The 72089-nt window shown below is 48.0% G+C and overlaps 1 long non-coding RNA gene across 2 annotated transcripts; it reads right to left on the minus strand.

Moving 5' to 3' along the window:
• Positions 1-6906: 6906 nt before the first annotated feature.
• Positions 6907-43394, minus strand: LOC125117365 (uncharacterized). 2 transcript variants are annotated; one of them, XR_007132598.1, is made up of 3 exons: positions 41887-43394; positions 40315-40497; positions 6907-7252 (listed from the first exon to the last, which is right to left on the minus strand). It is a non-coding gene; the product is annotated as an uncharacterized LOC125117365 (long non-coding RNA). The 2 variants fall into 2 exon arrangements; XR_007132599.1 differs by lacking the exon at positions 41887-43394 and having other exon boundaries at positions 40315-41238.
• Between the last annotated feature and the right edge of the window lie 28695 nt (positions 43395-72089).

The raw sequence follows: 72089 nt of genomic DNA on the forward strand, positions 1-72089 counted from the left end.
CCATTCGCTCCACCATCAATTAATCAAGAGTCTCATTCTTCTCCCTGAGACTCTTATTTGAGCTGCAGCTCGAATCCATTGTCCTTCTTTTCACTCCTGCCTCCTTCAGGGACCAGCAGACTGTGGAAGAGACGTCTTCTCGGTATTACGGGTTCACGTCAGTATCGCTCGCGTGTAGTCACGCCTCTCCTTTAGTTAAGAGGCTCTGCCTGCCACTGTGCTTGTGTTTTATGTCGGTTTTTTAATCACCTTTCTCAGGTATTTCATTGGAAATGAATGCGTTTCCAGCATATGCCGCACGTGGGTGTGTACACATGCCGTACATTTCCATGCGGTCATTCCCAGGCTCTCCAGCCCACTCCCGCAGGGTCGGGAAATATGTCGGAGCCTCAACATATCATGTCTGCCCTGTTCCTCCATCTACCAGGAAGATGAACCTATGGACAAAAGCAGAAAGGGAATTCAGAGAGTGGAGTCTTTTTCTTAGGGTCCTGGGTTGCTGTGCACCTCTCCTAGTCTCTCCTCCCCTTGTTTAAAAACCATCTCCTGAGTTAGCAGTTCAGTCGGATTCCCAGGATTAATGTCAAGCATGGTAGCTTTCCCCTTCAGTGACTGGCAGCTCCTGCCTGGCCGTCACATCCTAAGCCCTCTCCGTAGCCTGGAAGAAACTGGAGCCCACCCAGCGAGTCTGAGATTCTTTCACAGTTTTCAGGCCCTTTTGTCAAGGCTTATGATCTTCCGGGAAGAGCACCGTAGGAATTGACTGAAAAGTAAGATGCCCCTCCTCCCTCCTTAAATTCGGCTGGATACTGAGGGGCCTGTGGCGAATGAATGAATAAAAATATCTGCAGTTCATGTACCTTTTTTTTTAAGTAGTTAATGTATGTAATGATCAAACTTTTATTAAAGTTCCAGCAGAATAATTGCCATTCCAAATCAATTCACTCACCATAGCCTCCACCCCAATCCCAACACACCACACACACACACACACACACACACACACACACGGACTCATTATAGCCACTTACAGTTTTTTCCAAATAGATTCACATGCAGTTGCAAAATTTCACAGAGCAATCCCATGCACCCTTCCTCCAGTTTGCCCCAATGTTTTCATTTTATGTAACCATTGTTCAGTATTAAAATTAGGAAATTGGCATTGGTACAAGGTTGTTACACACACTTAAAAATATGTATTGTTTTCTGCTTCTCCAGGCAAAGCCATCTTCTCCGAAGACAAGACGCACTCACTGACTTTCACCAAATCAGCATCAAGTCACAGCTGCCTTGCCAGGTTGGTAGTTCCAGTCAAATATTTTGGTTTGTCTTTGAACTGGATTATGGTTCCCCAAATTTAAAAAAAAAATCCACAAAGGAAAAAAAAATCATCAAGCTAATTTCACATCATGTGCTATTCCGGTTGTCTGTTGCTGTGTAAGAAACTACCCCAAATAGAGTAACTTCATCATGTTTATTTTCCTCATAAATCTGCCATTTGGACGGGGTTTGGTGGGGACAGCTTATCTCTGCCCATCTGGATGGTGCCGTCCCAGCGGGCATGGCCGGGATGCTGACCGCCCTTGGCCTGGGGGGGGCAGTGTGAGGGTGGGGCGTGGGGTCCCCGGAAAGTGCCCGCTGCCCGCGCATGCCCAGCTCCTTGGGAGAGAAGCATCAGGAGCTGGGGCTGCACCCCCGGACTTCTCAGGCAAGGCTTGCTCTGCCACATGGTCTCAGGTGGCCTCTAGCATGGCAGGTGCTTCTTACATATCAGCTCAGAGTTCCCACGATATGGGGGGGGGGGAGGTAGGAGAGAGAGAGAAGCTGAGACCTCATTATGGCCCAGCCTCGGAAGTCACCTCTTAGCCCCACATCCGCAACATTCAATTCATTGGGATAGTTACAAAAAGACACAGTTTCAAAGACAGGGAATTTAGACCTCACCTTTTTTTTTTTTTGTCTTTTTGTCTTTTTGCTATTTCTTGGGCTGCTCCTGCGGCATATGGAGGTTCCCAGGCCAGGGGTTGAATCGGAGCTGTAGCCACCGGCCTACGCCAGAGCCACAGCAACGCGGGATCCGAGCCGCGTCTGCAACCCACACCACAGCTCACGGCAACGCCAGATCGTTAACCCACTGAGCAAGGGCAGGGACCGAACCCACAACCTCATGGTTCCTAGTCGGATTCGTTAACCACTGCGCCACGACGGGAACTCCTAGACCTCACCTTTTGATGGGAAAGGAGCAAAATTCTGGAAGAACGTCTAGGGCCAGAAATATTCTTGTGAGAGATTAGGAAGATAAACAAACCAGTGCGAGGTAGGGGAGATCTAAAATAGTATTTCTTTTTTTCCAAAGCAAGTAAAATATGTCAAGATCAAAATTTTATTAAGTGGCCACTGGAAATTCTGTCAGAGTATTTGGCGTCTTACAGTAACTCGACACCATGGCCACACAAACATCCATATCCATATGCGTGCAGACACACGTGCACACACACATCCATGCATGCAGACACACCTGCACACACACATCCATACATAGACACACGTGCACACACATCCACGCATGCAGACACACGTGCACACACATCCACGATGCAGACACACATGCACACACATCCACGCATGCAGACACACGTGCACACACATCCACGCATGCAGACACACGTGCACACACATCCACGCATGCACACACGTGCGCACACACATCCACGCATGCAGACACACGTGCACACACGCATCCACTCATGCAGACACACGTATACACATGCAGACACACATGCACACACACATCCACGCATACAGACACGTGCACACATATCCATGCATGCAGACACACGTATACACACACATCCATACACAGACATACGTGCACGCATATCCACGCATGCAGACACATGCGTGCACACACACACATCCACGCATGCAGACACACGTGCACACACGCATCCATGCATGCAGACACACGTGCACACACACATCCATGCATATGTATACCTACGCACAGGCAAATACCACTTTTCTTTTATTACTATGTTTTTATCTCTGTCTGCAGCCAAAACTTCCTTCTCAGAAGTCAGAACTGACTCACTGGCCATCCATAAATCCAATATCAAGAAACAACTGTCTCCTGATGTGGACCCAAGCTGGGTTCAGCCAAGTTGTTTTCAGTTTGTCTATGAACTGGGTTGTGGATCCCAAGAGAAGGAACTGAAATCATCAAACTAATTTCACATGATGTACTAAGAAGAACACAGTACCACACGAAGGAGCTGAGTGATTAGTTTACCAAGCCGCCCAGCCCTGTGTCAATGACCTGCGATAAATGACTGGTCAGCCAAAGGAGCAGAATTGTGGATTATTTCTGCAGTTTGAAGTGAAATGCCATTTGCATTTCTCATTGTTCTGAAACAGCACAGTAGATCCTGTGGGACAGAACTCTCTGCAATCACAAAAGTGACTTTTTAGTTTCAAAAAAACTCACAATGTAAGATTTCATCAGAGGTTCTCTCTTTGGATTAGCAGTGGTGGTTTGCAGATGGCCTTATTGTTCTGGCAGCCACGTACTTCACCTACACAGATATTTACAGGAGTTCTGAATGTGGAAATACTTAAACAGCCTCAGGCTCTTTTGCCTTTTATTTAGAATTTTCATCATAGCTCCTGAGAGTCTAAAAGTACACCCGTTGCTTTATCACAATACGTCTCTTGAGTTTGCACTCTTCTGCTTTGTTTAACTTTTGGTGTTTCTGGATGTAAGATTAGTATAATTGAATGGACAGTCTTTGCCCCTGAAACCTATGTGGGTCTTAAGGTAGCCTTCTCTAGGAAGAAATGAAATAATCACAGTATAAATGAGGCATTTGGATTTACTAATGCTTCTTGTAAGTCAAGATTATCTAGCGAATTGACCACCAAAGGCCCCAGGTGGGTGTCATTTATCATTTTTGGAGCCCTGGCTATGTGCAGGTACCAGCTGCCTCTTCGATAATGACACATTTCTACACCTCGGGTGTTATTATTCTCATTTTACAGGTAACGCATCCACAGCTCCCAAAGACTGGCTTGACTAGGGGCACAGAGTAGTGGAGCTGGGCTGAACCAAGATCTGTCAGACGTGCACCGCTGCCCGTAGCTGATGCTGGTGTTTCTGCCCTTTACAGATACTAAGAAGCTGCCCAGGAAAGCCGTGAGGAGATTTCCAGGTGACGGGAAGAAGCAGGCGGAGCGTGAGCTCATCAGCTCATCCCGTCTGGAACCTCACGAGGCGTGTGAGTAAATACGAGTGCGGGGAAGTTCATGGATTAATGGGGGAGGGGGAGGGGGTCCCTAGGCTCTGGAAAGAGGCTGGTTCCGGGAAATTTCCACACTTGCGAAGCTGGGGAATCATTATTTTTCCAGCTGAATGGCAAATAACCGCAGCTCTGTCTTGATATTGGCTCCACTGGTTATTGGTTGACCTGGGGCTGCACTCGAGAAAGACGTAAGGCTGGAATATGGAGCAAAACAGGGCAAGAACATAAAACACAACTGATGAAAGGGACTGGGTGTAATTCAGGGAAAAGACAGTAGCTCCAAAGTCACACTGCGAAGCACAAAACAAGCCGATCTGCGGTCAGAACGGAAACTCTCCCAGCGACGTGTGTGTGTACACAAATGTACATCTGTGAGCCTGCATCTCCACGGCGGATGTATGTAGGTGGGTCTGGAGCAATTCTTGGAACCTGTCCAAGTTCAGTGGGCAGGGGGCGGGCCTACCCACCCTGCATCCCTGTCCCCTGGGATTACAATTTCTCTCCCTTTTCGCACCTCTAATTTTATCTTATCTAGTTTGCTCCAGATCCGCTCACACAGCACCTCTCAAGCTTTATGAGTCATTTGGGAAATACTGTGAAAGTGCAGATTCTTCTTTAGCATGTCTGGGGTGAGGCCTAAGTCTCCGTGGTTCCCACAAGCTCCCGGGGCTGATGGGCGCCCCAGCTGGGGAGTCACGGGTCCTAAATGATGACGTCATCGTAGCACAGGAGGCTGATGGTGACTGGGTCGTAGGACAACAGCAATCCCCTCGGTCTTGCCACTCTTGTCTGCTCACCACACGCGGCTCTGGGTAGGACCAATTCGTGGCTCAGGCCGAGGAAAGGCTGCGCAGTTGATGCCAGGGTCCTGGGCCATCAGGCTCCCTCTCAGTCCAGGGCCTGCACTCTCTCCCATTCTCCTCTCTTTGCCTGATCCCATCTGGCCGGCTGGACTGGACTTCCTTCCTCTCCAGAGGGAATTCCACTCAAACAGCTGCTTCCTCCTCCTGTGTCTCCACCAGGGTTCTTTACAGAATCTAGAGCTTGGAATCGAGCATGAGAAATCAGCTGGCCTAGCCTTCTTCTGCCCCCAGTCGGGGGGTGTCTCAAGCATCCAAAGGGAGAGAGATGCCTCTTTTCCTCACCCAAACCACCATCATTTTTTTTTTCCCTTAACCGTTCATATTTTCAAACATCATCGTGGGCCTGGTTCAGTTCAAGACTCAGTCATCAAGACCACATTTGGATTAATTTGGTTCCAGGTCAAACCTGCCAATTTCGCACATTTATCCCATGATTTCCTAATGCTATTGAATGACACATCGTTTTATTTTTCCCTTTGTTTTTCTCTTTCAACTAATTTATTTAATGGGCCCAAAATGGGTGATTAGAACATAAAAACATGTGGTATCCTAATTGGATTTTGAAAATGTGTAAACATGGCCCTCCAGTGGCTTCCTGTTACCATCTGGACCGAACAGAACCTTCTGACCACTGAGTCCAACTTGCTTCTACCTGCCCTGCCCTGGTGCCCCTTTCACGTGTCACTTCTCCCCAGGGTCTCTCTGCTCCAGCACAGCTGGGCTTCTTGTTTTTCAGAACCCGTTTCTCAACATCTGCCTCAAGGCCTCTGCCTGAACTAGTCCCCAGAGGCCAGGATCCAGTTCCTACCTTCGATTCTCTATGCCTTTCAGAAGCTTCTCAGATTTCAGCTCACGGTGCTACCTTGAGGGCTGTTTCTGAAATTAACCCCATCCATTCTCCAGTCCACTGTGATTCCCTAATCCATGTCCATGCCTCCTGATGCTGTTGGCACAATTTGTGTTCTACTCACATACTATTTATATGGCTCATTGAAGTCATTAACAGGGGCTAACTGCCTGCTTTTTACAAGCCGGCTACCAATCCAGGAGCTGGGACCGCAGTGAACAGGCAGGCAAGGTTCTTCATATCAAAGATTTTACATTTAGGTCTGCGAAGGTGGATAATGAGCCCCCAACAAATAAATAAGCAGTAATTTCAGGTGGTGAGGGAATCCTAGCTACCGGGCAGTATGAGGCACTTGTCAGGAAGTCAGCTTACTTTGGATTTGAACTCTCGAATGCACATAAAAAAGCTGAGTGAACACTTGTAGACTCACTTTATTCATTCATTCCTTCATTCATTCATTCATTTTTTAGGGCCACACTTGGGGCATATGGATGTTTCCAGGCGAGGGGTTGAATTGGAGCTACAGCTGCCGGCCTCCACCACAGCCACAGCAAAGCAGGGTCCAAGCCATGTCTTCAACCTCCGCCACAGCTCACGGCAATGCTGGATCCATGACCCACACTGATCGAGGCCAGGGGGTCAAACCCGCATCCTCACAGATCCTAGTCGGGTTAGTTCCCCTGAGCCAGGATGGGAACTCTGGCTTACTTTATTTAGATGTGCATGTTCAAGTTTGCAAGTGGATAAAAGATGTCAGGCCCATCTCAAGAGAAGGTTCTTTGTGAGGCCAGTCATGCCTGGGAAGGTGTCACTGAGGAGCTGACTGCTGATTTCATCGGCGAGAAGGCGGCCCACTGCAGTTTGCAGTGTAGCCCCGAGGTTCACCAACTTTAACTTCTCATTAGGTTCTCAAATTTTAATCCGATTGACCTGGGGTACCTGACACCCCAGATGTTTCTGGTGCGATCGACCTTTGGATGGTCTAATTAAAACCCTGCGTTAGAGCCATGTCGGTACTAACACCCCGGCTGGATGGTGAAGGGCAGAAGAAAGGGGGGATGCGCGGATGACCCAGGACCCTAGATGGAATGACCCAAAGATACTTTGGCTCTAAGTTCGTAGCTGAATTCAGAACAAGCAGGCATGGGATACAACATTTTCTCCATGATTCTAACTTTATCTGTCCTGTGGCTCTGTGCCCATGACTTCGGAAGGAAGCTCACTTCTGTTTCTGCCCTCTAATTTTCCTGGGGGGAAAAAAAAAAAAAAAAACACTTACTCTTTGTTTCCTACAAATAACCGATCATTTCAAGACCGGCTATAGTAGGTGGTGAAATCTAATCATTCACCCAGTTGCCCATCACTTACCATAAACGTACATTTTTTGGAACCACATTTTTCTCCCAAACAAGTCACTTTCAGTCACGTCCAATCGTGGTAGTGTAACACCATCTTTAATACCGGAAACTGAGATGCCTTTATGTTCTAACCAGACCAGTAAGGAAGCCGTTGTGCATTAGGACCAGACACTATCCTTTAGGGTGACCGAGAGGCGGCAGGATGGTCCCCCACCACCAAGTAGCATGCTCCCAGGCCCTCTGCAGTCTAGAGAAGGCGGGAGTGGTGCCAAGCAAGGGCCGCGTGGGAATTACCATGCACTGTACCAGCCTGGTCTCACCCCTCGCCAAGGGGCAGGGGAGGGTATGTTTCCGGCTCTGCAAGGAGTCATCTGTGATGCCCGGGCTACTTGCAGTCAAGGGAAATCAGCATCTCATTCTTTAATCGGAGGCCTTTCTGAACTTCCAAAGCTGTCAGACCTTCCCTCAGGATGTCTCCGTAGAAGAATGGGTGCCAGAGTTCTAGGGGGGTCTCAACGGGTAGCCCTGAGCTGGACAAAGCACAGAGGAATATGCAGTCTGCGACCTTCAGCCTACAAACATCTGAGGTGTGAGTGTGAGAACTGAGAAACACCTGGGAATGGCAGGAGGACCCACAGCCCATCTGGTTTTCTTCCTGCTGGGTGGTGGGGAAGGGGACCTCAGCCTTTCACCAGCGCCACCTGAAGGAGCTCAGATCTTAGTGGAGGTGCTGGAGCCATGGGGTTATTTCTTCAGTAGTCCCCACGTCAAGACCTCGGACGTCCACAAAGGGCTCATGGCACACAAGGCTGAATTGGGGAGGGTGGGGAAAGTTAAAAAGCCCACACACACAACTGGTATGTACATGCACCCCGGGGGGTTCTGAACAAGCCCTCGCGAGAGCAAGTGGACATTTAAGGAAGGATTCTCCTGGGTCCCTAGCCCTCCTCCAGGCTGCTGCCTGGCCAGGTCCAGAGGAGGAAGGGGACAGGGTTGATCCAGAGCCAGATCTTGCCCCCCCATCCTCTTTCTAAACAGTCAGAGTCACAGCTCTAGCTGTAAATTGGATATGCAATTAAGGGTTTAAATTAAGCCACACTAAGTTTTAATTACCAAATGTGACCAGGAAGTTATGGAACACACCCAAGATTTTCTTAAGGGAGGAGAAAATAGTGGATTCTACACAGCACAACTGAACAGAGAGATCTCACAAAGTACATGCGGCTCTTTCATTCTCCTTGGGCTCCAGTGCAATGCCTTCAAGATCCCATTGTCACAGAAGCAATTTTTGTGCTCTCCTGGTCAAATAATCCGAGAATGTTAATTTCCCTTTTCTTCCCCGTACTTTTTGCCTACTTCTGGGATTGCATAGTGGAGTTTCACTCATGGGCCACCCCACAGTCAACCTCTCACTAAAAGTTCAAAGTCAAGTATGTGGCCATGTGCAAGAGAATCTGTCTGGCGTGGAAGGCTAGGTCTCCAGAGTGAGGGATTAGCGGACATGCCAAAGCCTGCATCCGCTTCCTGGGCGACCTCTTGAGGCGCGCACACAGCAGGAGCCGAGCTCTCCGGCTGGACTCCCGAGAGGAGCGAGCTCGCGAGTCCCATTCTGAGCACAGGCTGCAGTTGACCTTTGTTTGCAGTTAGTCGCTCTTGTGGGTTCTAGCTTATTCTAGATTAAGGGGACCTTGACTTGATGTCAGATGCTTTTAGAAACACCTTTTCAGTCTCCATTGATGAAACCGGATGGGGCGGCCGGAGGCGCAGGGTGACGGCAAGTTGGGTGGGACTACTCCAGACAGGAGATCCGCCCTTTATTTTTATGTGAAGAGTTTTGTGCCCAAATCTCCCCCCTTATTGTTACCAGGGTTAAAACAAAAAACAAACATTTGAAAATGAAATAGTATTTGTGTTCCTGCTTTCTAATTTTAAAAATAAATTATGAGGAGTTCCCGTCCTGGCACAGTGGTCAACGATTCCAACTGGGAACCGTGAGGTTGCAGGTTCGATCCCTGGCCTTGCTCAGTGGGTTAAGGATCCGGCGTTGATTGAGCTGTGGTGTAGGTTGCAGACATGGCTCGGATCCCGCGTTGCTGTGGTGTAGGCTGGCGGCTACAGCTCTGATTCGACCCCTAGCCTGGGAACCTCCATATGCCGTGGGAGCGGCTCAAGAAAAGGCAAAAAGACAAAAAAATAAATAAACAAAAATAAAAATAAATTATGACTCTCTAAGCCTGATATTTTTCCAGATGAATAAAGTAATATTTTTCCCCAGGAGCTTCCCTGAGGCTCCTCTTCGTCCACTGTATGCCAGCTGACCGAAAAACTAATAAAGATGTATGTCCTGGTGGGTCCTTCACGTCAGTGGATAATTATGTAACTTTAAGAAGTCATGCCACAATCTTAAAATAGTCATTCTTCAATCAGCCAAGATATTCAGTCAATAAATGTCATTCCATGTGACCGTGACGACGACTGCCAAGTTGTGCGATCTTAAAATGTAGGGAAGAAAAGAACAAGAAGGGTGAATATCCAGGATAGGACCAGACCCGGGGGAGGGGCGGATTTTCGGGTAAACCGGCCAGACTCCACCTAAGTCCATTCTTTATCGTTGTCTCAAGCCTGGAATCAATGACCAGCATCCCCTTGAGAGTCTGAAACCTGAAACAAGCATTTTTCTTTAAGCACCTTTGCAAAAGCGCTTAATTTTCCACGAGAACTCACTGTCTTGACCTGGCTCCTGGAATTCAAGAAAAGGGTGGAAAGTCGAGTCCAATAAGTGAATAACTTTCAGGAACTTCAAACTTCATTATTTCTGATGGCAACCCAACGCGTTTTCCATTGTAAAAAAAAAAGAGAGAGAGAGAGAGAAGTATCTTGCGCTCAAGTAGCTCTTTCCAAGAGGGGGATGAGAGCACAGCCCTCTTCCGCCGCGAGAGGCTCACATTCTATATCTGGTTGGCTCAGAGCGTCTTTGTTTCGAGTCCAGCCCCTGGTTGAGGGTCAGCTAACGAAGGACAGAACGAGGTTCAAATTCTTTAATTAGTTCTGTCAGTGATTCTCTGTGGTTGGCAATAAAAGAAGTACTTTCTGGGAGATCAGGTTCTCACACTGGAACATTGGATAAAGCACTTGAAAGGCCAAGATCATTTTCAGCCCATTGTTCTAGCCTGTTTCTTTTTTTGCTAAAGCGCTTCGGAGCCAAAATTTTTTATGTCATCCCCTCAGTCGGGGCCCACGGGCACCAATGAGAATGTGGCTTTTTCAGGTATTCATGCGCGGAGACCCACCGTCTGAGCCGGGCTTGGGGAGGCAGGGCACTCCCCGAGCCAACTGGGAGAAGAAGCAATTTTAGTTTGGAAATGTTGGGAATGAGCGCTGCACTCTGGGATTCATGTTTCCTGCAATGTCAGAGGTCAAGTCCAAAGTGAGAATGCTTCCGGAAGGATGCGGGCAGCTTTCGGAGGATGCTGAAACTTGCTTAGAAATCAACAGGGCGAGGGGAGAACAAGCCCAAACAAAAAACAAATGGGGGGGAAAAAAAACCCAAACTTTCAAACAAGCGTCTTTGGAATGATCATGCTCTTTCATTCCAGCGAGTCCTAATCTCTCAACTCCATGGAGGTCTGTCTACAACTGACCACATACCTTGATGCAAAGGCAACAAATAACCTTAAAACTATGTAACTTCATTGATCTGACCATGTCCCGAGACAGAAATTCTTCAGAGAGCGCAGGATAAAAACAGGATTCCAGTTTTATCTCAAAAATGGGACATTGCAAATTCGGGCAAAACCCACAAAGAAGAAGTGACCATGTCTTTCCGGCTCTTGGAGCAGCTGGAGCATGTCTGGAAGGAACCACACCCGCTGCCTCCTCACTGAGTCATCCCCCCGCCCCCATCCCGGAGCGCCGGCCTCACTTCCTGACCAGGAGAAGGTTTCCTAGGAGGGATCTCTTCTCTGTCCCCTGCCTGGGGCCACGGGCAGGGAGAAGGTGTCCAATCTTAGGGTGATAGCTAATTTCATAAGTGTTTCTCTCAGGCAGTCTGACTTTTCTCCAAAGACCTAGAGCAAACCCAGGTCACACATTCATTGGAGGGGGAAACATTTACTGTTTAAAGGTTACCTTCTTGCCACTGTGATACTCGGGAGTATCACTTCTCTGGTTTAAGCACCAGGTGACTCTTAAAACTGTCTTGGGACAACATCTTGTTCGCCACAGGAGAAATTCAAACATCAAGACAGAAAACAGGAGTTGGGGGTGCAGTGGAAATTAATCTGACTAGTAACCATGAGGTCCTGCGTTCGATCCCTGTCCTTGCTCAGTGGGTTAAGGAGCCCACGTTGCTGTGGCTGTGGTGCAGGCCGACAGCTGTAGCTCCGATTAGACCCCTAGCCTGGGAACCTCCATATACCTCAAGTGTGGCCCTAAAAAGCAAAAAAAAAAAAAGAAAAAAGAAAACAAAAGCAGAGAGAGAACAGAGGGAGTAGACACGGGTTTACCACGTGTGGAGCAAAGACTCATCACTCTGCTTCCCTATGGACATGCGTGTCACTCTCTGCTTCCCTACTGGACATGCATGTCACATGTGTTTTCTGTGGCCGTCAGGACCATGCCCGCTGCCGTCATCCACCTCAGGGCATCGCTGAGGTCCAGTCCCGGCCTGCCTAGCTCAAGGGTGTTCTTGCCGGGGGAACAGGTCAGGCTCTTGTTTTATTCAGAAGAAATGTGAGGCAGAAGTGATTTCTTTTCACAAGGGCATCGCGCTGCACACCTAGCTTGCATGCCTAGCTCGACGGCATGGCGAGTTTGTGAGGTGTTATCTGGGCAAGTGTGGCCAGGGGACAGGGAAGACAGACTTGCAGCTCACTCAGTGACGTGCCCTCCTCTTCCATACCCTGCCCTCTGGGCATCTGGTTATATGCGTTCTCCACCCAGTGATATCTGGGACTTTGCCCACGATGTCCCCCTTTGCTGGTGTCTGCACATCCGCCGGCGTCTTGCCTGGGAGGATGATCTCCCTGTGCCCCAGTTCCGCAGCAGGGCTTTGAAGTTTTCGTGCTGGGTCTTTCAAATGATTTCTTCTGCCCACCCTGCTCCGGACTACTTGAAAAATAGCAAATAACAACAGCGAGCCTGTCTTAAATTTGCCAAAAGAAATTGCCTGGGACTTTTCAGAAGCCGCATTCAATTTATGAATAAATGAAATGGATCTTCTCGACCAGCCATGACAATAAGCGCTGGCCTACATATTCAGGGCCTGAAAGGAGTGGAGGCAGTGGGCCTAATGAGAAGCAGTCAGCGAATCTAATGAGAATCAGACAGAAGGCCTAATGAGACATTTAACATGCTCTGCCTCTCCCTCCTCTTTTGTTCCGTTTTCATGGGAATCTGTGTTTGGGGAGCTCAGTTGCACTGGCTACAAGCAGATACATATGGCCCTAGTAGGGTGATCCAGGAGACAAGAGAAGGCATGGCGATGACCAGGGAGGCGGGAGGGCGGACTTGCAAAATGTACCCAAAGACCGCGATAATGTGGCGAGGTGGGGACTTAGTTGTATCCACGCCTTTTCCAGAATACCGCAGACTCAGGAACTATTGGTGAAGGCACGGTAAACAGGCAGAGACTGCAGTCTCATGACGTCACTGCTGAGAGCGCAAATAGCGATGAGAAGAGCGAGCCGCGCTCCTTCTGCGGCGGACGGTGGCCGATCGGAGGGAAGGGGCAGGAATGCAGGTGCTGCAGGAAGGGGGATGCCTGGAAGAGCCTCCTGCTGAGGCAGCGGTCCCTGGCCCACGAGGCGTTTGCATCTGGGGACCTCGGGTGGACAGACGCTCTCCAAAGATGGGTGGGCGGGGCCGAAGGCGGGGGCGGAGCCAGACCTGACCCGCGGCAGCTCTGCCTCTCAGGTGCCTGTGCTGGCAGCACGCAGAGGAAATAGCTACGGGTCCTTGCCACTGTCTGAAATTTCGTCTGAGCCATGAATTTCGCAGTTTGGGAGTAGAATTTGGTTCTAAGAAAGTAGGCAGGATTTCTGTCCAATTACCTAGCACGCAAGCCCGAGAAATGTGCCTGAGCCCTTATTTATTGCCTGCCTTTCCAGTAACAGCCTCTGTGGACACACGTGCTCTTTTATTTGCGTGCCCAACTGTGTGATCGAAAGGCATCTCTGCTCTTCTCTCATAAATGGCTATCCATTTATTTATGACAACTCTTCTTTTGGTTGTCAGAGCCTAGCTTTTGCTGGCTCACCTATGTCCTGAGTTAAAACCGGCTTGTTCTTTGGTGGCGCCACCTAGTGGCTTACGATGGCAACACAGTCTCAGCAACCAAATGACTAAGGATGTAGAGGCCAAACTGTTGCCTAGGTCGGTGAGGGGCAGAGCGGGGACACACAACATGTCTAAGTTCCAGGTGCTAGGCTCAGAATTCACATATTTCATCTTTTTAAAACTTTACAGAAATTCTGTGGAGTAGATACTATCAGTCTCTAAATGATGCTATTCATATTAGCTAAAACCCATTGAATGTTTCCTACAGGCAGAGGAAGGACTGTGCTAAATGCTTTATACACCGTTACTCTGTTTTTCCTAATAATAATTTATGAGGAGCGAATTACATGGTCTTTTGAGTCTAACTACTGGGGTCTGTAATGGGCTTCACACCTTACTCGCTGGGTGACCTTGAACAAATTACTCAACCTCTCTGTGCCTATGGTAATAGCAATGTGGAGGTAGGACACACATTATAAAGGGCGTACTTGTAAAGTGTATTAAAGAGTGTCTGCCACACAGCAAGCATTTACTATGTTCCAGCCAGTACTGTTATCAACAATAGCAGCCACAGCAGCTGACTCAGTACAACTAAAAACTGCTGGACAGACACCCGACTGTGCTGACTGGTCGCGTATATTTCATGTCCATAGAGCTCTGATGGGCTCTCAGTAGTGTCGGGGCTCCCTGCAGGTATTTCCTGTGTATGTTCACCTTTAGATTCCCCCAAACAACCATTTCCCACTTTTCTCTCTTCATATGACTTACATGGCAACCACTCTGACCCACAGCAGATGAAATTACCTCCTTATTGAGAAATCAGTTAGCTAGGAGCTTTTTCATCTCTCCCCAGCCGGGTAGGCTGATCTCCCTGTTCTCGGCCCTCTGTCTCTGGATGAGGGATGAAGTTCCAGTGACACACCTGGACCTCCTGCCCTCTTGTCTTTTCAAAGACTTGGCTTCTGTCTTTGCGAAATCATCAAAATTTCCCTTTCTCCTGGATCCCTTCCATCTGCATACAAATATGCAACCTGAAAATATTCCTGCCTTGAGGCGACCCGCCCCCCCCCCCCCCGGAACGCCCCATTCTCTGCTCCTCATTGTTCTAGGTAGAGTGAAGGGAAAATTCTCATTCCAAGAAGACCGCTGTGGCCACCACAGCCTTCAGTCTCCTTGTTAAGGTCACCCGTGACCTCCATGCCACCAAATCCACCCATCTCTCTCCTCGCTTTTTACTTCTCAGCGGGATTTAATGCATCTTCTCTAAGTTGCTGGCACACCTTGCTGGCTCTTCTGCTTTCATTCCCCCCTCACCTGCCTCCTCCGTGTGAGCTGTAAATGTGGATGCGCTCACCTGGCGCTCCATCCTAGCCCCCTCCCCTCTCCAGCTGTATCTTTAACTTAGGAAATGCATCCAGACCCTTCACCTTAAGTACTGGCTACAGAAACGTTGAAAATAGATCTCCTGAGTCTGGCCTTTCCTCAAAACTCCAGATTCAGTTACCTACTCCTGACTTGTCTCCACATGGATACATACTGGGACGCCAGGCAGCCACAACAATAATTTTGATGCCATTCTCAACCATGGTTCCATGGTCCTTGTCCAGTTTTATAGATTTTTTTTTCTTTCGGTTGGTATTTGTTTGTTTTGTCAGTAAGTAGAATGACTATCGACGAGTTTGTCCTATCAAAAGCTCGCCTCCTTTCCTTTCTCAGCCCTAAAAACATGCTCTGCCTCTGCAGATATCTGTGGATATTTCCCACTAGAAACGCCACCATCATTTCGCATCTGGCCCCCGAAATATGTCTCCTAACTTGTCCTGATTTCATCCCGCACATCTGCAGTGCACTCACCACGCAACAGCTACAGGCCTGATCTGAAAAGATAAATCAGATCACTCTCCCCTGTTCTCTCCTTTAAATCCATCCGAAAGCTTCCTTTCACATCGTAACCTCGCCTAAATTTCTCACCAGGGCCCACAGAATGCAATATAGCATCTCTAAGAAACATGACATGACACTTTTCCTTTACCTGAGAGTTCTCCAGTAACTTTTCCACAAATTCCTCCTCTTAGCCTAAGTTAGCCAGTCTAACTCAGTTGCGTGTAGTCAAAAACGGTAGTTACATAGCCCAGGACTAGAATTATATTTAATGTCAGGACCTTAAGGGAAAACATTAGGAACGTGGATAAGTTATGGACATAGCCACCAGCCTGCACACTCCTTCCATCAGAGACCAATTGGATGTGTGTGTGTGTGTGTGTGTGAGTGTGAGAAGTATAATGAGAAATACATATGCACACGAACATAGTGATACTTAATAAGAACTTGTTGAGTTGCCTTGAATTTGACTTCGAGTTTCTCTATGAAATCTGCCTTCTCCTCAATCTCAAAAACAAAAACACTCCTGGAGTTCCCGTTGTGGCACACTGGAAACGAATCCAACTGGTATGCCTGAGGATGAGGGTTCCATCCCTGGCCTCGCTCAGTGAGTCTGGGATCTGGCATTTCCCTGAGCTGTGGTGGAGGTCATAGATGTGGTTCTGATTCCACTCTGCTACGGCTGTGGTGTAGGCCAGCGGCTCCAACTCAGATTGGACCCCTGGCCTGGGAACTTCCCTGGAAAGCAACCAACACCACCAGCAACACTCCCATCTTGCCCTGGAGAGGAACAGAACTGGCAAAATAAAGGCCTTGACTGTGAGACTAGTGGAAAGGCCAACTTAGCCATGAGGCGCAGAGGCTCATGACACTTTTAGGGGCCCAGAAAGAGGTTTTACACTTTTTTTAATATCAGAAGAAAAAAAGTATATAATATTGAATATATAATACTGAGTACAACTTGTATTATATTCATGGTTATACAAAGGCAGTCATAAAACGTAATTTTTAATGTCTTTTAATGGAGGAAGGGGTTGCTGAAAGCAAAAATGCTGAAAAGGTCCCCAAGAAAGTCACACTGTGGATCTATTCCTGGAAGCCTTGCTCTCCACAGAAAAGATTGGGGAAGAAGGTTTCAAGATTTCTGGTCCCACTGGAATTTTACCAATTAGGGAAAAGGCCAAACGAGACCCAAATGGCAAGGCATAGGGAAGAAAAAGAGCAACTTTCCATGACATTCACTTTGTTTTTGTTTAACAGACACTTATCTAAAGCTCACTGGATGAAAGGCACTGTTGTAACTGCTATGCGGTTGCTAAATCATGTATCTCCCGTCTCTTAGGTGAATCTAAGTGGGTATCAGACACCTCTGCTTCACCTCTGCTAGCCCCCTTCCTTCTTAAGGTAGATGTCCTTCAAGGACCAAAAGGAATGTAAGCACACAACTTCTGAGCTTGTAACTCCAGTGCTGCCAGCATAAAATGGCTGAAAAACAAAACCAAAAAAATTTTAAAGCTGAAGTTACAGTGCCAAGAGCTGACATACCCTTAACCGCCTCCATGATGTTGGTCTCGCTTCAGGAAGAAACAGAGAAGGAAAGGGAGGGAGGGAGGGAGTAAAGAGAGAGAGAGAGAGGAAGAAAGAAAGAAGAGAGAGAGAAAGGGAGAGCAGGAGGGAGAGAGGGAGGGAGGGAAGAAAGAGCTGGAAGCAAGGAGGGTGTCTCTTAAGCAGCCCCTCGCCCTGGAAGATGTCTCCAGTCCGGGCGAATGAAGGCCGGTCCCTGGCCTTTCCCCACGGGTGAGATAACGTGAAAGGCGTGTCCCTCGGGCAGGTCGCAGCCCAGCAACGCCTGGCCTCCCACACTCGGTGCCGGTATCTGTATTGGGCACATGTGTACGTGTGCCAGAGTCCATCCGCGCTTAAATCAACTGGTATGAGAACATAAATGCAATCCCTTCGTGGTGTTTTCTCGTCAGTGAATTCCTCTCGTGGTGAAATTTCAAGCTGAAGCCTCATTTACAGCTGTGCTCAAAAGAGGGCACCTGAGCTTTTGTGACGTCCACTGCCATTAGCGGCACGGTGGACCGCACTTGCTCTGGCTGGAGAATCTGATGGGAAGGCGCTCTTTGTAGACCACGCCATCTCGATTGTGGATGCTCTGAAAACCAGGGCGCTTTCTAGAAGATCCCAGTACTCAGGCTCTACTCAGACCGATTCAATCAGAATCTTTGGGATTTAACTGGGCAGCAGTTTTTCTAAAAGCTCCTTAGGCTATGCCGATATGCAGCCAGAGTTCAAAAGGAAACCCGCTATGATTGCATATTCCATCTGAGCACTAGAGCTCCTAACACCTCCAAATTAGAGTCCAGTGCCCTGTGTCTCCCGGGCACGCTACAGTTGTGACCGTTCTGCGCCACCCTTCATCCCTCTGCCCTGGTTCTGGGATGACTTTCTAATTTAAAGTGATCAGTCACTCAACTCACCAGTCCTAGTTTCAGAGTCATTCAGGAATAAAGTCCCAGTGGGAAAAGTTCCTTAGAACTGCAGAGGGGCCACTGAGAGCCTGGAGCTGGATCCAGGACCTCTGAGAGGTCCCCTAAGAGTCCAAGTCAAAGGGGGTGCTCACCAGGACCCCAGGGCCAGCGTCACAGCAAGGACAGCCTGCACCACTGCCAGGGCGGGAAGTGACGGAAGTCAGAGGATCTAGGCCTGGAGGACCCGTCTGGGGGGAAAACCAAAGTAACTATTTCTGTTCAACAAAGAGTTCTTGAGAATCTCTCCCGTTCCCGATTCAGGCCAAGCATGGTAGGTACAACCTACGCTCTAGGATCTGAGCGTTTAAGGGGATATTATCAGGTAATTTCAAAATTACCTGGAAACGAGCAGAGTGAGAAAGGATATTTGGGGAGTTCCCGTCGTGGCTCAGTGGTTAACGTACCCAACTAGTATCCATGAGGGCACAGGTGCGATTCCTGGCCTGGCTCAGTGGGTTAAGGATCTGGCACTGCCGTGAGCTGTGGTGTAGGTCGCAGACATGGCTCTCAGATCCTGCGTTGCTGTGGCTGTCGCTGTGGCTGGCAGCTGCAGCTCTGATTTGACCCCTAGCCTGGAAACTTCCATATGCTGCAGGTGTGGCCCTAAAACGCAAAAAGAAAAACAAAAAAACGGAACTTGTCCCAAGGTGATGCATTTGAGTAGACTTCTAGAACATACAACCTCGCGCCGTTCTTGAGAAGCGAGTGTTAGTGAAGCGAGTTAGGAATGCCCAGGAGGTGGACAAAGGGAGGCAAAGGCAGATCGCAGTCAGCAGGGGTGTGTGCGGAGGGCAGTGTCAGGTAGACCACAGCCTGTCTGGTGTGACCACAGGTTAGAGGGTCTGGCAAGAAGGAACAAGGCCAGGTCCATGTGGTGGATCCTCGGCGCAGTGAGGAGAATGGAGTGGCTGTCCGAGGGTGAGCAGAAGACCACGGCCACGGCCCAGGGCAGAGATGGCAGCACCAGTGCCCTCGCAGGGAGCAGTGAAGGCTGGTGCGAATGAGCAGGAAGTCAGGTCAGCAGGACTCCAGGACTGATTGGATCCCGAGAGAGTGAGAGAGAGTCAATTCTAAACAAGAAAAGTCACATGCTTGGGAAGTGCTGCCCTCGGGGCACAGATCTTGAACCGGGTGGAGACAGGCAGCCTAAGATAAAGGCTAGGGACCACACGAGGGTTGGGGCGCCAGCTTTTAGTGGGGTGCCCGCTGTGTGGTTCAGGGACGGTGCAGCCCGGAGTTGTTCAGCTGGATGGCACGTCCGCAGAAGGTGAGGTGGAAAGGTCCTGTCTGTCGCCCTCACTTGGACTCTGTGCTTTGCTCATCACAGTGACAGTTGGGAGTAGTATGTTCCCAGCTCAATTGTTTTTTTTTGCAAATCCCCAGTCATCTGATGATTGATTACAGGTGGCTGTAAACTAAGACATGAAGTAGAATGGCTTGGCCTCCCCTTGCCCTTTTTCTCAGCAAACCAGGGGCCTGGAAATCTTGAGGTTGCCTCGGGAAACGTGACACACTCTAAATGAGGAGCTGAAGGAAGGTGGAACATTTAAATTAACCTCCAGTGGAAACCCCAACCCACTTGTTATGGTCATTCTTGGCACAAAGGGCCTCCCGTATTGGCAAAAGTCCAGAAACACAAAAATGGCAAAGTTGTAGGACAGAGAGCTGGCATGGACCAGCGGTGATTTCCCCATCCCTCTGACTCCCCTGCCTCGGAATTCTGTCTAGACTTGGCTTCAAGGCACATTCCTCCAGCCTTCGGTAGGCAGAGGTGTCCGGCTCTCACAACATGCACATGATTTAAAAAGAACTAGGAACAGGCTCTCAACAAACCACTGCTTTCTGAAGGTCAAATCTCACGGCTCCAACTGTGACCGGGAAACACAAACATATTCCAGATCACACCGCCTGCAGGTGCAGATTGGAGCACTGCGGATTTCATGTGCAGACGGGCGCGGTCCTTTCTTCGAGCCTCCAGATGCACGGGGAATGTTTTATGTACAGGAAGACAGAGGCTACACAGGGACAGCTGGGCTTCAGAGGAAAAAATTATGGACATGTAGTTAACTCTACCACAAATCCCCACATTCAAGCCACCAACATAGGGAGGAGAAAGGAAGCATCCAGGGGGTTTCACCACGCATGCATTCCAGAAATGCTGAGTGCTTACTGTATGTCAGACATTTTCCAAAGATATTTTCCAGCCCGTGACAAAACTGCTCACACTAGAGAAATTTGTTTCTTGCCACTTAGAAATCACTACGCAACTCAGGGAGCTAGAAAATCACATGATGTCTGCCTCTGATTTATGATGTCACCAGGAAAGTGATTTGATGACTTTCTTTTTATCTAACTGACCTAGTCACTTTTCATAAATGCCCTGGATAGAAAAATGCCCTGACAAGGGAATTTCGCAAAGGAAGCACCTGCCTGAAGGAGGCTGGGACATGTTTAACTTGAAGTGCAGGTGTTGGTCCCTCCTGTGCCCGATGCATAATTGCCAGGAGGCTGTTGCCATGGAGAGTCGTGGGTCTTCAAATTCTGAAGTGGAAGTGCAGACAGTTCTGAGTGATGATTGCAGTGATGATGATGCCGGTAGGATAGGCGAAGCGAACTACCGAAGGAGGTAAGAAGAATGAGAAAAACGCACAAGAATAATCTAGAATGCTAAGTGTTGAAGGACAGAGATACCAGAGGATGATTCGTTGAGAGAGATGTTTACGGGGCACCGGTTATTCTCAGGCCCTGTGAGGTGGTGGAGACGGAGTCGTGAAGAAAGAAGTCAGACTCGCGTGGAACTTCCATTACAGCGATGCGAGAGAGCACACGAAACAAAACGGAGAATGCCAGCGCCGATGTGTGTACACATCCGGGCGTGGGGGCTAATTTGCTTGGCGGGTGTCGGGGAAGGATAATCGATAATGTTTAGACTCCAGTGGCCGAGGGGAAAGTCATGCTGCGGGCACACAAAGCCGATTCTTTGACTTTCTCACCACTTCTTCTCTAGCCCCGGGCCCGCCGCTTTCAGCCTCCTCAGTCTGACTCCCTAGCAGAATCGTGCTGTTGACGAGTAAGCGGACATCTGATTGTGGGGCCAGCGGGACTAAGACACAGGAGGAGTTTGTGACGCCGGCCCACTCCCGTGCCCTCCTCTGGCCCGGTCCCAGGGTGCCCACTCTGGGCGCTCCGTGGTTTCTGAGCTACTCCTGTTTCTTCCAAAAACATCGAGAAACCTACCCAGAGTTTGTGCGCCAGTCTCTTCAAAAGAAGAGCAAGGGGTTTGTTAATTCAGGTCAAAGATCTGGAAGAGAATGATGGTCGGAAGCTGGCAGCCTTCCAGAGTGGGTGTGACTCTTTGGGCGAGCAGGGCCGTGAATACTGTCTTTGTTCTTTTCCCTTCTTACACTGGACTTGGGGGATATTTTCATTTTCCTATCAATGATAAGGAGGAAACTGGACTCCATTCTCTTACTCGAACGTGGCTTGCTGAAGCGGTCGGTCGGTCTCGTAACCTTTAAGCTAACTGCACTTTGCACACCTCCAGGAAGCCATCTAACCTGCCCCTGGAGTCTTGCTTTGGCAAGACCCAATCTTGGGGGCTGTGAAAGAGTGACAGAGGATGACATATAGTAGATTTCCTTTTTTTTTTTTTTTTAACTTTTTACGGCCATACCTGGAGCATATGGAAGTTTCTGGGCCAGGGATTGAATCTAAACCACAGCTTTGACATACACTGCAGTGGCAGCAATGCCAGATGCTTTAACCTACTGCGCTGGGCCAGGGATCCCACCCGTACCTCTGCAGCGACCCAAGCCGATGCAGTTAGATTCTCAACCCACAGCACCACAGCGGGAGCTCCCCGTGGTAGATTTCCTGAGCAGCTTGCGTACCTTTCTCTCTCCTCTGCCCCTTCCTCGGGTACTCAGGTCCCACTAATACAGTTTCGGCGTCTAGGACGTGAATTTGTAGTCAGGCCTTTGGGTAGCTAGGCCACCTTCAAACTCCTGTCTCTGTGAGCCTTTGTAATTGTAGGCTGTTGTATTTGTTTTTCAAAGTTCTCTCCAATATTTTCTCACCGGTTCTTCACAGTCAGGTTCTTAGAAGGCTTGTGCTATTTGATAATCTCTGTTTTACAGGTGAAAACTCTGGTCCAGGGAGGCTGGGTAGCTAGTCCAAGGGCACGAGCAGGTCGTTCCAAAGCTTCGAGTGACATCTCTTTCTTCTGACTCTGAATTGTTGCTCTTCAGTTACATCTCAAGTGCACACAACCCTGGGACTGGAGTCAGGCCACAGGTGAAATTCGCACCAATGGGAAACAGGTCTTCTCCCCAGGGAGTGAGTTGTTCTCCTGGGACCCTCGAAGGAAGCTGCAGAGGAAGCTGTTTCCTGAACAGTGAGATGTGACCGCCCAACAGGGGTGGGCACTGGTGACACCGGAGCCTTCGGTTCTCCTCCCGTCCCTCAAAGCCCTTGACCCAGGCCTTGGCCATGGTCCCACCAGTGGCGTCTGACTCAGGAGCTCCACTCCACGGTGCAGGGGTTTGCAGTGAAGCTTCACAGGACCAGCAGGGGTGAGGGGGCATGGCCTTCACCTGCCATAATTAAGCTTTGTCCTCTGTGTCATGAGCAAATGCAGCCCACAGAATCCTGAGTGTGCACGGGATTGCCATGTAGTGTGTGGTAGGAGGGCCTCTGGGGAGTGAAAATAAGGTGATGAGGTCCAACTTCATTTGTGACCTAGAACCTCGTTACCCAAATGGTCCACAGCCCAGCAGATCAGCATCACCTGCGGGGGGTCCAGAAGCACAGAAACCCGGGCCTCATCGGAGACTTCGGGGATCAGAGTCTGCATTTTAACAGGATGCCCGAAGCCTAACTCCTAGGCCTGTCCCTGGCTCCCTCCCTCTCTCTCCCGACTCCTCCGTATCTGCCTCTGTCACAAGGAGGGGCCTCCCATACACCATCCCTGTGGAGTCTAGAACAGTGTCTTGCTCCTGCCATTTCTGGATGAGTTTTTTTAATACGATTTTTTGAGTATGGGAAAGAACACCGGATAAAACGATTGTGTGAGTGAAAATAATGCAAAGTGTAAGTGCTACCATTTACAGATAAGGAGAGACTTCTTGGAGGAGGTGACGTTTTTCATTTCTTTTGGCCAGGGGGACCGTGACTTAGCAGAGATGAAGGTGAAAGGCAACCGAGTTGGGGAGGGTTGCATAAGGGTCTGAGTAAATCATTGCTCAATGTGGAAGTGAAGTGACGGTGCTGATAGATTTCCTGTGACCATAGGACAGATGAGCAAGAACGTTCAATTCTCGGCATTTCTGTTTTCCATCCCAGGGATTGTTCCTTGGGCCATTATCGCTGCAGTGGATGAAGGTACTTGCTTAAAATAGGCTACTGATGTTTTCCTTAGAATTACAGCACACGTCAGAGGAGACTAATGACCCAACGCTGCACTGTTTTCTTTTCATTTCAGCTGGCCTCAAACAAATAAACCCGATAAATATTATCAGAGTCACATATGCTCATTAAGGGCTATAGTCAGTGGCTGTGTTTGTTTTACTGTGTAATAGATGATGAAACCATGGTGATGAGCAGAGTAGGCTGGAATGGTTTTCATATTTTCCCATCTTAACACTGGAGACTGGCTCCTTGTTTTTCCCTGGCTTGTGTTAGACACAGAACAGCTTCACTAAAACACTTCTTCATCTTGACCTGCCTTCAAGCCGTCCTCACTCACATCTTCTGATCTAGCTCAGGGATACATGATAAATGTTTGAAAGTGGCCCTTAAATATAGCATTGAATGGGAAACAAGTACTTACAGGGTGTGGACACTCATGTGAAAGCTTCCATTTGAGAGCAAGTATCCTCCGTAATTGAGGGTTTGGGTCTTAATTGTTTTATGGGTTAGAGGACAGAACGGGAGTCATGCTGTATAAAATTTATGTTATAAAAAGTCAAGACATACTACGCTGGCCAAATGTTTTTTTTAGGATTTCAGGCCTGTAAAAGGAAATAAATTCCATGATTATTTCCTAATGAAAATACAATACACTTTCCTAGCAGGTCCTGACGGCGTTCGTATTTTTAAAGAGACCATGAAAAACAATGTCTCTTCTCATTCCATAAATTCTTACCAAAATGGTAAAATTGTACATGGAATTAGGCTGTTGTACGGTTTTCTAGCTCCTTCTTGCTCTAATGCATTCTTCTGTCGACAGAGTGGTCTTTCTAAAAAATACCATCTGATCATGCCTCTCCTCCAGGTGAAAACTTGGAGGGGCTCCGTATTAACATAATCCAAGCCCTTTGCAGGGTACAGGTGACGCTTCCTGCCATGGCCTCTCTTCGCTCCTCTCCCTCCCGTGTTACTCGCCCCTAAGTAACTCACTATCATCCTCAACAACCTCCAAATAACTTCCCACTTGATGTTCTGGTAAAAACTGTTTTCATTATGGCTCCACTCAGATACAACTTCTGTGATAAAGGAGTCTTAGAGATAAACTTGTCAATGCCCTTTATTATTCGGATGTGGCCATAACAGCTTAGAAACAATCCTATTGAGATAAAGGGTTGCGGGGGGGGGGGGGGGGGGGGGGGGGGGGGATGATTCCTAGCGGTGGACCTGTGCAGGGAGTGGCTAGCCACCGGTTCTGTGGTCCGGTAAGCCTGGCTTCATCACTTACCACCTGTCTGGCCATAGGCAAGTTCCTGAACCTCTTCGAGGCTCAGTTTCTTCAACTGTAAAAAGCACCCCTGCCAGCTACTCGAGAAGGTTGCAGTAAGGGCTAGATCTACCTACAGAGCATCAAGCTCAGCGCCTGAAAAAGCGGGGCTCCTCAGTAACGGATGGCTGTCGTTATCACAGTGGAAATAGGGGCATGTGGCTCATATTTGGGATGGACTTCTGTCCTAAGCCTCCACAGCATCCAAATCTTAATATTTGGGAGGAAGCCTGGGGGAGAGGAGGAAGGCTTGCCTTCCACCCTGGAAGCTCTAAGGGAGGGTCCAGTCAGCAGGAGCCGGGACACGGTGGAGACCAGCCAATCAGAACTTCTGCCTGGGGCCCTGCATCTGGAAGTGACCAGCTGCAAGAGCAGTGCCCAGGCTCCTGGCCTGACTGCGTCCTGCAGGAGGGCCAGCTGCCCGGCCCCTCCATATGCTCTGAGCCTGGCGTTTCTCTGACCTCCTCCAGCGAAGTCCTCTTGTATTTAGGTTGAATCAACTTGACTTCTACTTCTGACCAGTGAGACTTCATGGTCGATATAATTCTGGGTAGAGGCAGACAATTTTTTTCCCAGCTCTTCACCATCCACTGTTCAGGCACTTTGTACTTCATCATCTCCCAGATTACAACCATGGCTTAACTTCCTTTGTTCATGGACGAAGAGGAGTCTCCAAAAATGAGGACGTGCCGGCGATCTGAGAGGTTAACTCTAATTCACACGGGTGAGCAGTTAAATACACGAACCTAGGCTGAGAGTTGAAGGGTCTGATCTGAATGGCAGTGGGGAGAAGCCCAGACAACCCGGGCTCACTAAGTGGGACCTGGTTACAAGAGAAACTGTCATCTAGGGCAGGCATCACCCTGCACTAAGTAACCAGTGATTTTCCAATGTTTTTAGTTGGAGAGAAGTATAGGACAGATGTGTTGGCTCTAGAAGCAATAAAAGCAGCTCCTTAAATCACCAAGAAGCAGTGGGGTGGGGGGAGGTAACACAGTACAGGATAAATCAGGAGGAGTGGGCAGGGCTGTCTGTTACGGTCAAGGGTAGCAGGGGGTGATGTGGTCGGCGGCAGTAAACAGCCTGGGGGTGAGGAAACCTCGGACCACAAGCATCAACCAGAGCAGAAAGCTTCCCTGAACCCCACCCTGAAGGGGAAAGACACACAACTGGCGGAAGAGGGATAAGATGCTAACAGAAACCCAAACGGGGCAGTAACATTAACGCACATACAAATACATGTAATAAAAACAAAGGGAGGGAAACAGCGACTCAGCGTCCTATGCTGAGCCCCTGATGGCAGTGACATCTAGTGTACATCAGAATTATCTGAGGCTTTAGTGAAAAATGCAGATCCCTGGGCCTCTTGCCCAATAGGGGCTGCGGTAGTGCTCTTTGTGTGGAGCCTGGGACGTGTAATTTTTTTTTTGTCTTTTGTCTTTTTAGGGCCACACCTGTGACATATGGAGGTTTCCAGGCTAGGGGTCCAATTGGAGCTGCGGCTGCCTGCCTCCACCACAGCCACAGCAACACCAGATCGGAACCGCAGCTAATGGCAACACCGGATCCTTAACCCACTGAGTGAGGCCAGGGATCGAACCCACAACCTCATGGCTCCTAGTCGGATTCATTAATCACTGTGCCACGACGGGAACTCCTGGGATGCGTATTTTTAATGGGTTCAAAGTACTTTAAATGCAGGTCACATTACTCGCTACATGGCAGAAGAGAGCAGTGAGGTTTTTAGCTTTAATAAATCCAATGCCAGGTCAATGTACTTATTAATATTTTCCCAGGAGAACATGCTTGAGGTTAAAATACCTAACCTTGCTGCACTAGAAATGTCAGAGGTGACTTGAACTTATTTATGCAAATTCAAGCTTAAGGTGGACTTGCTATTGGTAATGCATCAACCCAGTGATACTACGAATGGCCACCAGTACTGAGAGTCACTGTGGGCCGCACACAGCTACGCGCCCACACTTGCGTTCAAAAGTTTGCTCTTCAGGAGTTCCCGTTGCGGCTCGGTGGGTTACGAACCTGACTAGTATCCATGAGGATGTGGGTTCAATCCCTCCCCTCAGTAGGTTAAGGATCCAGTGTTGCCATAAGCTGTGGTGTAGGCTGCAGATGCTGCGGCTTGGATCTGTCATGGCTGTGGCTGTGGTGTAGGCCAGCAGCTGCAGCTCCAATTCAACCCCTGGCCCAGGAACTTCCATACGCCACAGGGGAGGACCTAAAAAGAAAAAAAGAAAAAAATGTGCTCTTCCAAGTGACTTTGTGAAGTTCGTTTTATTAGTCTTCCCATTTTATGGATGAAGAGAGTGAGAAACACAGAGGAAGCGACCGGCAGACGTCCCATATGGTGACAGTGAATCTTGTGTCCCCTTGACTGGCCCCAAGGCCCTCAGACATTTGTCAGACACATTCTGGTGGGGTCTGTGAGGGTCTCTGGGGATGAGATGAACCTCTGAGTCAACGCACTGAGTGAAGCAGAGGGCCTGCCCCAGGGTGAGGGAACCCTGTCCTATCTACTGCCCTGTCCCCTGGCCGGCTGAGCGGGGACAGTGGCTTCGTCTGGCCTTGGCCTGGAACTCAACCCACTGGCTTTGCTGGTTCTCAGGCCTTCGGACTCAGTCTGGACCTTCCACCCTCAGCCCTCCTTACCTGGGACTGCAAATTGCTATCTGTGTTGGACCTCAGGGCCTCTCCAAGGAGACTGAACTCGAAGCCTCTGGCCAAGGCAAGAATTACCAGACCCGTGTCATCACCCCACCTTCCCCCAGCTGGAGCAACCTGGCCTCCTCCTTCCTGCCCCTGCTAGGAAAGGGACGTGGTCCACCCCTCACCCCACCTTACATGCCCCCAACCATCCAATGAGTGTATCGTACGACCCCACTTTCCCTAACCAATCAGCAGGTCAGCAGGTGTATCGCAGGACCTCCCCTCTCCCTGGGAAACAAAAATAGACATGACCATGTGCCCGCTGTCAGCTCTCGCTGACTGTCAGGAAGTCTTCCCGCTGTGCCTGCAGCATCTCTTATCTCAGTAACTCTACTTTCTCCCCACCTCCCCATGCTTATAAATTCTTCTTTCTTTTCACCCTAGTAGGAGTCCAGAAATTCTTCTTCCGACCTGTGGGCACAGACCTCGACAGCCTGCAGATCTGGGGACTCCCTGCCTTCTAGAACTGTGAGTAAACAAGTTTCTATTGTTTAAGCCACCCAGCCTCTGGTGTTTTGTTTTGGCAGCCTGAGCAGACTAAGATAGATTTTGCTGCTGAGAAGAGGGGTGTTGCTGAAGCAAATGTCCAACTTGTAGAAGAGGCTTTGGAATGGGGTAAAAGGAAGAGGCTTGAAGAGTTTTGAGGTACACGCTAGAACACTGCTAGACTTAGGGGCATCAGGGGGGTTATGGGGAGGTCTCACATAGCCGTGAGGAACACGTTAGTAAAAACTGGAGGAAAGGTGATCCTTGTTAGAAGGAGGCAAAGAACTTGATGGAAGTGTGTTCACGTTTTGTAGAAGGTAGAACTTGCAAGCAATGAAATTGCATATTTAGATGTTCCCATCGTGGCTCAGCAGAAATGAGTCTGACTGGCACCCATGAGGATGCAGGTTTGATCCCTGGCCTTGTTCAGTGAGTTAAGGATCTGGCATTGCTGTGAGCTGTGGTGTAGGTCACAGACGTGGCTCGGATACTGTGTTGCTGTGGCTATGGTGTAGGCTGGCAGTTACAGCTCTGATTCAACCACTAGCCTGGAAACCCCCATATGTCATGAGTGTGGCCTTAAAAAGAAGACCAAAAAAAGAAAACTGGATATTTAGCTGAGGAGATTTCTGAGTGAAGTGTCAGAATGGCTTGGTTCCTTCTGTCTGTTTATAAAATAAAATGTAAGAAGAGAGAGGTTAGTTTTTTTTTTTAACAATCAATTTTTTTATTACTCAAATGAATTTATCACAACTGTAGTTGTATAATGATCGTAACAATCCAATCTCACAGGATTTCCATCCCACAGCCAAAGCACATCCCCCCACCCCCCAAACTGTCTCCTCCGGAGACCATAAGTTTTTCAATGTCTATGAGTCAGCATCTGTTCTGTAAAAAAGTTCAGTCTGTCCTTTTTTCAGATTCCACATGTCAGTGAAAGCATTGGATGTCAGTGTCTCATTGTATGGCTGACTTCACTTAGCATGATAATTTCTAGGTCCATCCATGTGGCTAAAAATGCCAGTATTTCGTTCTTTTTAATGGCTGAGTAATATTCCATTGTGTATATGTACCACATCTTCTTGATCCACGCCTCTGTCGATGGACATTTAGGTTGTTTCCATGTCTTGGCTGTTGTAAATAGTGCTGCAATGAACATCAGAGTACATGTGTCTTTGCAAGTCGTGGTTTTCTCTGGAGAGATGCCCAGGAGTAGGATTGTTGGATCAAATGGTAGTTCTATGTTTAGTGTTCTGAGGAATCTCCATACTGTTTTCCACAGGGGTTGCACCAGTTTACAATCCCACCAACAGTGTACTAGGGTTCCTTTTTCTCCACACTCTCTCCAGCACTTTTTGTTTGTAGACTTTTGGATGATGGCCATTCTGGCTGGTGTGAGGTGGTACCTCATAGTGGTTTTGATGTGCATTTCTCTAATGAGGAGTGATGTTGAACATCTTTTCATGTGTCTTTTGGCCATCCGTGTGTCTTCTTTGGAGACTGTCTGTGTAGATCTTCTGCCCATTTTTGGATGGGGTTGTTTGTTTTTTTGGTGTGGAGCTGCAGAAGGTGTTTATAATTTTGGAGATGAATCCCTTGTCAGTGGATTCACTTGCAAAGATCTTCTCCCATTCTGTGGGTTGTCTTTTTGGTTTTTTTTTTTTTTTTTTTTAGGGTTTCCTTTGCTGTGCAGAAACTTTTAAGTTTGATTCGGTCCCATTTGTTTATTTTTGTTTTTATTGTCATCACTCCAAGAGGTGGATCTGAGAAGATGTTGCTGTCATTTATGTCAGAGAGTGTATGGCCTATGTTTTCCTCTAGGAGTTTTATAGTATCTGGTCTTCTATCTAGGTCTTTCATCCATTGTGAGTTTCTTTTTGTGTATGGTGTTAGGGAGTGTTCTAATTTCATTCTTCTCCATGCGGCTGTCCAGTTTTCCCAGCACCACTTATTGAACAAGCTGTCTTTTCTCCATTGTATATTCTTGCCTCCTTTGTCATAGATGAGTTGGCTGTAGGTGCATGGGTTTAATTCTGGGCTTTCTATCCTGTTCCATTGATCTGTATGTCTGTCTTTGTGCCAGTACCATACGGTTTTGAGGAATGTTGCTTTGCAGTATAGTCTGAAGTCTGGGAGCCTCATTCCTCCAGCTCCATTTGTCTTTTTCAGGATGTCTTTGGCTATTCTGGGTCTTTTGTTCTTCCAAACAAACTTTAAAATATTTTGTTTGAGGTCTATGAAAAATGTCCTTGGTAATTTGACAGGGATTGCATTGAATCTGTAGATTGCCTTAGGTAGTATAGTCATTTTGATCATATTAACTCTTCCAATCCATGAGCATGGTATATCTTTCCATCTCTTTGTGTCATCTGTGATTTCTTTCATCAGTGTCTTATAGTTTTCAGAGTACAGGTCTTTTGTCTCTTCAGGTAGGTTTACTCCTGGTATTTTATTCTTTTGGATGCCATGGTGAACGGGATTGCCTCCCTAATTTCTCTCTCTGCTCTTTCATTGTTAGTGTATATAAATGCCGTCGATTTCTGTGTATTAATTTTGTATCCTGCGACTTTGCCAAATTCATGGATGAACTCTAACAGTTTTCTGGCAGAGTCTTTAGGGTTCTGTAGATATAGTATCATGTCATCTGCAAATAGGGATAGTTTTACTTCTTCCTTTCCAATTTGGATTTCTTTTATTTCTTTTACTTCTCTGATTGCTGTGGCTAGGACTTCCAGAACTATGTTGAAGAGTAGTGGCGAGAGAGGACATCCTTGTCTTGTTCCTGATCTCAGCGGGAATTCTTTCAGCTTTTCACCATTGAGAATGATGTTCGCTGTGGGTTTGTCATATATGGCCTTTATTATGTTGAGGTAGGTTCCTGCTATGCCCACTTTCTGAAGGGTTTTTATCAGGAATAGGTGTTGGATTTTGTTAAAGGCTTTTTCCGTGTCTATTAAGGGGATCATATGGTTTTTATTCTTCAGTTTGTTAATGTGGTGTATCACACTGATGGATTTGTGGATATTGAAGAACCCTTGCATCCCTGGGATAAATCCCACTTGACCATGATGTATAATCCTTTTAATGTATTCTTGGATGTGGTTTGCTAGTATTTTGTTGAGGATTTTTGCATCGATGTTCATCAGTGAAATTGGCCTGTAGTTTTCTTTTTCTTTCTTTCTTTCTTTTTTTTTTTTTTTTTTTTGTGGAATCTTTGTCTGGTTTTGGTATCAGGGTGATGGTGGCCTCATAGAATGAGTTTGGAAGTATCCCTTCCTCTACATATTTTTGAAATAGTTTCAGGAGGATAGGTGTTAGCTCTTCTCTAAATGTTTGATAGAATTCACCTGTGAAGCCATCTGGTCCTGGACTTTTGTTTGTTGGAAGTTTTTTAATCCCAGTTTCAATTTCAGTTCTTGTGATTCGTCCATTCATCTTTTATATTTCATCTTGGTTTAGTCTTGGAAGAGTGTACTTTTCTAAGAATTTGTCCATTTCTTCTAGGTTTTCTGTTTTATTGGCATATAGTTGCATACGGTAGTCACTTATGATCCTTTGTATTTCTGTGATGTCTGTTGTTACTTCTCTTTTTTCATTTCTAATTTTATTGATTTGAGTCCTCTCTCTTTTTTTCTTGAGAAGTCTGGCTAAGGGTTTATCAATTTTGTTGATCTTTTCAAAGAACCAGCTTTTCGTTTCATTGATCTTTTCTATGGTTTTCTTTGCCTTTTTTTTTTAAGGCATAAGAGTTTTTTTATTGAAATATAATTGATGTATTGATGTACAATAATATGTTAGTGTCAGGTGTCCTGAATAGTGATTTGACATTGTATGCATTACAAAATGATGTCTAGTAATTATCTGTCCCCACACAAAGTTATTACAATATTATTGACAATATTAAGATTTCACATGTAAGTGAGATCATATGGTATTTGTCTTTGTCTGACTTATTGCACTTAGCATAAGACTCTCTAGATCCATCCGTGTTGTTGCAAATGGCCAGATTTTTGTTTTGCCTTTTTTTATTTTTTATTTTTTTGCTTTTTAGGGGCACACCTGTGGCATATGGAAATTCCTGGGCTAGGCATTGAATCAGACCTATAGCTGCCAGCCTACACTACAGCCACAGAGACAAAGGATCCGAGCTGCATCTGCAACTTATGCTTGTAGCTTGCAGCAATGCCAGATCCTTAACCCACTGAACGAGGCCAGGGATCAAACCCTTATGGATACTAGTCGGGTTCTTAATGCACTGAGCCACAATGGGAACTCCCAAGATTTCATTATTTTCAATGGAGGAGTAGTATTCCATTGTATATGTATATCATATCTTCTTTGCCTATTAATCTATCAGTGGACACTTAGATTGCTTCCATATCTTGGTTATTGTAAATAACACTTCAGTGAACATTGGTGTACACATTTCTTTTCTTTTTTTCTTTTTTTTGGGGGGGGGTCTTTTAGGGCTGCACCCGTGGCATATGGAAGTTCCCAGGCTAGGGGTCTAATCAGAGCTATAGCTGCCAGCCTACACCAGAGCCACACAGCAACACTGGATCTGAGCTGTGTCTGCAACCTATACCTCAGGTCACGGCAACACCAGACCCTTAACCCACTGAGCAAGGCCAGGGATGGAACCCACATCCTCATGTATGCTAGTTGGGTTCATTACCCACTGAGCCTCGACGGGAACTCCACATATTTTTTCAAATTAGTGTTTTTGTTTTTTTCTTTTCAGGTAAATACCCAGAAGTGAAATTACTGGATCACATGGCAGTTAGATTTTTAATTTTTTTGAGGAATGCCCATATTGTTTTCCATAGTGGCTGCACCAGTTTACAATCCCACCAGTACACAAGGGATCCCTTTCCTCTGCATCCTCACCAACACTTGTTATTTGTTGTCTTTTTTGTTGTAAGTTTTAAAATCACAGTTTCAATTTCAGTACTTTTGATTGGTCTGTTCATCTTTTCTATTTCATCTTGACTTAGCCTTGGAAGCTTGTACTTTTATAAGAATTTGTCCATTTCTTCTAGGTTGTCCATTTTGTTGGCATGTGGTTGCTTTCAGCGGTCTCTTATGATCCTTTGTATTTCTGTGATGTCCATTGTAACTTCTCTTTTTTCATTTCTAATTTTATTGATTTGAGTCCTCTCTTTTTTTTTCTTAAGAAGTCTGGCTAAGGGTTTTCAATTTTGTTGATCTTTTCAAAGAACCAGCTTTTCGTTTCATTGATCTTTTCTATGGTTTTGTTTCTATTTCATTGATTTCTGCTCTGCTCTTTATGATTTCTTTCCTTCTACTAAATTTAGGTCTTGTCTGTTCTTCTCTCTCAAGCTGTTTTAGATGTAAAGTTAGCTTGTTTATTTGAGCTTTTTCTTGTTTCCTGAGCTGGGCTTGTATTGCTATAAACTTTCCTCTTAGAACGGCTTTTGCTGCATCCCATAGTTTTTGGAGTGTTGTATCTTTGTTGTTATTTGCTTCTAGGTATTTTTTAATTTCCTCTTTGATTTCTTCAGTGATCCATTGGTTGTTGAGTCTTCACGTGTTTGTGTTTTTTGCAGATTTTTTTCTTGTTGTTGATTTCCAGTCGTATAGCATTGTGGTCGGAAAAGATGCTTGATATGATTTCAATTTTCTTAAAGTTACCAAGGTTGGATTTGTAGCCCAGGATGTGATCAATATTAGAGAATGTTCCATGTGCACTTGAGAAGAATGAGTATTCTGTTGCTTTTGGATGGAATGTCCTATAAATATCTATTAAGTCCATCTGTTTTAATGTATCATTCAGGGCCTGTGCTTCCTTATTGATTTTCTGTCTGGTTGATCTGTCCATTGCTGTAAGTGGGGTGTTAAAGTCCCCCACTATGATTGTGTTATTGTTGATTTGTCCTTTTAAGGTTGTTAGCAATTGCCTTATATATTGTGGTGAACCTATGTTGGGTGCATAGATAGTTAAAATTGTTATATCTTCTTCTTGGATTGATCCTTTGATCATTATGTAGTGACCTACCTTGTCTCTTAAAATATTCTTCATTTTAAAGTCTATTTTGTCTGATATGAGTATTGCTATTCCAGCTTTCTTTTCATCCCCATTTACATGAAATATTTTCTTCCATCCTCTCACTTTCAATTTGTATGGGTCCCTAGAAGTGAAGTGGGTCTCTTGAAGACAGCATATATATGGGTCTTGTTTTTGTATCCATTCAGCCAGCCTATGTCTTTTGGTTGGGGTGTTTAGTCCATTAACATTTAAGGTAATTACTGATATGTGTGTTCTTATTGCCATTTTATTAATTGCTTTGGATTTGTTTTTGTTGCTCTTTTTTCTTCCCTTCTTCTCTTGTCCTCTCCTCTTCTGGTTTGATGACTATCTTTAGTGTTGTATTTGAGTTGATTTTTCTTTGTTTGTATATCAATTGTAGATTTTTGGTTTGCAGTTATTCTGAAGTTTTGATATAAGAGTCTATATGTATATGAGATTGTTTTAAGTTGTTGGTCTTTTAATTGCAAGTTCATCTCCAGTGTCCTGCATTTGTACCCACCTCTTCCCATGATTTCTGATTTTGGTGGTATAATTGTGCATGGATGATTTCGTATCTTTACTGTGAGCCTTTACTGGTGAGCCTTGTCATTTGTGGTATTTTTGTTTCCTGTTGCTGTCTTTTTTCTGCCTAGAGAAGTTCCTTTAGTTTTGTTGTAAGGTTGGTTTAGTATTGCTGAATTCTCTCAGCTTTTGCTTATCTGTGAAGGTTTTTATTTCTTCTTCAAATCTAAATGAGAGCCTTGCTGGGTAGAGTAATCTTGGTTGGAGGTTTTTTCCTTTCATCACGTTAAGTATATCATGCCACTCCCTTTGGGCCTGCAGAGTTTCAGCTGAAAAATCTGCCAATAATCTTATTGGGGTTCCCTTGTATGTTGTTTCTTTTCCCTAGCTGCTTTCAAGATTTTCTCTTTAATTTTGGTCAGGTTGATTAATATGTGTCTCAGGGTGTTCCTCTTTGGGTTTTTTTTTTAAATATGGTATTTATATTGTGATTCCTGGATTTGCATGGGTGGTTCCTTTCCCATGTTAGGGAAGTTTTTGGCTATTATCTTTTGGAATATTTTTCTGTCCCCTTCTCTCTCTCTTCTCTTTCTGACACCCCTATAATACGGATGTTGATGCGTTTAACATTGTCCCAGAGTTCTCTGAGACTCTCTTCATTTGTTTTCAATCTTTTTTCTCTTTTCTGTTCTGCATTCATAATTTCTTCTAATCTGTCCTCCACCTCACTTACTTGTTCTTCTGCCTCCTGTATTCTGCTGTTAGCTGCTTCTAGTGAATTTTTTATTTCAGTGATTGTATTTTGCATCTCTTCTTGTTTAAGTTTTATATCTTCTATCTCTTTGCTCAGTGTTTCCTGTAAGTTATCCATCTTTGCCTCCAGTTTATTTCCAATGTCTTGCATCATCTTCAGCATCAACAATCTAAACTCTTTTTCCTGGATGCTGAGAATCTCCTCATTGCTTAGCTGATTTTCTGGGGTTTTCCCTTTCTCCCTCATCTGAGTTATAGTTCTCTGTCTTTTCATTTTTATAGGTTTTTGGTGTGGTGACCTTTTTACAGATAATAAAATTGTAGCCTCTCTTACTTCTGGTGTCTGCCCCCCTTGTGGCTGAAGTCTGTATGGGCACTTGCTATAGGCTTCCTGATGGGAGGGGCTGATGCCTGCCCACTGGTAGGTGGAGCTGATTCTAATCCCTCTGGTGGGTGGGGCTTAGTCTCTGGATGGGATTAGAGGCAGCTGTGTGCCTGAGGGGTCTTTAGGTATCCTGTTTACTGAGGGGTGTGGCTGTGATCCCACCTGGATTGCTGTTTGCCCTGGGGCTTCACAGCACTGACTGATGGGTGGGGCCGGGTTTTCCCAAAATGGCCCCCTCCAGAGAAAGGCACGGCTGCTGAATATTCCGAGAGCTTTGCTTCCAATGTCCTTCCCCCACAACAAGCCACATTCACCCCTGTTTTCCCTCCAAGAACTGCAGTCAGGTTTGACCCACATTCCTATGGAGACTTTGCTTTGCCCTGGGACCCAGTTCACATGAAAGCCCATGTGCACCTTTTAAGAATGGGGTCTCTGTTTCCCCCAGTCCTGTGGAGCTCCTGCACACAAGCCCCACTGGACTTCAATGCCAGATGCTCCAGGGGCTCTTTCTCCCAGTGCCAGATCCCCACACGTGAGGATTTGATGTGGGGCTCAGAACTCTCACTCCTGTAGGTGAGTCTCTGAGAACCAGTTAGTTTCCAGTCTGTGGGGCTTCCCACCCGGGAGGTGTGGGGTTGTTTATATCATGTAATTACCCCTCCTGCCTCTTGATGTGGCCTCCTCTTTGTCTTCTGGAGTAGGATATCTTTTTTAAGGTTTCCGGTCCATTCGAGTGAAGATTGCTCAGCCTTTAGTTGTGAATTTTGTTGTTTTTAGGAGAGAAGTTGAGCTCCAGTCCTTCTATTCCACCATCTTAATCCCATCTCAAAGAAAGTTTTAAAATCCTGACAGCCGAATATGTTTTTTCCAATCCCAATATGATGTTATCGCAAGCCTTTTTTTCCTTGGTGTTTAGTCTGGTTTCACACACTTATGGGAGGCCGCAAGCAGAGGCCTCGCTCCCCGCATTTGACGCTTGTGTTCCTCATGGGAAGCAGCTGTGTGGACAACTCAGCTTGCTGGGCGGCCCTGTGCAGAGGCGCTGCACGTTGCTGCGCTCAATTCAAAATCTGGGCTCCATCCCCGGCAGCGGCGGAGGCTTCTTAGTGGGGCTCTGGTGGCGCGGGCCTGGTGGTGGCGCGGGCCTGATGGCAACAGCAACAACCACTCAGGCAGCTGCCCCAGGGCTCGGGTGGCAGGGCCCTGCTCAACGCCGGTGCCGTGGGCTCAGGTCCCAGTGCAGCAGCGTGGTGGTGTGGTGGTGTGGTGGCTCGGGCCGAGAGAGGTTACTTGAGGAAACAATTTTTAAGCAAAACGGAGCCAGACTTGAAGGTTTGGAAAATTCTCAGCTATACTGAAAATAATGAGAAAGCTCGTTCTGAGGACACTAGTAAATGGCTGGAAAACCACTTGATAGGCGATCGCGGATTCAACTCCCACACTTAATAGGCCATGTTGAGAGAAGCCAGGCACAGAGATGGGATTGTACCAGGGACACGGCACAGAGAGAGCAGGACGGAATGAAGGAAGCTGCTGGGCTTCTTGGATTTCAGGGGATGGGACCACAGAGCTATTCAGCTGCAAACTTGCGTTTCGAGAAAAAGGAAGAAGTACCCCCAAAGGAGAGCTTAGGGGCGCCACTCCCAACACAGGCCCAGGAGGCGCAGGCCTGGAGGTGGGGAGGGTGCCAAGGCTGCCTCTTCCTCAATTTCAAAGATCACGATTGCCACCAGCCACACCCTCACAGAGCACCAGGTGGGTGGGCTTGCCCCTCCGACCCCTGGAGATGCTGCTGCCTCCCCATGGGCTGGAGAGTGAAGGTCAAACCAGCAGGGATTGTACTTGAGCTTTAAGATCTAATGGGTTTGCCTTGCTGGGTTTGAGCTTGTTTGGGACCTATCACCCCTTCCTCCTTCCAGTGTCCTCTTGCGAAACAGGAACACCCATCTTCTTCCTGTCCTACCGCTGTACTGTGGATGTGTGTAACTTGTCTGGCTTCACAGGTTCACACCGAGAGGCATTTTGCCTCAAGATGAATTGTATCTGGAGGCCCGCTCATATCTGTTTACATGATATTTAGATGAGACTTTGGACATTAGAATTGTTGCTGGAGCCAGCTGAGGGTTTTGAAGTAGCTGGAGTAGAAAGACATGTGAAAAGGACATCATTTTGAGGGGTCAAGGATAGAATGTTCCAGACTGAATGTTTGTGTCTCCCTAAAATTCACATTAAGGTCCTAACCCCCAATGTGAGGGAATTCGGAGATGGCCCCTGGGAAGTAGTTAGGGTTAGATGAGGTCATGAGGGTGGGGCCCTTGTGATGGGGTTAGTGCCCTTATAAGAAGAGAGGCAGCACACTAGTTCTCCCTTTCTCTCCCTCCCTCTCTCCACCCACCTCTCTTTTCCTTGTGAGGGTGCAATGAGAAGGTAGCATCCATAAGCCAGGGAGGGGACCACCACCAGAACCTGCCCACACTGACACCCCATCTCCGAACTTTGAGAAATCAATTTCTGTTGTTTACTATTAATTGCTGTCCAATCTATGGCATTTCAACATGGCAGCCCAAGGAAATTGTAGGGTTGGCATTTGAACCCAGAAGTCTGATTTGAGGACTCTTCCCTTGACCAAAAACACACATTTTTCAATAATCCTTTTGCCAAAAGAACTCTAGGAAGCAAGCTTTACCCTTTGTTAAAGGAGGTTTCTGTCTCCAACATGTCTCTCATACCAAGGGACAGAGAAAGTGTGACTTGATTGAAGGGCCCAAGTGCTGGGACCATCTTCCTTCCATCTCTGTGTAGTGGGACAGAAATCTCCCTCCCTTTCCCCTCATGACACTGTGTGGACAGGCCACCAAGGGCGGGAGCAACTGAATCTCTCACTACATGACTTGACCATGTCACCAACACCTGCGTGGAAATGAAGTTTCACCAGATGCAGCCGGGCCTCAGGCCTCAGAGGGACCACACGGCTGCAGCATCTCCAGGAGGGCCCATGGATGACACCCTCCCCAAGCAGCTCATGAGACCACCGCACTGGTGGTCCCTCTCCTGGACATGTCAATACCCTCCTCTCATGCCTTCTCTCCTTCTCTAGCTTCGTTCCCTCCACCTACATCTCCCTCTGGTTCCTGGAGGGTCTCTATCCTTCACTGCCTCGTAGCCTTAACATTCACAAGGGTTTTTTCAAAGTTGATTTCTCACCCTCTTTTTTCTTGTTGTTGCTTTTTAGGGCTACACCTGTGGCATATGGAGGTTCCCAGGCTAGGAGTTGAATCAGAGGTACAGCTGCTGGCCTACACCACAGCCCCAGCAACGTGAGATCCGAGCTGCATCTGCAACCTACACCACAGCTCACGCCAACGCGGGTCCTTAATCCACTGAGTGAGTCCAGGGATGGAACCCTCATCCTCGTGGAAACTAGCTGGGTTCATAATCCGCTCAGCCACAAGAGAACTCCAACCCTGGCATAGTCTTCTCCTGCTGTTCTTGTGACAGATACCCCAAACCAAACAACCAAGTCTCCCTGCTTCCCCAGCACCGCCGCCGTCATACCTATGTGGTGAGATTGCCTCCCCGTCACCTGCCTAGACCCGGGCCCGGGAGCACAGGGACCACATCTGTCCTGGTCTCTGTCTCTTCAATACCCTCAGCACCTTGTACATGCCTGGCTCTTGGAAGACATTCATTGAGTGAGGACGGGCTGAGTGAACAAATGAGACAAAAGTCTCCATGGCACAAGTGGAGCTGCTGCTGTCCGCGCCAAGACGTTACGGTCCCCGACGCAGGAGTCAAAGGGCCTGGAGAGTGAGCACTGCCTGACTTGCCCCGTGGCCAGCCTCTCTGTGACACTCTGGCTGGAGTCAAAGAGAAAGGTGTGGCTGCCAGTCAGGGCCACGACGTGCATCCGAGAGCTGGGCGGAGGGGTGCGCCTGGGGGCTGAGGACCTGCTCGCTAGCCACATGCCAGCCACGTGCCCTGGCTCAGATGCCTGAGTTCAAAGAGGGATGCCTTCCAGTCAGTCTGCCAAGAGCTGGGAGCCTTTGGCAATTCACACAAAGACGCAGTAGGGGCCATCCAGGACCCTGTCAGTCACCCAGGAGGATGCAGACCAGCAGGCCGGGGGGAACCAGAAAAGAACTTGCACCTCAGGCCCGGGAGGCTGAGGCTTAAGGGTCAAGTGGCCGGCCCATCAGTTCGCAGAAGCAGCCTTTGGATGACAGAAGGGGATCAGCCAGATCCAACACTAAAGCCTCCCATGAGTGCAGCGGTCAGTGACACTTAGTAGGGACACACAGGTCCCTTGAATGCAGTGTGGCCCTATGTGATTTGGAGGGAAAAGCAAACAGCAAGGAAACCAGAGAAATAAACCAAAGAAGATAATGTTGTCCTATTTCTTTGTCAGAAACAACACACCAATGGGTAGAAGTGGCTTCCTGAGTTTAGGTCCCCGGTCCCCGCCCCCCGCCCCCATCACCCCTGAACGACTTGTCACCAAGACCCCTGGAGAGTGTTGAAGCCCCATCCCCGCGTGGCCCTTCCCCGAGTACGCAGGTAGACCTGGGCCAGGTGGACACGTGCACGTTGTGCTGTAAATTTGCAGGGATATAGGACTGACTCTAAGTAACCTACCCCAAGGGGAAACGAAGAGGTGGGAGACCTTAGAGTGACATGCCTTCTGGCGGGAGAGCTGGGTCCTGTCCCTTCTTGGGCGTCCGGTCAGCGGCTCCCTTCTGCAGATGCTCTGTTGCACTGCAGCCTGCTCCCTTCTCGCCCTCCCGTCAGCAGCCAGGGTACCGACCAGTCCGTCAGCCGCTGAAAGAGGAAGCCCGGAGCAGGTGTGAGTCTGCGGTGGGTTGCGTGTGTGTTCAGGCCCCTGCCTCACACACTCTCCATCCTGACAAGTGCAGAAGGTGAAAACATTGCCAGACAGTCTGTTTCTGCGGGGGAGCAACCTGTTGCTGAAAGATTTATCATCAGGGGATGGTGAGGTCGGAGGCCTTTACTTGAACCAAAATTGGTCGTTCCGAGTTCATTCTGTAACCTGATCGTTTATTTCTATTTTAGGCCCCTTCTCCCGAGGAGGAGGAGATGCGTGTGGGACAATTACCTCACTGGATGCCGTGTGGTCGGGTGACTGTCTCCTCGGACAGCCTGGGAGAGACGTGTGTGCGCGGCTCCTGCGAATGTTGCTTTAACCCTTTGGGGCCCGTGTGAGCGCAAACGCGCAGGGGAAACCTCATACATACGTGACAGGTGGGATTTCGAGACATAGCTCTTGGGCGGAGCACACGCATGTTCTATACACACACGCATCTCTCCCCAGCCACTCGTGAGAGAGGATATGGCTGGCGAGAAGTGACAGAAGGCTTGCAAAAACCACCGAGGGGTTCTTCTTATAAATATCAATGGTCTCTGTTCGTGAGGTCAAATTCAGTAAATGAAACAGATCGATGGCCGGCAATGATAGTCAGGGCTTGGCTCTGTTCTAAAAATCATGACACCTTCTCTGTACACAAAGCTTTAGGCCCCTCAGAGTGTGCTCATTCCTTTTTTTTTTTTTTTTGGTCATTTGTCTTTTGTCTTTTTAGGGCTGCACCCACGGCATATGGAGGTTGCCAGGCTAAGGGTCCAACTGGAGCTGCAGCCGCCGGCCTCCACCACAGCCACAGCAACACCAGATCCGAGCTGCATCTGTGACCTACACCACAGCTCACGGCAATGCTGGATCCTTAACCCACTGAGCAAGGCCAGGGCTCGAACCCACAACCTCATGGTTCCTAGTCGGATTCGTTTCCACTACGCCACGACGGGAACTCCCTCACTCTATTTTCTCATATAATCCATGGGTGTTTCTAGTCTTACTTCAGGGATGAGGTCACGGAGGTCTAAAGAATGATTTGCCCAGAGTCATGGGGCAGAGCTGGGATTCGAGCTCGGTTCTGGATGCTAAGACCAGAGCTCTGTTCCTCCCGGTCCCAAAGCCAAGAGGCCACTGGGGGTACTAGGAGCCAGTCGTAGAAGAATCTGCTTGCCATCCCCATTCACTCTCTTGAGGTTAGGTAGGCTGATGACTCCCTGACTCAAAATGCCCATCCTTCTCTGAGAATAGCCACTAATCCATTGGGGAACCCCCCCTACCAATGAGCCATCCAACCCGGATCCTCAGCCAGCAGGCCTCCTAATCATGCCTGTTTCACATACCTCATCCTGGGTTGGCTGTTTAGGTCGGAACAAGGTGGCACAGACGTGGGCCTCCGTGGACCTATTTGAGGCTGTGAAGGGAGCTCCCATTGCCTCCTGTTGATGAACTCTCAGAAGCCACTCCTATTTCCCTGTCTCCTTCCTCTTCTTACTTGAGACAGTGGGGAAGACAGGAGGTGGGTTTATCCGACACACATGCTCATCCACATCCTTCCTTACCGCCCTCTTGTCCTGCATCTGAAGGCAGGGATATTACGCAGTTTTGGCCAATGAGATGTGGCCACCACTCCCCAGGTTCCAAAATAAAAAGGCAAAGTTGTGCCCTTCCCACTTCCGGCTGAGTGGAGAGCAGATGTTATGCCTGGAGGGGCAGAAACCATCTGGAAAACATTTGAAAACAAAAAAGCTACGGAGCTGAAAGATCACGGCATCAGGCTATCAGCCCTGGGCAGCCCACCTTAGACTTTGTAACAGGCACAGAAAGGAAAATGCAGCTCTTGCTTTACTATCCTGTGAGCTGCAAATTCTGATATCTGCCAACAGGAGAGGCAGCCTCTTGAGCTTAGAACGAACAGAAACTTGCACTCCGTTTACTCGTTTTATGAAACTGACTTAAATGATCCGAACGCCTCAACTGTGGCCTGGGGCTGGAGGAAGCCATGCCCACGCGGAGATGCAGAGGACTACACCATGGAGTCAGGAAGGGTGATGCCCCAGGCTTGCTCTTACCCATGTTCGCTGCTGCAAAGTCTTCCTGGATATTAAGGACAACCCACCTGGGAAAGACAGATGCTGAAACTTTCAGCATCAAAATGCAGATTGGCGTAAGCCAAGAACCCCTAGGGAAGGTTAGTAAAAAAGTCAGAACTGTGTATTTCCACATCTGTTTTCAATGAGACTTATGTCAAATAATTTTATTATTTGACAAAAGCAATCCAAAGAATGATTTTGTGTTTTCAGGATGCCTTGAAAAGTCATTCACATTCACCTATAAGCACACAGACATGACACACCCCCTGTCCGTAGTGTTGGATCAAAGGAGAAACTAGGACCTGGGCCTCCTGAAGAGGAAGAGACTTGACTGGCTGGGGGTGGGGGCGTGGGGAGGGCGGTGGGCAGCCGTGGGGGTGGAGGGGGGCAATGTGGTTGCTTCTCTTAGGATTCCTGTTTCAGCCAGCCTGGGGCGAGCACTCTGTTTTCAGCTTGACACCCATCAGGAAATGGTTCTGCTGAAACATCCTCCCCGTTGATACAAACGAGACATGTCCCTGGAAGAGCAGAGAACACCAGCATGGGCCTGAGCGCTCTGGTGAGAAACATCATTCCTGGGCCCACTCGGGAACAGCAACCATCATCTTACAGACTGCAACTGAGAAAGCAAACCTGCCAGAGGAAGTTTCTAGAAGGTCATCTGGTAACAGGTACCGAGTGTCTCTAGCAGTGCAAACTCTTTAGCTGAGTAATTTCATCCCTTTGAATTCACCCTAAAGATATTTAAAAATGTACAGGGAAGGGAGTTCCCATTGTGCTTCAGCAGGTTAAGAACCTGACTATATCATGAGGATGGGGGTTCTATCCCTGGCCTCCCTCAGTGGGTTAAAGATCCAGCATTGCCTTGAGCTGTGGTGTAGGTCGCAGACGCGGCTCGGATCCTGTGTGGCTTTAGCTGTGGTGTAGGCCGGCTGCTGCAGCTCTGACTTGACCACTAGCCTGGGAACTTCCCTGGGCTGCAAGTGCGGCCCTCAAGAGGGAAGTATAGGGAAGAAGGCTTATTGTTCAGAGGTCATCCTGCCTGCTCCTCTCCTGCTCCACACACCCTGCTGAGTACACCAAGAAGGCAACATTCTTACCACGCTTCACCATGGCCATTTCTCAGACCTGTGCTTAAAGCAAGTGACCTTGACGACGAGATAATATCTCCTCCTGGACAAAGAGCGGGCTTGCTTCCTGCGGACACAGCAGAGGTAGATTCCCCATCTGCCAAGTCAGCCTACCGCGTGCACAGCACCCAGCTGGGCCCGTGGCATCTGCTGCGGGACTTGGGGGCCGATGGAACCAAGGCCATTTGTAACCCTGGGGACGAACCTTGAGAGCTTTATGCTAAGTGAAATAATCCAGAAAGAGAAAGATGCCTGCATGCTGCCTGGTATCGCCTGTAGGTGGAGTCTGAAAAAAAGAAAGGTCCAACTGATAGAAACAGAGAATAGAAAAGGGGTTGCCAGGGGCTGGGAGTTGCAGGGAAACAGAGGCTGGTAAGAGTGTTCACACTTTTCAGTTATGAGATGAATAAAGGCTGAGGATCTGATCTAAAACATGCTGAATCGAGTGGGCAGCACTGTAGGGTATAGTTGAAATTTGCTAAGAGAGCAGAATTTTAATGTTCTCACACCCAGAACAGGTCAGCATGCGAGGGGATGGGGGTGCTAATTAGCCAGATAGGGGGAGTCCCCGCCCAAGACGTGCATACACCAGATCGCCACAAGGTACGCTTTAAATATCTCACAGTTTTATATGGCAATTATCCCTCAATAAAGCTGAAATTTGAAAAGATGGCCCGCCGCCGCTGTGAGTTACACCGTAATTCATCCGTAAAGTCTGAGCGTCATCCCTCTGTCTCGCTGACTCACATCTGCACGGCTCCTTTTGAAACCTCTCGGGTCCCTTCCTTCCAGCACCTTCCCCTGCTCCCACTTGATCTAGGTCCTCAGCATCGCCTTCCCAGAGATGGCAGTCTTCTCCGAACTGGTCTCAGCCTCGATCCACAGCTCTCCAGCCCAATTATAACTCTGCTGCCGCACTGATGTTCTTACACACACACACACCAGAGCATGTCACTCTCTTGCTTCAAATACTTCAAAGCCTCCCTAATCCTGACGAGAGGCCCCCGAAACCGGCCCCGACTGGCCTCACCACACTTTGTTGCTGTCACCCTTGCTATCCTCCCCCACCCCCCACCCCGGGCTATCCAGTCATCCTTTCGATCATATGCAAATTCATCCAAACCCATCCCCTCCTGTGCTTTTATCTGGGTCCTGTCTTTCTCTCCTATTGGCTTGTGAGCTCTTTGAGGGCAGAAACCCTATCTTATTTATATTTGTTACACACATCTGGTTCACACAGGCCATAAAGAGAGTACCTACACGTAAGTAAGTGCAAAAATCCAGTTAAAACTTCAGAGCCTGAGCTCACTCCTACCATCAAATCTTAATTCTGGGCGTTCCCAGTGGGCCAGTGAGTTAAGGATCTGGCATTGTGTTGTCACTGTTGTGGCTCAGGTTGCTGCTGTGGCGCGGGTTCGATCCCTGGCCCAGGAATTTCTGCATGCCTTGGGCGTGGCCCAAAGACAAACAGACAAACTTAATTCCATAAAGTTCTAGGTTATGAAGCTCATCTGATGGACTCTGACCATGTTGCCATCGATATTTTGCTGCCCAGAAAGGAATGAATCCAGTGATTCTTAACTATAAAGAACATTGCTTTGAAAATACTGGTTTTTGGAAGTTCCCCTGTGGCTCAGTGGTTTGTGAACCTGACTAGTATCCATGAGGATATGGGTTCAGTCTCTGGCCCTGCTCAGTGGGTTAAGGATCCTGTGTTGCTGTGGCTGTGGCTATGGCTGTGGCCAGCAGCTGCATCTCTGATTTGACCCCTAGCCTGGGAACTTAAGTGTGACCCTAAAAAGCAAAAAAAAAAAAATTTCTGTCCATTTCTGTCTGACACTGGAGGGAGAGCACCTTGGGAAAGTCAACAGCTCAGGGCAAAAGCCAATGGGAAAAACTAACACCACAACAGCATATTATGTTTTGTAAGATCGTCTTAGGAACTGAGCAGACTACGATGATTCAAGCCCTTTCTATAATTTATTAATGAAAACATTCAAAGACAGAAACAAATGTTAACTTGGGAAAATTAAAGCAGATGTGGGAAATAAAACAAACAAAAGCCTTTAGACAGAACAACTGATCCAGTAGGAAGTGGGCCTGAGACTGGACAGCAGGTTTCTATATTCCATTGAAAGTGTATCACTGGGGGAGTTCCCATCGTGGCGCAGTGGTTAACGAATCCGACTAGGAACCATGAGGTTGTGGGTTTGGTCCCTGCCCTTGCTCAGTGGGTTGACGATCCAGCGTTGCCGTGAGCTGTGGTGTAGGTCGCAGACGCGGCTCGGATCCTGCATTGCTGTGGCTCTGGCGTAGGCTGGCGGCTGCAGCTCCGATTCGACCCCTAGCCTGGGAACCTCCATATGCCGCGGGAGCGGTCCAAGAAATAGCTAAAAAGACCAAAAAAAAAAAAAAAGTATATCACTGGGGATTGGACACTCTGAAAGATGGGCCACATGTTAATTTGAAATGGTCTTTATTTCTTCAGGATGCTCCGTTATCTTAAGCAGGGCATAACGTAGTGCTTCCTAAAAGGTTTTAAAACATCAGGATGGACCCTGTGACATGATAGTACTTGATGAGCCATTTCTAGCATGAGGATTTTGGCCAAGAAAGGCTCGGCAGCAGCCAGCAGCCACGGAGTCTACAGAGCTCTCTCTTAAGTCAGGTATGGGACAAGCCATCCCGACACTGGCGTTGCCCTGAGCTGGCCTCTCAGCTGGTTAGAATAGAAGCTGCAACGAAGTCTTACTGGAGGGCCTGCTGGAAGGGCTGGACCTCTGGAGTTGCCCAGGAGCCACAAGGGCTCATAAGGGTGGCTTTAAACTTAAGCCTCTCAGGTACTGGAAGTAGGAGTCTCCCCAGGTCCTGCAGTGGATCTACAGCACTGGCCCTCCAAGAAGGGGCAGCAGCAGCCTTCTTGCTACTTGAGGTCTTGCTTCTGCTTCAGAGTCCTCCATCATGGTCTATCAAACACTGAGCTCTGAAACCTCTCTCTGCTGTCAGCGTTTTGTCTCATCATAGAAGTTGTCGACACAGCTTCTTTTCCCCCAAGCCCTGGGGAACTTGGTTCTCTTATTTGACGTCTCTGGCCTCAGGAGCTGGCCCTCACCTCTGAGGTGGTCTCATCAAGGTCGGAAGCTAACAAGTATGGACGTCACATTGCATCAGTTCCACAGACACCCAGAGCTCCCGCCACCAGCTGCCAAACCACACGGACAGACGCGGCACTGCTAACTGATGGTGAGTATTGGCGCCGCCCAGGGTGGAGCTCAGCTGTGACAGTAAAAGGGGACTGAGCTGGAAGCTCTCTCACAGCTAATTCAGCAACTTCAGTTCCATTGTTCAATTCCAAGCAGATGGTTCTGCTTTTGACCTAGTCTGTGAGTGGGGTGCCTTGTTGTAAAAGGCTTTATTTCGCAAACATTTCAGACATATCTTGATTATCTCATTTCGTTCATTCCAGTTTCACAAAAGTATATAAATAAGACCCAAAGATAAGTGCCAAAAGAGGAATTTGTTCCAACCCTTATCAGGTCCATTGTTCACAGAATGAGCACGATTCCTCATTTGGAAATTTCCTTAGGTTAATGACAGAAAAAGAAAGACGGGCAGGTTACATAGAAGGCTATTGAAATTATGCTCCACAAATTAGAAATTGCCATGGTATGCATTTTTTCTTCCTTTTATTTCAGTCTTTGGCTCCATGTTACAGAAGAAATAGTGGAGGAGTGGCTTTTTGTAGTTATTTCCTACATCTCTATATGAGAAATCACTGTTTTGTTTCTGAAAGTCCCCATCATTTGGAAAGGCTCTTCCACGCTGCATGACCAGAACCGGTACGAGTTCATCGGCCACTTCATGTGGATAGAGGATGGGCCGCAGGAGACGGGGAAGGATGGGGAGGAGGCTCTGTTTCTGTAAGTGCTCGGGTGTGGGCGCATCTGGTTATCGGTTTCCTGTGAGATGCACTTGGAGCCGAGGCGTCCGTGCTCGTCTTCGTCATTCAGCGGAGAGTGTGAGTCTCCCATTACTTACACATGAACTTGGTGACTTAGAATAACACTTCGTGATCCAATCTCAACGTGCTCTTTGCCAGCTGTGACAGGATAACATCCCCGCCTCCGGGAGCCTTGGCAGCACCTTCCACTCATCAGTGAGACTGCATCTGACCCTCACAGAAGCAGCAGCTGCAGGAACAGTGCTTGGGACTGGGTAGTGATGGGAGAGCGTGCCCACCCAGGGCAGGGCCCTTCTCAGCCCATTTGAGCCACACAGGGCTTGTTGGCATAACTCCCAAGCTGTGCTCTATAGATGTGAGCTGGGAGAAGGATGTGCCCGATCATGTCCAAGGTCACGGAATGGTAAGCTCCAAACTTCCAAACGGTGGCAGAGGGGAAGGGCTGCAAGGTCTGATGGAGCCGCAGTACATCTTTGTGGCTAACAGATAAGGAGCTAAGATAAACATCTCTGGACTGGTTGAAACAGCTTCTCAACGAGTTTCAAATGGTTTCTCTCCGTTGTTTCTTCCATACACTCTTTCCACCAACCCCTAAATCTCTTTCCACTATGGTAGTCTGTTGCTGCATGGTTAGGCCAAGATATTAAGTGCTCCTTAATAAAGTCCTTAACTTCCGAAGGGGTGAAAGAAGACAACCCATTACCAGCAAGAAAATATGGCTATCATGTGCTATCATGTGATCACTAATGAGTGCCCGGAGCTTGAGGTACAGCCGTGTGGCTGGTTTATTAGTTTGTTTTCAATTTTTCCATCCGTGCAGAATGCTCCTGATGAGGCTTCTCTCCCCTGGTCTCCCTTCAGACACTGTGTCCTGCTTCCTTCTTCCCCAAACCCTGCCTCCCAAACAGTTGTCCCATTTATCATCCCACCTGTACAAGCTCCACCACAAATGTAGGGTGCTATTCGTTCTTAGGTTTTTCAAACTCTACAGGGTGGGGAGTTCCCATTGTGGCTCAGCAGGTTAAGAATCTGACTAGTTGGTGTTCCCATCGTGGCTCAGGGGTTAACGAATCCGACTAGGAACATGAGATTTTGGGTTCAATCCCTGGCCTCGCTCAGTGGGTTAAGGATCCAATGCTGCCATGAGCTGTGGTGTGGGTCACAGATGTGGCTCAGATCCCGAGTTGCTGTGCCTCTGGAGTAGGCTGGTGGCTACAGCTCTAATTAGACCCCTAGCCTGGGAACCTCCATATGCCGTGGGTGCGGCCCTAGAAACGACAACAAAAAAAAATCTGACTAGTTGACTGGTATTCATGAGAATGCATGTTTGATTCCTGGCCTTTCTCAGTGGGTTAAGGACCTAGTGCTGCCATGAGCTGTGGCTGTGGCTGTGGCTGGCAGCTCTGATTTGACCCTAGCCTGGAACTTTCATATGCTGCTGCTACAGCCCTAAAAAGACCAAAAAAAAAAAATGCGTAGGACGAACCTTTGTTTTGTTAATATTGCCCACTTCTTCTTATTGCACAGCGTTGGTGTCCCTGCAAACAGACACCCTGATCTCCATTTCCTGATTTAAAAAAAAAAAAAAGAAATTAATAAGACGTTTCCTAGTAACTTCATGGCAACAGGAAATACTACATAGAATGTGAAAACTTTTCTGAGATGTCCTAATGCCACTTGTTCTGTCATTTAGTGGCTGGGAGACGTCGCTTTGAGGTGAAAGGAAAACGGCTGTCCTTGACAAGTCCAGGAACTCTCTCCTCAAGGTAATCCCAAGCGGGGAAGCCGAGTAAGTCAACTCCATGTAACTGATCACAACCTGCATTTGACGTCTCTTCAAAGGAGCAGAATAGTGATCAGCATAAAATGTTGCTGGATTGGATCCCACTTATTTTTAACCTCGATCTTGATGCTGTGGGACTGCTTCTAGATCATCAAGATGCATGTGCCTTTTGCCAGAATGAATGGAGAGAATGGGTACCCAGGGGCCAGCACAAGGAACCAGAATGAGCTGTCTCAGGGTACTGCCAGATGCAAATCATCTTTGCCCACCTTTATCCCATAGAGAGCCATTTAACCTTATTCAATTTGGTGCGCAAAGAGATCTGGGAAGGAGTATTCTGATTAATATAGCCCTCCCTAAGGAGAATAACACAAAAACATTTGTTTCCAGTACAAATAGGCTCCAGGTAAGGCATGAAAGTCAAGCCTGCCATTCAGGTTTCCAGAGACAATTCCAGGCACACATTCCAAAAAGTGGAGAAAAAATACTGATGTCAAAAACCTGATTGGAGCCTAATATTGAAGTAGACGATGCATTGTTTGCATTGGGGAAAGTAAAACATCAAGGAGGGACACCTCCATGTCACTAGGAAGCTGATTTGGAGGGACAAAGCCTTCTTCCGTGGGCAGAGGAGCTCGGTGGGAGCCTAGAATGTAGTTGCACCTGCTAAAAACACCTCTCATTTCTGGGTACACACCCTGAAATACTGGAAAATAAAATAAGCATAATATGTACGTGTAGGAATGATTCAAATACTTACTAATTTGGCGCATTTTGAAAGAGCATAAATTAGAATCAAGAACCTGTGAAGGCACAGGCGGGGCAGCACAATAATGTTTGTTGCCATGCGGTTTCCAGCAAAGGTGCCATTTACCCTTCAAATACAGTCCCTGTGGTTTGGCCAGTTCCTTCTCAGCCATTATTAAGAGAGGAGGGAGCTGGAAATACACTCAGATCCAGATAATCCTCCTGGAAACCTGCCTAAAAGAGCGATACATAGATTTGAAAATAAACAGCCTGAGGCCGATTAGGGTAGAAAATTTCCAGGAGCTGATCCGTGACATTTGTATCTAACAAGCACACTGAACTCTGCCATATGCCTTATCAGAAGTCAACCTGGGGCTGTGGTGCGATCAGCCCAGGAAGGGCCAAGTTACCCACCTATTTCCCATTGAAGAGCATATACTATTTTCGTGACACTGACGATGGACTTTTCAACTCAGAACTCCTCGCCGGGAATGCAGGAGTGCTCCCTGCCCAGGCGAAACTCACCATTTTCCTGAATTTGTTGTTGGTGTGTGCCTGTGTGTATCCATATATATGTGTGTGTATGTGAGTGTTTGAAGGCATCCCCATGGTAGGGGCTGGGAATTCTTGGGGAGGAGTTGATTGAACTGGATATCACTCCATTTGAATGATCTGGAGACACCAACTGCCCACGTGCAAGCACCCAGCTCGGTGCTCTCCTAGGCTCTGAGAGCACTGGAAGAGCTGGGGTTTTCTGAGTTCTCTTCAGCAACAAAAGGTGGGAGGTGAAGCCCATCCTAGCAGAAGGTGAGGCCGGGGAGTGGCATGACTGATAACAAGGAGAAAAGCAAGAAGGGGAGGAAGAGGATCCTGGAGGCATCAGGGAGGGGGCCTTGGTCACACGTCTTCACCCTGGGGGGGTGGGGAGGGATGCTGTAGAGGAGCCATCTGCCGTCAGAGGCTTTGCTTGGAGCACTGATGTGGAAACAAGAGGCTCAGCCTTCAAAGGAGAGCTAACTTAGACTTGGCAAGTGTTACTCTAGCTTGGAGCCATTCAAGACTCTTCAAGTATTTATAAATATTTTGAATTCAATAGGTAATTTAAAATGACCTGATATGGGGGACGTGGGGAGAATTCACATCCAGTTACAGTAAACCATGATCATGCTATTTCCTAACGTCAACTGTCTGTACATAGCACGTTCCCCTTCTTAAGAGAGCATCCCAGCCTTGCAAGGACAAATAGGCAATTTCAAACATACACTAGGGCAAGGCAGGACTTTTCAGATCTGCCAGCTCAGGTGACTTGCCATGGCACCCATCATCTAAGTGTGCGACTGCTTGCTGAAGACTCCCTGAAATGCACGGACACATTTGTGAGCTGACGTGTTAAAGCGCTGGAAGGGAAGCAATGTGCGGGTGTGCTAGGATTACCTATCTATATGTATATATTGAAATGTAATGCCGAAAAACTCATTTAAAAAGGGAAAAATATCTAGAGGCATGAGGAAGATTGGAAGGACAACAAATGGAAAAAAAAAAAAACCACTCCAAACTTCTCCACGTTATGTGCCGTATATCTGCAATATTTCTCTTTAAAAATATAGGGTTTTTTTAGTGCTACTGACTAAAGTTCCATCCTCTGAATTTCCAACATCTTTTAGATTTATGGGGCATTTGAAAATACTCTCAGTGTCTGGAACACATGTGTATTGTGCAAGACCTTCTCTGGTTTCCAGCATCATCGTCTGGACCTGGAAGCAAAATGGAGCATCGTCCATCTAGTGGCACCAACAAGACTCTCCTTGTCCATAGGGACGCCATTATAGACAGCGGCTGCTGCAAGAGTAAACTCACACAGGAGCAGAAGACCGACAGAAGCACAAAATCTGTATGTGTCACGTCCCAGCTCCCAAAGGCCACTCTGAGAAACCACCTTTATAGCAGGGAGTGCAGATGAGGTGCTACGCCCTTTTGGGGGGAGTTGTTTGTTCCACTTCGCAAAGGGCTCATAATCTAACAGTCACCACTGGCCGTTGGGCAATGGAGCCTCAAAGGTTTCGGGGGAGCAGAGGGGCTGCCAGACTTGACACTAGATCTGCTTGTGGGTTACGCTCCAGCGCGAGTGACATGAATCACAGAACGATGAAGAAAGCACTACATGCCGCCTCCTGATATCTTGCAACCACTGTGGATCCCGATCATGGTGGCAGTTCCTTTAAAGATAAAGCCACGGTGGCATTTTCCTGTGTAGAAGGAATGGTGTGACCCTAACGAACAGATAAACCGTAGCAACTGAGACTGTTTTCTGTTGGGCGTTCAGACTTGCGCAACGCCACAGGACACGAGGGCTGCCAAGACATCCATGGGGTTGTTATGTAGAAGCAAACTTGCCCAAGGGTATGTCTGTAGTTTGCCAAACAGAGTGAGAGAGCATTAGTCATTTCTTTGCGGTCTTTGACATGGCAGTGGAGGCCTTACTGCCTATAGGGAAGAAGCTGTCCTGCTGCATAGGGACAGGATAAGAGCTCAGGCGTTTCCATGGCTCCTCTTTATGATCCCACCAAGAAGCTGCTGATGGACTTGAGGCTCAGTATACACAAGAAGACGGAGCAATTATAAACAGACGTGCATGTAACCTCAGAGCCCCAGAACACATGAAACAAAAGCTGACTTAACTAAAGGGACGAAAATACCATTCATCAATAATGGCTGAGACTTTGAAACAGCACTTCCAATAATGGTTAGAATGAAGACAAAGAACAATGAGGACCGGAAGGATTTCAGTGCCACTGTAGACTGATTAGACCTGCTGGACATCTACCGTCTTCACCCAAGAGCAGAACACATGTTATTCTCAAGAGTGCTGAGAAAAGTCCATAGGATAGACCATGTTAAGCTATAAAAGAAGTCTCAAAAAAGTTAAAGGAATTGAAACCATATAAAACATAACATTCCATACAATGAGATAACATTAGAAGTCGACAGCAGAAACAAATTTGAAAAATGTATAAACATGTGGAAATGCAACACCACCCTCTTAAACAATCAATGGAGAGAGAAGAAATCACGGGCAAAATTAGTAAATACTTCGGGATGAATGAAAACAAAAATACAACATTTCAAAATATGTGAGATGCTGCTAAAACAGTATGTAGAAGAAATACAGCCCTAAATATATTATATTTATATATGGGCCACACCTGTGGCATGTGGAAGTTCCTATGCCAGGGATCAAACCCACAAGCAGCAGTGACCAGAAACAGCAGTGACAACGCCAGATCCTTAACCTGATGAGCCACCAGGGAACTCCAAAATTCATACATTTAAAAAGAGAAAAACTCAAATCAATAACCTAACTTTCCCTCTTAAGAAATTATTAAAAAAAAAAGCAGAAATGTAATAAAAAATAATAAATATTAGAACCTCAATCAATGAAATGGAGAAGGGAATCCCAAAAACCAACAAAACAAAAAAGCATTTCTTTGAAAAGATCAACGAATATAATAAACTTGTAGCTAGACTGACCACTAATAAAAGAGAAAACTCAAATTACTAAAATCAGTAGTGAAAGAGGGGACTTTATCACTGATCCTCGAGAAAGAAACAAAGATTTTAAGGGAACGACATAAGCAATCATATGCCAACATTTTTCATAACCTGGATGAAACAAAGTCTTATAGAGACACGAACTACCAAAACTGAGTCAGGACAGGAGTAAGTTCCTGGTCTCCGAGTCTGGGAGGCACAGAACACGTGGTTCTGTGATGGCCTCTGGCTGTCACTTTTGCCGAGCAGCTACCAGCAGGCAGGGGACCAGGGGTCGTGAGTTCCCAGGGGAAAGCCCCAGGGGGCCCACCCTGGATGAAACCGTATTTGTCGCTTTCCTTTCCTCCTGCGCCTCACTGGCTGTTTTCTTAAACTCCTTCTACAAAGCCTCCCGCTGAATCTCGAGTGTGACCTCTCCGCCCAGATCACTTTCCATCCTTCCCTGGGGCACCTCGGGCTCAACGGCGTGGCTCCAAAGCCCCTGCCCCGGATCTGTCCATAGCCAAGGGCTGGGACGTCCAAGACGGCTTGAGGAGCAGATCTCCCAGTGGTAACGACTCCTTGGTGCCCTCGCCTTTGCGAAGCAGCTGGAGAGCAGTGACCAGCCCCGGAGCACGCAGGGGAGAGCGCGGCCAGTGGCAGCGGCTTGTTGCTTTTGCTGCAAGGGACACTACCCGCTGCTAACCAGCAAGTCCGTTAACTCCAGCTTAAGGCAAGGCATGAGAGCAGCTTTCTATTTATTTATTATTAAATATTTTGGATTATTACCACTATTGAGTATAGTGGATTTACAATGTTTCTCGTCAAGTTGTTGTTCCACAAAGGGACCCAGTCGCACACATTTCCCTGTGCTGTGCAGTAGCAGCCCATCTACTTATTAACGCCAAGCTTACCTGGCTTCTCCCTGAATCCTGCTGTTTTTTCTTTTCTTTCTTTCTTTTCTTTTCTTTTCTTTTTTTTTAGGGCTGCACCCACAGCAGCACATGGAGGTTCCCAGGCTAGGGGTCAAATTGGAGGTGCAGCTGCCGGCCTACAGCACAGCCACAGCCACACCAGATCTGAGCCGCCTCTGTGTACACCACAGCTCACGTTAATGCCAGAGGCTTAACCCACTGAGCGAGGCCAGGGATTGAACCCACATCCGCATGGATACTCGTCAGGTTCCTTCCCACTCAGCCGCAGCAGGAACTCCCTGCTCATTTTGGATGAAATGAGACATACTGGTGGGCTCTTTCCAGCGGGGAGGTACTGTGGTGGACTTGGCGGCTCAGTGAAAAAGTCAGAGTTTTATTGCTTCCCGACAAGCAGGCCTGTGATTTCGGTTTTGCCCCAGGCTGCTGTCTCTGGCTCCTTGGCCATGAGTCTGGGCCTGGCTCCTGAGGCCTGAGCTCTAAGGTGGGTCCTCATGGGGAGGGAAGGCGCCGATCTTCACAAAGCCTGCGGGGTTTCCTGAAACCGGGACTGGGGTGCTGGCGCGCCCTCCACCGGGGGGTTCGGGAGCACATCTTTAGCCCTGGTGAATTCTTTTTTTTCCACCTGCAGCATATGGAAGTTCCCGGGTTAGGGGTCGAATTGGAGCTGCAGCTGCCTGCCTCCACCAGAGCGACAGCAATGCAGAGTCCCAGCCATGCCTGTGACCTACCCCACAGCTCACAGCAACACTGGATCCTTAACCCATTGAGCAAGGCCAGATTTTGAACCCGTGTCCTTAAGGAGACTAGTCAGGTTCGTAACTTGCTGAGCCACAGTGGGAACTCCCCTGGTCTGCCAGTATGGTTTATATTCCTACTGTGGACATAGGTAACTTATCCAGGTTGGAGTGAAAAAGAGGGTACATCCAATTTTAATATTCTAAATAAATGGCGGGGCCTACTGTGAGGTTGTCCTTTTCTCTAGTTTAAAGTCTTTCCTACCTGGCTGTGGTGGCTCTTGCCTGCCCTCCACTGCTCTCCTGCTGCCTCTTCCTCTCCCCAGGGCCTAGAACCTTCTTTCCCCAGGGGCTGGTCAGCGCCCTGGGAGGCTGCAGAACCATGGTTCTCTGAAATGTCACAGCCAGAAGCCGTGCCTGGCTTCTCTCTGGTTCCCTGGATATTCTGAAATTAACAACACATATGACTTGAACCCGGGAGAACCCAGACTGGGACCTACGCCCACAGTTTTCTAAGTAGAATCACTCACCTGGTGTCTGGACTTTCTGAGGTTCGGGCTCTTTGTGTCCAGCTCAGAAGGAATTCGGCGAGAGACAAAGTGATAGGCAAGAAATAGATTTATTAAAGTTGGATGCTTGTGAGGGATACAGGCGGGCGGGTGAGGAGGCGCTGCCCTGGGGAGCAGGTGGGCTACATTTCTGGAATCCAAGGAGAGCGGGAGGGGGAAAGCCACCTTCTTCCTCTTTCTTCTCGTGGTCGCCAGACTCACAGCCTTAGCTCCTCCTTCATATCTGGTCAGAGTATCTGACCCTCTGAGGTCAAACCAGAACTGCCCCGGTGCTTCTTCGCATTTGCAGAAGGTGGTACCAGAGGCTAACATGTGGAAGCATCTCAGGTTTCTGTACAGCGAGGGGTCTCCTACTTTGGAAGGAAGGTCATCTTTCCCTTCAATTCCTGCCCTTGGCTCTAAGGAGCATTATCTTGCTGAACTTGAATGCAGGCCTCATTTTATCTTTCACTTAATGACTTGAGGCGTAGCTCATGCTTTTATTCATGGTTTTAAGCAAGTCTGCTTCCTGCCGATGGCTTTCTTGGGTGTTTATTAACTTACAGTGTCTCCCAAAGTCCCCTGGGTTTCCCTCGCTAGCTCTGGTCCCTATCGGGATGCCTATAATGACCTTATCTACCCCAACCTATCAATTCCACTCCAGAGGCCTTGGAGTTCCTCTTCACCAGGACCTTCTGAACTCCGATTTCAGCAAATTTTAACTTTAAAAATACTGGTTTCAAGAACCTGCGCCTCCTTGCTTTGGGAGGTCTGTCGTCCATGTCACATTTACCCGCCATTCTTCCTAACGACATCTCCGCTTGGGAAAAAATACGCAGAAATAGCAATTTCAGCTTGCCGGCACCTGCTAGGGAGAGTCTAGCAGGCATTCAGGTTTGTGGTGTATGTTAGTGCGTTTCCATCCACGTCTCCGGAGCACTGGCAAAGGCAGGAAGTGCCAAGACGGCCTGACCTGGAGGCTGCACCTGAGGTCGCCAGCTGGGCACAGCGACCATAGGTCCACACCAAGCTGTCCACTTCCAGCCTGGCTCCTTCCTCAGAGGGGCTCAGACAGGGCAGGGGCGCTCATTAGAGACACAGGACCTCACTTCAGTTGCCAGTTGCACGAAGCTGTTCGGCATTTCTTTTCCTTTCTTTTTAAAATGTCTTTGCTCAGTGGGTTAAGGATCCAGCATTGCCGTGAGCTGTGGTGTAGACCAGCCGCTAACAGCTCCAATTTGACCCCTAGCCTGGGAACTTCCATATGCCATGGGTGCGGCCCTAAAAGGACAGAAGACAAAAAAAAAAAAAAAAAAAAAAAAAAGATAGAAATGCTTCTCACTGCAGGGGGTTTGCCAGATCTGGGCACGTAGGGAATGCATAGAGGGAATGCCCTGCTCTTTGGGTCCCGTGCTGTACCCATGGGATGAGGGCAAAACCCTCCCCCATGCACATGGGGCTGAAAAACAGGAGGGGAGACTCCCTGGATAAAAACTGGATACATGGAAGAAGCCATGTGGCCTGGGGTAACTCAAGAATGAGAAAAAAGAAAAAAAAACACCCAAATTCTTCATTTAACAGTCCTTTGAGTTCTCTCTTTCAAATGACTTTTTGGTGATAGTTTGAATTATCGTTCAAACTTACTTGAACGAAATTATTGTTCAAATACCTCTTTCTTTCCCTTTCCTGTGTGGGTGAAGTTTATTTTCCTGACTCGTTGATGCTTCTCCTGTATCCTCACATATGTTTTTCTATAGCCATGGAATGTTAGTGGACAGGTCTTAAACGAGCCTGTACCTTTTGGCTCTTCTGCTTTGGGAATCTTCCATTTAAAGAGCCTGCTGCAGATAGCGTGGCCCCTTCAGCTTGGGTTCTGGGGTGAGCATACATGGGAGCAGACCTGAATCCAACTCATAGCAGCTAGAGGAGTCCGTTTTAGTGGAGTGAAGGCAAACTCATGTGAGAAGCTGCTGGGCTCTGAGAGAGGCTCGCAGCAGTATTTTGACAATATAGCTCATTCAGATGCTCTTGCAATGGATGTATCAGAATTTCTCTCTAAAAGCAGCAATCTGTTAGGAATATGGGACGAGGGAAATTATCTTGAAGTCGGATTTACTGAGCAAGGACACTGCTTTTATTTAGTTTGTCTTTCAGAACCCAATTATTTTTAACTTGGAACATTTTCAGAATAATTCTTACCAACTGGCCATCTTGACAGTAAAAGCTACAAGCATGGCCCCGTGCAGCATGGGGAACTGCAAAATATCAACCCATGAGAGCTGGAGCTTAGTCCTAGCCTTGTGGATGTTGGAGATTGTCAACCAAAACAAAATTTTAGCTTATCTGATCTTAAGCTGCTCTTTTTGATTCTAGTTAGTCAACAGTTTCAGCTGCTGAAGTTTTCCCACGGAACAATGTTATAATGAGTTGGATAATTGGAAGTTGTGTTCCCGACCAAGGACTCAGCAGCAAATAAATCATAGATATAACCAACCATATGTCACACAGACAAGATACAACCACCATAAACCCTCCAGAATCATTTGAATTAGCAAAATGATGACCTCGGGCCCATGAAAGGGGCAAGACTTTACAAAGAGCATAAAATACAGGCCTAATGTATCATAAATTTGGCCAATATGAAACTAATAGATAGCTATTGTAAACTTGGAATTAAGACGTTTGTAGAATCATGTCTATGGCCTGGGTCATCAAGGAAGGAAAAGCAATCTTACAGTAAGTTTCATGGATGCATTCTTTATCCCTCAATGAATTCCATGGCCGTAAATACATCAGGTAAAAGCCAATATTGTTTCTTGAAAGGCAGGACCTTGGAGAAAAGTGTTTAGGACAGAAACACCAAGCACCTTAAACGGCACTGTGGATGTTTTCGTCTGTCGCCATAGATAATTAGCTGACACCTGTGAGGAGTGTACACACACACACACACACACGCACACACACACACGCACACGCACACCCATTCCCTCCTGAAACTTACTTTGGCGTCCGATCTTGAACACGGGTGTGAAAAGCAACCCCAGCAAAACTCCGTTTCGTGGTTCCTTTATGCCAGTGGCTCTTAAATAACATGATTTTTGTTGACATTGAGATTGTCCAAACTGGGTGGTACCACTGACCTCTAGCAGGTGCTGCCAAACATCCTACCACACACAGGACAGGGCCCGACAGCAAGGACTTGTCGGGCCCTAAATGTCAACGTTGCCAACGTTGAAAGCCCTGGCTTTACACAAAGGATGGTGTTGTAGAGAAAAAGGTGGATTCTGCCATTCAGCGTAAGCAGATAATTCTTTTTTTTTAAGGGCTTCACCCGAGGCATAGGGAGGTTCCCAGGCGAGGGGTTGAATCGGAGCTATCACTGCTGGCCCACGCCACAGCCACAGCCATGCCAGATCTGAGCCACATCTGCGACCTACACCACAGCTCACGGCAACGCCAGATCCTTAACCCACGGAGCGAGGCCAGGGGTCGAACCTGCTTCCCCATAGATGCTAGTCAGGTTTGCTAACCCCTGAGCCACGCCGGGAACGCCGGGATGACTCCCGCTAATCTACCGCATTGCCACCAGCAGCCCTGTCTGAGTCAGCTGGACAAGAAAGCAGCTTCCTCACAGAGACCCGGCTCGTGAAGGTGGTTTAATGAGTATTTGTTAAGTAATGAAATCAGTGAATGGGAAGGAGGAGGAAGAGTAAGAAGGAAAGGAAGAAGGGGAAAAGGAAGCAGATGGTGCCAAGGCCGAAGTTTGGTGAACCTGCTTCTCTTCCATCTACTGCCTCCCAGAAAATCAGTAGGCATGGGGTCAGCTAAAATATACTGCTTACTAATTACTGCCATTAACGGCTTATCATATTTAACTTATTGTGTTAGTGGTAATTAAAGGACTTAAAGTATAATTAACAATCAGTATACAATTGTTCTTGCAGCAGCTCACAAATAGAAGATTTTTAAGGAGTTCCCATCATGGCTCAGCAGTTAACAAACCTGGCTAGTATCCATGAGGATGCGAGTTCAATCCCTGGCCTTGCTCAGTGGGTTAGCGATCCGGCAGTGCTGTGGCTGTGGTGCAGGCCAGCAGCTGAGGCTCTGATTTGACCCTAGCCTGGGAACTTCCATGTGCCATGGGTGCAGCCCTAAAAAGCAAAAAAAAAAATTTAAATAATGTCATTGACTATCATTTCCAGAGGCGCAATCACAGCATCTGAAGAACCTAGGCTGTCATTCAAGTTGTTGGCAGGTGGTTCGCTTGTTCTGCTTTGTTTGTTGCTTGTCCTCTCTGGTCTCCTTTCCCACCTCCAAGTCATATCCTGAGGCAAAAGAGTCAGCCCCGGCTCCTTCGAGGGACGCGTACAGGAAAAATGGGCAGTTTGGCCTGCCAGCCACGGTCATGCGGGGCGGGGGTGGGGGGGGGAGTAGGGGAGGGGGCACAACGACATGCATGAATAAAGCCCAGCCCTGTTTTTAACATTTTATCAGAATCTCTTCCTTCATCTTTCCTTAAATCACAATTCAGTATCAGCCTGGTCCGTGTCTCTAAAAAAACAACCAAAAAAACCCATGAACGAAACCCTAGAAATTTCTCTCTAGAGGCATTGTGACGTTATTCAGGGCCTACCCCAGTGTCTACATGTAAAAGTTGATCATTAAATAAATGCTCAAGCAGTGATCTGTTTGGGGTCTGTCCGCAGCCATGGGCTACGCTGGGAGAGAAACCCAGGCAGCACCGCACGTGAGGAAGCTCTCGCCAACGACGCACATAAGGAAAACTGGAAGGCAGTACGGCAAAGGCTGGCTGGAACTGGCAAATTCACCAGAAGAAGGGCATCCGTCAGACAGGGCCCACAAATGCTTGGTCAACCTTAGGCGCGCGGAGAGGCGTTCTCACCTCCCAGCACCTTTAAACGCCCATCCTGTCCCCTGTCAGCTTTCCTTCCTCCGACACCTTATGAACATGCATCGACTGTCAAGTGCGTATCTCATTAGCAAGTTGGTCCCCACTTTTACAAGCAGGCATTTCAAGGCCTCTCAAGCCCAACATGATAAGTTAACTTTTTTGTGCAAAGAGCAAACAGCAGCTGAAATGTCGAATTTTTGCTACTCCCCCTGAAAGTCAGTCTTCTCAGACTGGGCATTTGGCCGTACTCTCCTCGTGTTTCGCCCTAACAGCTACCATCATCCTTGGTCGTAATCTTCCATCGACAGCTGGACACACATTTCCGACTAAGCCTCTGCTTGCTTCCTGTCAAACACCTGGTCTGCTCAGTGGCCTTCACAGACTCCTCCGCTGTGGCCTGCCAGACCTTGAGAAAGCATTTTCCATGTTGGACACACACCAAAAACCCAACAACCACCCCAAACACCCTACACCCAAATTAATGCAGGAGCAGCCCGATTAGACTGGAATTTTCCAACTCTGGGTCTTCCCTTCTTTTCATCGGCTTCCGACAAGGAAAACGGGGGAGTTCCTGTCGTGCTTCAGCAGGTTATGAACCTGCCCGGTATCCATGAGGATGCGGGTTCGGTCCCTGGCCTCGCTCAGTGCCTTCAGGATCTGGCATAGCCGTGAGCTGTGGCGTGGGCCGCAGACGTGGCTCGGATCTGCTGGTGTCGCTGTGCTGCTGTGGCTGTGTTGGTGGAGGCCAGTGGCTGCAGCTCCAATTCCACCTCTGGCCTGGGAGCTTCCCTATGCCTCGGGAGAGGCCCTTAAAAAAAGGAAAATGACAAGTGAGGTAGGCCGTTCAACCCCAACTCAAGCTACTAAAGTGAGAGGCCCTGGAAGCGGCCCTTGGACGGGCCCCTGTCTAACCAGGTTGCCGTTTTTAGACCCAGACACACTGGCTCTAAAAGCCGCTGCTCTGCAGGAATTTTGTGGAGATGAATTCACTCTCCTGAAGCCCTGCCTGCTATAGACACTGGACGAGGCCAAACTCCCTCATAACCTTGGAGCCAACCTGTCTGGAAGGTGCCAGGATAACCAGACGAGTGGCCTGGCTGAAATCGCTCATGAACCATCTGGAAGCAGGTAAGAGTGAGCACACAATTCCAGATGAAGCTGTGCAGGAAGAAGCGCCGAGTGAAGGCGCCGGGAGGCAGCGGAGCGGGGATGTTTAAGGCCCGTCCCCTCCTGGGGGGACGGCTTCCCAGCAGCTGTGACCAGCTCTGTGGCCTCAAACGACCCTGGCCCCCGGCCCGAGAGCAGGAGCTCAGACCGGGTCGGAGAGGCAGGTGGCGCACAGGCCGTTCGCCCGGGTGCGGGTCCCACTCGGAAACCAAACCGAGTGTCCGGAGGCCTCGCTCCCAGCGGGTCTGTGGCCTCCCGACCTCAGCCTGCCCTGGGCAGAGCTCCGGCCCAGGCCACCCGAGGACAAATGGCTGACTTTGGACATGGCTGGGGCTGCTTTTCTGCCACAAGGGATGACTGGATCTCCACTCTCTTGCACTTCATAAAATGCTTGCAGTGTATGCTCATTTTAGAAAAAACACATGAGAATAAAGAAAAGACAAAAACCCATGAGGGACCACCCAGAGATAGTTTTCCGGGTGCTTTAGGACATTCTGTTCCAAAGATTTTCTTCTGCGTGGGATATGCCCAGGTATGTTCTCCAAAAATGGAACCAGACTATCCAGAGCAGCTTTCTTTTTTTAAGGGCTTCACGTCAGGCATATGGAGGTTCCCAGGCTAGGGGTCGAATCGGAGCTGCAGCTGCGGGTCTACACCACAGCCACAGCAATGTGGGATCCAAGCCTAGTCTGTGACCTACACCACAGCTCACAGCAAGGCCAGATCCTTAACCTACTGAGTGGGGCCAGGGATTGAATCCGCAACCTCATGGATACTCGTCAGATTGGTTAGTGCTCAGCCACAATGGGAAATCCCAAAGTAACTTGGTAAATATAAATAGAATATATATACAAAAAAGTGCACATAAAGTGTACGACTCAATAAAATCCCTATGATGTTGTAAGATTCTTCTTTCTTAAATAATCCATTGTGCTTTCTATAGCTGGCGTCTACTGGGTTTTAACAGCCACTTGGTATTTAATTGTAGGGCATCTTCCAAAATTTATTCAAATAACTTATGGTCCATATTTTTAGAAAGACTTTCCTGGTGATGCCGTTCCCATTATTCTATTAGATGGGGTTGGGCGAGTCTTTTTCTTATTTATATACGTATCTTATAAAAAATAATGACTTTTTTTTTTTCTTTTACAGTCAAACCTGTGGCATATGGAAGGTCCCAGGCTGGGGGTCGAAGCAGAGCTGCAGCCACTGGCCTACAACACAGCAACACCAGATCCAAGCTGCATCTGTGACCTACAAAGCAGCTTGCAGCAACACCAGATCCTTAACCCACTGAGAGAAGCAGGGATCAAACCGGCATCCTCACAGAGTCAACTTCAGGTCCTTAACTTGCTGAGCCACAATGGGAACTCCCCCGAAATAATTACTTTTGAACATTCTGAAAATATAAAGTAATGAAACTAGACCTCCAAATAGAACTCTTGATGCACTCTTAACTAGTGTTAGGAATTAAAAGTAAGAATTGACTCCTGCCTATAAAATAATAAAATTTTCTTGCTTTATATTTTCAGTTGTGAGAATGACATCAGACTTTTATCTCAAATTATAGCTATAAAATATGCATTGTCAACACACCCTCCTCCTCTTTACACAATCTGAAGTCAAGGATCCCATCCAGAAATAACATCGTGGTTGGAGGAACAGGCTATGATGCTAAACAAATCTGCATCCACGTTCTTTCTGGGACCTGCCAGCAGGTGACATTGGCAATATACCATACTTAATCTCAGTTTCAGTTTTTTCAGCTGTGAAATGGGCAGAGTCATAACGCCTGCTTCATAAGGTCTTTTGCGAGCGTTAGATGAGGCAACGTACATAAAAATAATAAGAGCTACATTCGAACTGCATTCAGGCTTTACAAGCGTAACGCCTGACACAGAACGATAACTTAATACGTGGTGGCTCTATAACACCAGTATTATTACACCTGTTCTTCACAAGCTCTATACCAATTAGAATGAGGAATTCTGAGCCCAGGGAGGCAAAAGCTAGATTAAGCACCACCTGTTAGAGAACTCTGTCTCGGTGGCGTTGATTTCTGTCTGGGAATGCGACACATACAACAGTAGGTAGGCGAGGTCAGGATGGAGCGACTGCAGTTCTGGGCAGAGAAAGCATCAAATCACCAGTGTATCAGAAAGGAGTGCAGCCGCCAGAAAAGCTCCTGACCACGCATCAAAAGCCAAATGCCCACTCTGATATGTCTCCACACACAGACACACACACACACACACACACACACACACACACACTCATCCTCGAGGCAAATGCGTCCCCTGAGGAACAGATCCTTACTTCCAACAAAGAAAATATGTATAAGTGTGCCCCTATGAGAAGTTTCTTTGTAACTGCACTCCAAGAACTTTGCCATTTTACAGAGATTGAAGTTGAAAAGGATGAAATTACTCATTACACACAAAAATGCTGTCATCCAAGACGTGGGGGGCATTATGTTAGGTGAAATAGGCCGAGAAAAACAAATGCTATGGGACTTCCTTCTGCATGGAATCGTTCAAAGACACTCAAGAAACGGAGAGTTGGGTGGCGACTGCCAGGTGCTGGAGTGCGGGGGAAACGGGGAGGTGCTGGCAGAAGGAGGAAAACCTGCAGGTACAAGATGAGTCCATTCTGCCCGTCTAATATTCCGCACCGTGACTACAGTTAATGACATTGTATTACGCACTTGAAAGCTGCGAAGAGAGTCGATCTTAAATGTTCTCACCACACACACAAAAATGCAATTACACAGGCTGATGAGTGTGTTAACTAACCTTGACGTGGCAATCATTTTGCGATTTATATGTGTATCGAATCAGCATATTGTACACCTTAAACTTACAGGATGATAGATGTCCATTATACATTAATAAAGCTGGGGGGAAAAACCCCAAAGAGCTAAGTGACGCAGATCTAAAATTTATTTCTAACCTTTTCATTCCTTTTTGTTATGTTGAGCTTGATTTTTAGCACATGGTAGAGATTTTTCTTATATTTAGAAACTTTATAGCTGTGCACAGATAGCAATTCATGAGTATAAAGGGCCCCTTTAAGAAACTTAGTCTCATTTTTGCTTTCAGATGAGCAAACAGACTGCTGCACAACTATAGCCAACAAACCACAGTATCTAAATACCTGGCCCAACTCCTAAGAAGAAATAGCTGAGGATTTATCTGGCTCTGGATTACTGTATTTAAAAAAGCAACAGTTTTAACCTGAGTGTAGTATAATCGTCACTTGCATTCATCATATTTCCAACCAGTCTATGACTTTAAACTCTCGGCATCCAAATGCCAATTTTCGACTTGACTCTATGCTTTGAGTCCCGAGAAAGAAGTTCATTTCTAACTTTCAAAAGCAAAATAAGGGAATGAATTTGCTTATTTAATTATGAGGTCTATCCAGCTGCTCAGTCATTTCCTTCTCTTTTTTCTTTCTTCATCGCTATGTCTCTCTCTCCTCATTTTTGCTTTTCCCCCTGCATTTCTCCCTCTTTCCTTCTCTATCTAATTTTATCCTTTTCTACATCATATTGTCTTTTCTTATATGCCTGGGAAATATCTGCAAGGGCCATTTGCCATGGAAGAGAACACATTCACAGGTTTCAAGAATAAGGACGTAGGGAGTTCCCATTGTGGTTCGGCGGTGGCGAGCCCAACTAATATCCATGAGGATGTGGGTTCAATCCCTGGCCTCCCTCAGTGGGTTAAGGATCCAGCATTGCTGTGAGCTGTGGTGTAGGTCACAGAGGCGACTCATATCCTGTGTTGCTGTGGCTGTGGTGCAGGCCAGCAGATGCGGCTCTGATTCGACCCCTAGCCTGGGAACCTCCATATGCTTCAGGTGCAGCCCTAAAAAGAGAAAAAAAAAAAAAACCTGAGAACATGGACATAAAAATGGCAGGTGTGTGTTATTATTTGATCTACTATAGATGGGTTTTAAATGTCCCAATTAAAAGATATTGGATGGAGTTCCCACTGTAGCTCAGTGGAAGTGAACCTGACTAGGATCCCTGAGGACACAGGTTCGATCCCTGGCCTCACTCAGTAGGTTAAGGATCCGGTGTTGCCGTGCACTGTGGCGTAGGTTGCAGACACAGCTCGGATCTGGCGTTGCCGTGACTATGGCATAGGCCAGAGGCTACAGCTGCAATTCGACCCCTGGCCTGGGAACTTCTATATGTGGCCCTAAAAAGACAAAAAAAAAAAAAGATATTGGATGGATGGACCTAGAGATTATCACACTAAGTGGAGTAAGTCAGATGGAGACAAATATCATATATCACTAATATGTGGAATCTAAGAAAGTGATACAAAATGAACTTATTAACAAAAGAGAAACAGACACACAGATACAGAAAACAAACAAAGGGGAAAGGAGCGGGGGAGCCTGGGATTAACATACACACACCACTAAATATAACATAGGAGTCAGCCAACGAAGAATCCTGTGGAGCCCTGGGACCACGACTCAGTATGTGTCACAACCTGTAATGGAAAAGAATCTGAAAAAGAATCACTCTGCTCTACATCTGAAATGAAGACACCTTTGTAAAACAATCAGCCAATAGATAAATAAATAAAATATTGGAGACGGGCAGAGGGACAGATTTGGAGAGTAGAAACCAAGAGTTCAGTCCTGGGGACAAAGTATTCAGAAGGCCGGATGCACTGCTGAGACAGGTGTCAAGAAGGAAAGCACCGTGAGCCTGCGGTTTATTGGAGAATCACGTCATCAGCGCCAGACCTCGTATGAGTCTTTGAATGTCTTTAATTTTTCCATATTTGTTTTCTGTTTAATGTTTAACGTTCTGGGGGAAAGTGTGAGATTATATATATATATACATGCTTAAAATTTTAATTTTGATATTTTTCAAATTAGCTTCCAAGATAATGCATATTTCATGTTTTGTTTACATTTTAAGTTGTTTATATTCATAGTTAAAATGTTTAAGACTTCTAAATATGCATAATTTTGGTTTTGCCTTTGCCTTTTTGAATAGGCTCGCTGAAAAAAAAAGTACTTCGTAAAACCCTAAATGCTCAAATTCAGTGCTTCTACTTCCTTCCGCTTTCCAGTAAACACTCATCTTTAGACACCATTTAACATCGTCCGATTCTACTTGAACTGTGATTAATTACAGAGTTTAAAACGAAGTTCAAAATGAGTTATGGTTATTCTTATTTTTGTTTAAAAATAAGCATTGATGAAGATTGAAAACTAAACTAAAAATAAAAATACCATCCTTCACTCTTACTCTGGCAAACCTGGCTGATAATGTAAATCACAGAAAAGAATAGGAAGCCAAGCGTGTGCTTGAAGAAAGAGATTTTTGCTATATATGCTTTTTTCCCCAATCCCCAATCACTATCCTCTACCTTAAAACAAAAATATATGTCTTCAGCTTCCAAATAATTTTTACTGCGGTAAAATATGCATAACATGAAACAGACATAGAAAAAAAAAGGGAAAAGGTGGGAGAGAGAAAAAAGGCGTTTGGGGTTAAAACATACCCATTACCGTATGTAAAATAGACACCCCCAAGGCCCTACGGATAGTCTAGGGAACTGTATTTAATGTCGTGTCATAACCTATAAGGGAAAAGAATCTAGAAAAGAACACACATACACATGTGCCTGTGTAACGGACATATATGCATGTCTGGATGTGGAGAACTGAGTCACTTTGCTGTGTACCTGAAGCTAACACAATGCTGTAAATCTATGTGAATAAAAATTTTTAAAAACCCATGAAATCGACCATTTTTAAGTCCAGTGGCACACACACACTGTGGTGCAACCACCACCACCACGCATCTCGCATCTCGGGAATTTTATCTTTGCAACCTGAAACGCTGTACCCCCCAAACAATGACTCCCCCTTCGCGCCTCCCCCCTCAGCCCTGGCACCCACCATTCTACTTTGCCTCCGTGAGTTTGACTCTTCGGGGTACCTTGTGTAAATGGAGTCATACAATAGCAAATAACTGTTTGTTTGTTTGTCTTTTTAGGGCTGCACCTGAGAAGTTCCTGGGCCAGGGGTCGAATGGGAGCTGCAGCCGCCAGCCTACCCCACAACCCCAGCAACTCGGGATCCGAGCCGAATCGAACTAACGCAGCAGCTTGTGGCAACTGCTAGATCCTTAACCCATTGAGCGAGGCCAGGGACCGAACCTGCATCCTCATGGATACCAGTCAGGTTCTTAACCTGTTAAGCCACAATGGGAACTCCGTGTTCTAATTGTAACGTACTCATCCTAGCGTTAATACAGTTAGTCCAGTAAATCACGCCCCTCAACCCATCGGATCACCCATCATTGCTGCATTTTCAAAGACCTCGTGGTCTGGCAATGGAATCCAAGCCTTGGCCTGATGAGTTCCTGCCTCCATGAGGCAAATACAAAGCCCCTTTATTTACCCTATTTAGCTGAACCCTAAACAGTCTGACTGGCGTTCTGGGTTCTGCCCATATACTCTGAGTTTCTGATGGTGCAAACTCAGTCGTAAAAATATCTACAGTACTTGCTTTAAAAGTGCTCGCTGCCACTTAACTGTAAACAGACTTGTAATTTGGCTGTAAAAATTCACGACTTGCTGAAAGGAGCTATAATACATTCATAATGATTGCTGGTGCAAACACCGTCAGAGAGGCCGTGGAGGCTGGCTGGCCACGGAGGATGGCATGCACGCCGTGAGCCGGGCGAGGCTTGGGCGACGGGCACCGCTGCTGCCCTGAGGTGCGTCCTTGCCGTGCTCTTCAATGTCCAAATGCATCGAGTACTCATGAGTTCACGGCCATTGGCCAGACAGGTCTGCGTCACTCGCAGCCTTCTAGGGGGAACAGAGGCTCCCTTCGAGACCCCCAAGGCCTTTGGACAACACAGAGCTTGCTTTCTTTCTTTTTTTGTTTTTGTTTTTGTTTTTGACAGAAGGATGTAGAGAACCACGTGGAAACGAAGGCGAGCGCTAGAGGCCCTGGCGTGCTGAAAGGTCTCCGTTGCGAGTCAGGGATGCCATCCTTCGCCGTGGGCGTGACGAAAGGACGCCTGTCCCTTCTCTGGGGATTGCTAGAGGAAGGTTGAGCCAAGAAAGGAGGTTACTTTCATTCATCCCGAGGCGCGAAGGGGCTGTCAGCGAAATGTGGGTCGTGGCAGAAGTGGCTTCAGGACCGGAGGTAGCCCGGCGCCGGAGCTGTGTTCTGCGTGGGGCTGGCGAGGGCGGCCAAGGAGGTGCCCCGGAGAGGCTGGGCACAGCCTGGTGCCCACCTCCTCATCCTGGGGCTCTGCTCTCCCCTTCTCAACTCTCTCTCTCACTTTGCTGTGAGGCTCCACCCAGGGGACAGTTTGGACACGAGGTCCCCTGCACGGGGCCGCCCCTCAGATGACACTTGCTCGGGCTGCCGCCCACTTGGGTTTACCCCCCCCCACCCCCCCAGGTACAGCTGCACAGCCCTTCAGAGGCGGGGCGCTTCCGGCTGCCTCACCTTGGCTTTGCCAGGGGTCCAGGCCCCAGGATGGTAGAAAGTCTCTTGATGAGAGTCGGGAGATCTGAACTTGGCAAAGAGTGTTCCGGCCGGGGCCTGGGCCCTCCTTTGTAGCACAGGGGCAGGAAATGCCTTTTCTGAGGTCTGTTCTAACCGTTTTGATTTTTGAGCCAGAGAACAGCTTTTGGAGCCACTGATTTGCTCCCCCACCCCCTTCAGGAAGATGAGGCCAGAGAAGAACAGGACACAAGAACTGGGAACCCGGTTCAGCAGGCCCCGAGCACCAGGAGCCCCCGGGGGCTGAAATGGCTGCACAGGAACTGCACCGTCCAGGGCTCTAAGGCGACGGCTGCCAGACAGGTTGTGTGGTGAAGATGCACGGAGTGAAAGTCGCCCCCGACACAGAGAGTCTGGGGCCAGGCTTCTGGAAGACAACCCGAGAGACGAAACCAACAGTAAGCAGGTGACCCAACGACGGATGAGGAAGCAGGAGGCACAGGACCGGCCACGTCTCCCTCGTGACCTCCCCGGCCACCAGTCACTAAGGTCTCTGGGCGACGTTCTCAGTTCTTCGTAACCCGGTTCTGCTGACAACTCGGGTCAGAGCCGGGAGTCGGCTGGAGTATCTGCTCGGAAGGGACTCCACGCCTCGCGCAGCCGAAGAGTAGGAATCACAGGATGAACCTCAACCCCAAGGGTCAGAGTCAGGCGCCCTCCCCGTCCCCGCACCCCTGCCACGCGCACACACTCACGCGCGGGCCCAGGCACACACACGTGCACACGCATCCAGATGTACTTCTTTCTTCAGGCTCAATGAGCTAAATATAACCCCCGACTTGGGACATACCTATGTGTGTTAAATATACATATATATCTGCCCTCATCCCACATGTTTTTGAAAACCACCTAAAATCCTTCGAGAAACGATCATGTGCGGATCAATGACATCAGAAATGACCCATCAGTGAGGTGCCGGTTTTCTCGCCAAGGCCCCGCTCGCCCCAGCCCCGCGGTGCTCACTCTGTTCGAGAGGCCGGGCAGCCTGCTCGCCAAGGCCACTTTCGCCCGGGGACAGCAGTGCTGTTTCAGTCCCCTCGGCCACCAGGGGTCTAGCTAAGGGTGGGGATCGCCAGCCCCCAAGGGCCTGAGGAGAGGGCCCCTGCTGGCTTCAGGAGTCTGCAGGGTTGACAAGCCGCCCACCTGATTCGAGGCCAGGGCTCCCCAGACGCCCTGGCCAAGGATGAAGAGAAGCCTGGAGGAAGGTCCTGCCCTCCCGGGACGATGACCCCTGCTCCCCAGGCCTGATGCCCTCAAAGCGGGGCTGGAGGCAGGCACTTGAACCACGTCCGCCACCAGCACCAGCGCGAGCCCCGCCGCACCGCTCCCTCTTCACGACGGCGAGACGTGAGCGAAGCAACTGAACACACGCGCCCCCAGCACGGCACACGCGGCGGGACGGCCGCGGCGAGAACCTGAGCAAAAGCCCAGATCTCTCCTTTACCGCGAAAGCACGTTACTGGAAGCCAGGAGCGATGCAACCACAACGCAGCAGCGTTCACTCAGACTCCGAATACGCCGCCAAACAAACGGCACGGCCGTGCCCCGCCTGATGTCTGCGAGGGTCCGAGCTCTCCCTCTGCAAACGGCGGAGGCCGGACAGAGGCTGAGGCTTTGGGGACAGACGGCTGTGGGGGGACCCCGGCCCCCCTGGTCCTCACTGCGGGAACCTAGACAACGTGCTTAGGGCCCTGGGTTTTCTCATCTGCAAAATGGGAGTGATGAGCCCACCCCGCGTGGAGGAAGAGAGGGGGTGGGGCTACAATGGCGGCAGAGCAAGGAAAGGCGACGGGGCGGGGGCGCCCAAGAAGGCATGCAGGCAAGTGACAGGCTCCCTGAGACTGTGAGCCCGTGAGGTCTGGGACCCCGATTACTGGGTTCATTTCTGTCCCCCAGCGCCTGACGGAAGGCCTGGGGAGCAAGGGCCTCAGGCCCCTTCAACTGGCTGCAATGACAGGCAACTCCGACTGAAACTGCCCATGGGCCAGAGCCCAGGCTGAGCGCTCCAGGGGCACAATCTCATTTAATCCGCACAACTAGTTCCTCTTCCAGACAGGAAACATAAAGAGGTTTAGGAATCTGCCCATCGTGGTGGAACCTGGCCGGGAACTCAGAATTCAAAATGAACTATAGGAGTTCCCCAGCAGCTCAGCCACTTAAGGACCCGGTGTTGTCACTGCTGGGGCTCAGATTCAGTCCCTGGCCCAGGAGTTTCCACATGCCTCAGGCGTGGCCACAAAATAAAATAAAATCTGAACTCCAAATCGGCCTCAGGGCAGAGAGGGGGACAGAGGAGGTAAGAGCTGGAGGCTTGGAGGTAGCTTCACAGAGACCACGGTGCCGGCCCTGGGGCCTTGAAGGACAGCAAGATTGGAGACGAGACAGGGAGGGAATTTAAGGAGAAGCAGGAGCCGACTTTCCGGAGCTGTCCCGTGCGGGCCCTTTCCCCCT

The sequence above is a fragment of the Phacochoerus africanus genome, chromosome 16 (genome assembly GCF_016906955.1).
Source record: "Phacochoerus africanus isolate WHEZ1 chromosome 16, ROS_Pafr_v1, whole genome shotgun sequence".
Taxonomy (NCBI): Eukaryota; Metazoa; Chordata; class Mammalia; order Artiodactyla; family Suidae; genus Phacochoerus; species Phacochoerus africanus.